This window comes from Bos taurus, chromosome 18 (genome assembly GCF_002263795.3).
Source record: "Bos taurus isolate L1 Dominette 01449 registration number 42190680 breed Hereford chromosome 18, ARS-UCD2.0, whole genome shotgun sequence".
NCBI classification, from domain to species: domain Eukaryota; kingdom Metazoa; phylum Chordata; class Mammalia; order Artiodactyla; family Bovidae; genus Bos; species Bos taurus.
The window spans coordinates 50,737,678-50,809,766 of record NC_037345.1 but is presented as its reverse complement, the minus strand read 5'-3'; the positions used below and the strand labels follow the sequence as shown (position 1 = coordinate 50,809,766).

General features: G+C 44.1%; 3 long non-coding RNA genes across 24 annotated transcripts; 1 reads left to right on the top strand and 2 right to left on the bottom strand.

The window, feature by feature from the left end:
* Window positions 1-24,161: 24,161 nt before the first annotated feature.
* Window positions 24,162-28,127, bottom strand: LOC132342858 (uncharacterized). Its single transcript, XR_009491432.1, has 2 exons — window positions 27,856-28,127; window positions 24,162-26,748 (listed from the first exon to the last, which is right to left on the bottom strand). It is a non-coding gene; the product is annotated as an uncharacterized lncRNA (long non-coding RNA).
* Window positions 28,128-31,786: 3,659 nt separating this feature from the next.
* On the bottom strand, window positions 31,787-38,108 carry LOC132342857 (uncharacterized). 9 transcript variants are annotated; one of them, XR_009491426.1, is made up of 4 exons: window positions 37,454-38,108; window positions 35,141-36,840; window positions 34,344-34,379; window positions 31,787-33,476 (listed from the first exon to the last, which is right to left on the bottom strand). It is a non-coding gene; the product is annotated as an uncharacterized lncRNA (long non-coding RNA). The 9 variants fall into 9 exon arrangements; XR_009491425.1 differs by having other exon boundaries at window positions 31,787-35,978; window positions 36,658-36,840; window positions 37,454-37,548; window positions 37,646-38,108; XR_009491429.1 differs by having other exon boundaries at window positions 34,226-36,840.
* On the top strand, window positions 37,944-51,900 carry LOC100847120 (uncharacterized). 14 transcript variants are annotated; one of them, XR_009491422.1, is made up of 5 exons: window positions 37,944-46,236; window positions 46,850-47,986; window positions 48,502-48,544; window positions 49,307-49,342; window positions 50,210-51,900. It is a non-coding gene; the product is annotated as an uncharacterized lncRNA (long non-coding RNA). The 14 variants fall into 14 exon arrangements; XR_009491420.1 differs by having other exon boundaries at window positions 49,307-51,900; XR_009491421.1 differs by having other exon boundaries at window positions 46,850-48,044; window positions 49,307-51,900.
* The last annotated feature ends 20,189 nt before the right edge of the window (window positions 51,901-72,089 follow it).

The window sequence follows — 72,089 nt, the reverse complement described above, 5'->3', positions numbered from 1 at the left end:
TCCTCCCTGCCCTCAATCTTTCCTAGCATCAGGGTCTTTTCCAGTGAGTCAGTTCTTCGTATCAGATGGCCAAAGTATTGGAGTTTCAGATTCAGCATCAGTCCTTCCAGTGAATATTCAGGACTGATTTCCTTTAGGATGGCCTGGTTGGATCTCCTTGCAGTCCAAGGGACTCTCAAGAGTCTTCTCCAACACCACAGTTCAAAAGCATCAATTCTTCGGTGCTCAGCTTTCTTTATGATCCGACTCTCACATCCATACGTGACTACCGGAAAAACCACAGCTTTAACTAGACAGAACTTTGTTGGCAAAGTAATGTCTCTGCTCTTTAATATGCTGTCTACGTTGGTCATAACTTTTCTTCCAAGGAGCAAGTGTCTTTTAATTTCATGGCTACAGTCACCATCTGCAGTGATTTAGGAGCCCCCCCAAATACAGTCTGTCACTGTTTCCACTGTTTCCCCATCTATTTGCCATGAAGTGATGGGACCAGACACCATGATCTTAGTTTTCTGAATGTTGAGCTTTAAGCAAACTTTTTCACTTTCTTCTTTGACTTTCATCAAGAGGCTCTTTAGTTCTTCTTTGCTTTCTGCCATAAGGGTGGTGTCATCTGCATATCTGAGGTTATTGATATTTCTCCCGGCAATCTTGATTCCAGCTTGTGCTTTATCCAGTCCGATTTCTCATGATGTACTCTGCATATAAGTTAAATAAGCAGGGTGACAATATACAGCCTTGACAGACTTCTTTCCCAATTTGGAACCAGTCTGTTGTTCCATGTCCAGTCCTAACTGTTGCTTCTTGACCTGCATACAGATTTCTCAGGACGCAGGTCAGGTGGTCTGGTATTCCCATCTCTTGAAGAATGTTCCACAGTTTGTTGTGATCCACACAGTCAAAGGCTTTGGCATAGTCAATAAAGCAGAAGTCGATGTTTTTCTGGAACTCTCTTGCTTTTTCAGTGGTCCAGCGGATGCTGGCAATTTGATCTCTGGTTCCTCTGCCTTTTCTAAATCCAGATTGAACATCTGGAAGTTCACGGTTCATGTATTGCTGAAGCCTGGCTTGGAGAATTTTGAGCATTCCTTTGTTAGCGTGTGAGATGAGTGCAATTGTGCTGTAGTTTGAGCATTCTTTGGCATTGCCTTTCTTTGGGATTGGAATGAAAACTGGCCTTTTTCAGTCCCGTGGCCACTGCTGAGTTTTCCAAATTTGCTGGCATATTGAGTGCAGCATTTTCACAGCATCATCTTTTAGGATTTGAAATAGCTCAATTGAAATTCCATCACCTCCAGTAGCTTTGTTCCTACTGATTCTTCCTAAGGCCCACTTGACTTTGCATTCCAGGATGTCTGGCTCTAGGTAAGTGATCACACCATCATGGGGGACAGATTCATCCTTAAGGAATGATGCCAAGGTACATGACTGAAAATCAAAAGAAATTCCTTCTCTTCCTGACTTCTTTCTGTACAATATGCTCTAGGTTCTTCCACCTCATTAAGACTGACTCAAATGCATTCTTTTTTAAAGCTAAGTAACATTCCGTTGTATATATGTACCACAATTTCTGTATCCATTCATGTCACTGGATGCTTCCATGTCCTAGCTATTGTGAAAAATGCTGCAATGAACATTGGGCGATGCGAGGGAGGTTCAAGAGGGTGGGGACACATGTGGCTGATTCATGTTGATGTATGGCAGAAACCAGCACAATATTGTAAAGCAAATACCTTGCAGAAAAAAAAAAAGAAAGAAATCCCTATGATATAATCTTCTTCTTAGTAGGATACTTCTTTCAAACGATAAGCGGTCTTGTATTCATTGCTAAGACCTCTCTTCAGATGGTAATATCAGAATAGCCTGTCTATTGACAATGCGTATGGATTTGTTATATATCGTTTCTTTCTAATGTCTACAGAATCACCCTCATTGTACTCTCAGTATAACCCAGTGGGTGACAATCTGTCTTGTGGTTACCCCCTTTGGAAAACTAGTCTTCCCACTTGGGAGCTACAGGCAGCCAAAAGTTTTCCCCCTCAGTATGCCTCCTGAACCCAAATGTGCCCTTTGTCCAAGATCAACCCCAGACTCTCAACTCCCCAGAATCCTCTTTGCTCCTCTTCTAGCACGATCAGTCCACTAGAGGGCACTCACGCTCCTCTTTTTCCATCACCTGAGACAAATGCCCGTGTGTTCATTGCCACAACCACCAGCCCTCAAACACTCTCTAGATTTGCTCTGGGCGAAGCTCCTGGGACAGACATTAGGGTCCCCCGGGAAGAACCTCACATGGAGGAGGTGGCAGGATGGACTGATGACCTGGAACCCACCCCAGGACCCAAATCACTGCTGAGGGGGACGGCTCCAGGCACAGAGGGCAATGTGGGGCTGGACACGGGTACCCAGACACCTAGGCCACCAGCGTAGGCACTGGGGGAAACAGCTGTGAACCTGCGGCCCCGTCACTCAGGATCTGTGTATGTGCCCTTGGCTGGGCTGCTGAGGAACCTTCCAGAATGGACTCTCCACAGCAGGAGACAAGTCCTCCTGGGCACTTCAGGAGCCCTGTGCCAGGAAGAGTCAGGGGAGATGTGTCCGTCACTGCAGCACAGGTTCTCCCGGGGCCTGAGGGGGCAGGTGGGGGTCCCAGGTTCACCATCAACCCCAGATCAGGACCCAGGGTGCTGGGACGGGGAGGTCCTGCCACCCCGTCTCTCAGGACCATTCCTGCGCTTGACATCCCTTCCCACTCCCTGCAGTGCAGGAAAAGAGATCCCAGAGTCCCTTCAAGTAGATCGGACAATGTAGGTGCACAGGTGAGATTCAGCAGGTGGACATGAGGAGAGGCTGGTATTCCTGGAGGGGGAGCAGTTAGATGATGGACAGACACCCGTGCACTGTCTGCCCAACTGCTGCCGCTGAACCAGTGGGTGGGCGGTTTTCCTCGGAGACTCCAGCCGTGTCCTGGCAAACATCTGAGAACTTCTCACTTCATTCCTGTGCTTCCCTGGTGACTCAGATGGTAAAGAATCCACCTGCCAATACAGGAGTCGAGGGTTCAATCCCTGGGTCAGGAAGATCCCCTGGAGAAGGAAATGGCAACCCACTCCAGTATTCTAGCCTGGAGAATTCCATGGACTGAGGAGCCTGGCGAGCTACACAGTCCATCAGGTCGCCAAGAGTCGGACATGACAGAGCAACTAAACAACCACACTTCATTGCTTCTAGCTGAGGTGCCTTAACTCTGTTCCCCCCACCCAGTCCTGCCTCAAGTCTGTGTCCTGACCACACTTGGGCAACTCAGTTTGACGGTCTCAGTTTTCCAGATACACCCAGGTCATCAGAATGGTCATTGCCACCTCTGACCCCACCAGGATGGAGGCTGAGTCTTGCCCTCCTGGTGGGCTGTGCGACCAGGCTCTCAGCCTCCATATCCTGCTTATCAACCATCTCCCAGGATGATTGCAGCAACTGAGCAGAGGAAAGAGGCAGGGACAATTGTTATCCATCCCTTGTGTCTGCAAGACCTGTGGGGGAGGAAGCCAGGAAATGACTGAACTTCCTGTCATTTGGATGTGGTAGTGCTGCCTTGGAGAAGGCAATGGCACCCCCCCTCCAGTACTTTTGCCTGGAAAATCCCATGGATGGAAGAGCCTGGTAGGCTGCAGTCCATGGGATCGCTAGAGTCGGACACGACTGAGCGACTTCACTTTCACTTTTCACTTTCATGCATTGGAGAAGGAAATGGCAACCCACTCCAGAGTTCTTGCCCGGAGAATCCCAGGGACGGCAGAGCCTGGTGGGCTGCCATCTCTGGGGTCGCACAGAGTTGGACATGACTGAAGCGACTTAGAAGAAGAAGAAGAAGCGCTGCCTGGGAAATTTAACATGGAACACACGGGTGTTGTCCTGTTTTGCAGACACAAGATTTTGAGTATGGAATCATAGGTTTCTGTTGGGTGTCACCATCAACAACAATCCTACCCATTTGGGGCACAGACTGAAAATTTCTCACCCCAGGGAAAGGTTGGTGTGGGGGCCAAGGCACTGCCAGGCTCACCAGGGCGACCCTCTGTAGGGGCAGCTGCTGCAGAGACGTGGTCTCTTTTGGGAATAGCAATGCTTCCTCCCTGGACATCAGTACCCAGCTCCCTCCCCCTCCCTGCAGTCCCCAGGCCATCTGCCCTTCACAATCCCATCTCAACTCTCACAGCAGACTCCCAGCGACTGTCTCTGGGACATCACATGGCTCGTTCCCTCTCTTCAGTTTTCTCCCGATGCCTGCCTGGTGCTGTGCAGGGTCCTGTAGGTGCCCTGAAGGGTGTCTGTATGTGATTGGCCCCTGCACATGGATAATATTTCAAGCTGAAGGAATTTGACAGTCATTTTGAAATGTTTATTTTAAATGCAAGAATTCACGATTAGGACTTCTACGTGGAAAAAATGAGGAAAAAAAAGAAAAAAAAAGGACTTCTACGTGGAATCAACCAGGGTCTGTCTTGGAGACTGGATCACTCTTGTTTTTTTTTAAGTAGGTATTTATTTTATACCTACTTTTGGCTGCACTGGGTCTTCATTGCCATGCACAGGCTTTCTCTAGTTACGGCGAGAGAGGGCTACTCTCTAGTTGCAGTGTGCAAGCTTCTCGTTGCAATGACTTCTCTTGTTGCAGAGCACAGGCTCCAGGGTGTGTGGTTTTTAGCAGTTGCTGCATGGCTTAGTTGCCCCATGACAAGCGGGATCTTCCCAGACCAGGGATCGAACTTGTGTCCCCTGCACGGGCAGGTGGATTCTTAACCCCTAGACCACCAGGGAAGTCCGATCCCATGACCCTTAATTGAACAAGCAGGTGGATGGAAAGAACAGGACGAGATGTATGAGGAGGGAGCCTGTGTGGAGACCAGAAAGAAACTTTTTAATTGTGTGCAGAGAAGGTGGCTGAGAGTGAAGGGTCTGACTGGTGAAGTATGGGCCCAGCTTAGATGAGAGGCCAGCGAGGAGTGATGGGTGCAAGTGCAGCCAGAGTGATACGATCTGACAGTGTGGACCTGGATTGAGGTCTTCAGGCTTCCAAGGTGTGGACGAAATCGAGTGGGCAGTGGAACAGCTAACAGGGCACACAGACTCGAGATCCGGCCTCCACCAGGGACTTCCTGTGCCAGCCTATCACAGTTTCCTGGCTGCCCTGCTGGTGGCCAGCTCTGTCCTGTACGTGACAGCTAAGGAGTCGTAGAGACGCTGGTCAGGCCATTATCGACCACCACATGCCCTCATCGTCCTTGTTTTCCTTGTTAAATTGTGACTAGCTGCATACGTGTACTTTGGTGGCCCCAAAGTGAAAGTAATTCCAAGGGCAATTTGTTTTTATTTTATTATTTTCGGCTGTGCTGGGTCTTCGTGCCGACTTCTCATTGCGGTGGCTTCTCCTCTTATGGAGCACGGGCTCTAGAGCATTTGGGCTTCAGTAGTTGTGGCACGTGGGCTCGGTGATTACGGCTTCCAGGTTCTCGGGCACAGGCTCATCAGTTATGGCACACGGGCTTAGTTGCTCTGCAGCATGTGGGATCTGCCCGGATCAAGGACCGAACCCATGTCTCCTGCATTGGCAGGCAGATTCCTTACCACTGAGCCACCAGGGAAGCCCTCCTTAAAATTTAATTTTTATTAAAACATCTTATTTTGTATTGGTGTATAGCTGATTAACAATGCTGTGATAGTTTCAGGTGGACGGCAAAGGGACTCAGCCATATTTATACATATATCCATTCTTCCCCAAACTTCAAGGGGCAATTTGTTCTGAGCATCTTTCTTCTTCCTTGTGCACCATGAATATAATTAAAAAAAAAAATCTCCACCACCAGGGTACTGGCAGATGCCAACACCCTTTTTTTCCTCCTCAAACACATTTCTTCCCTCATAGTCAGGACCAATAACAGGAACTGCTGAAATACGCAAGGGTTTCTTGAGAGCCTGTGATGGCGCACCTCACAGCAGGTACACTTCCAGCTGACGGAGTCGACGCTCTGCAGCACGTGGTGGGCCCGCGAGCAGCTATGTCCCAGAGAACACTCAGCCGCACGTGCAGGTCCTGTCCTGACGTAAAGGAAAGTAATGATGGGAGACTTGCTTGTCTGAGGGCTGCCACTGCCCAAGGAAACATCCTCACTTCTCTCTGGTGGCCATATGGGAAATCTTGCTGGTCTCAGCTTTCTAAACCATTAGGCCAGGGAATTCCCTGGTGGTCCAGCAGATAAGAATCCACCTGCCAACACATGGGACACGGGTTCGATCCCTGGTCTGGGAAGATACCACATGCTGCAGAGCAACTAAGCCCGTGTGCCACAACTACTGAGCTCGGGCACTGCAACTACTGAAGCCCATGTGCCCTAGAGCCCATACTCCACACCAAGGAAAGCAATGAGAAGCCCGGGCATCACAACGAATAGCCCCTGCCCGCCACAGCTAGAGAAAGCCTGCATGCAGCAGCCAGCACCCAGGGCAACCAAAGAATAATTAATTAATTAATTTTAAACAATGCAAGGCCCTAACTTTAATCAAGCTTTTGACTGAATCAACAGAGGGATAGTGGTTCCATTACACGATGTGGGGAACTCTCAGGAAAATCACTGTGGAAACCAAAAAGAACCCAAGCGCCTCATTTGGACATAAAACCTGAAGATGCCTATTAGACACATTCTGGTCACTTGTCCTGTGGAGGCCTTACTTGCTCTGCCCATAAAGATGGGGAGTTTCTTTCAGTCTTTCAAGCCTGTTATCTCCCTAGTCTTTTGTTTCACCCTTAAATCCCATTACAACAGACTTATTTACACTTTCTCTTGGTTCTCAGAAGCCTGGACTGTTAACAGTGCTGACAGAGGCATGTGTTGCAGTGAAAAGAACAAGGACTTTGCAGTCAGGCAGATGTGGGCTGAAATTCTGTCATCAGTGCTTTCAACCTCCCTGAAACCAAATAAGCTGTGAACCCTCCCTGGTCCTAACACCTCCCTCAGTGTGACACCTGAGAAGGGCCCTGTGTGGAAGAGGACCTTGCAGGACACTTGTTTCTGAACAGGTGTCAGCTAAGACGGATTCTCCTGTCGCTGTCTTCAGCTGGGCTCCTAAGAGTGGAAGCAGATAGCAGCCCACTAGTTTCTCTTCCTAACTCCTCCCCTCGGCTGCCATCAGTGTCCGCGTCCCCAGTGGCTGCAGCATAAAACCCCCACGTCCTGTGGCGGTTCTGCAGACACTACACGGGGTCCCCCCACCCCCAGTGCACTCGAGCATGCCTTCCACCCATTTCCAACTCTGGGCCTGGGCTCACGCCCCTCCCTTAACCAGAAACGCGCCCCTCATTTCTCTTGGAGGGTTCACATCCTAAAGCCCCTCAAGGATAAACTCGGGTTCATAAACCATCACCGGTTTGCCCCATGCCTGGGATTCCAATCCAAACAACGCTCAGTTCCTAAATTCACTACAGGAATTTAGGATCTAGTCAAGAAAAGACACTAGATCCATAACTTGAGGAACTGTAGGTTTTGTTTTTTCTTTTGGCCACACTGCAGTTTGCAGGATCTCAGTTCCCCAACCAGGCTAGGGCCTGGGCTCAGGGAAGTGAAAGCGCTGAGTCCTAACAGCTGGACATCCAGGGAATTTCTGAGGCTGTTGTGTGTCCTTTGAAATCTGCGCAATCTCTCAAGAAGGGGTGTCTTTGCTTCCTATGGCTGCCGTAACCACCCAGCACACACACAGCACAGTCCTGTCCTCCAAGTCTGCAGTGAACCTGACGGGGCTCAAATCCAGGGTCAGTGGGGCTGTACCCCGTCTGGAGTCTTCAGGGCAGGATGTGTTTCTCTCCCTCTTCCTGGATTCTGGGGGCTGCCTGCATCCAGGTCTCACGGCCCCTTCCTGTGTCTTCACAGCTCATCACTCCTGCCTCTGCTTCTGCTCTCACACTTCCTCTGTCTTTCACTCTCTTGCCCCTACTTCATGAGGACCAAGATGATAACATTGAACCATGTGGAGAATCCAAAAAAAGAGTCCCCCCACCTCACCATCCTTAACTTCATCATGTCTGCAAAATCTCCTCATTTGTTGTGTAAAAGGAGGGATTTACAGGGTCTGGGGTTAGGGCATGGGCATCTTTGGAGGACCGTTACTCTGTCTACCTCAGGGGACTTCTCTCTTCCTTCTTCCATGCAGAGGACTCAGGGTATTGTGGGGTCAAGACCACAAGGGGCTCTATTCTGGAGCAGGTCCCCCGGACCTCGTCTCAGGGTGCCTTCCTTCCCCAGTGTAGGCACAAGTGTTTGCTGAAGCCAAGAGCTCCATTTTTAAGTTTTGCTCTTTACACTTAAGGCCGGTGCCAGGTCTCAGCCTTTGGCTGCAGGCGGTGAGGGCCCCCTGGCCTCTCACACTTGGCTGTCACTACTGAGTGACAGGAGTGAGCCCGTCCTTGTCTCTGGTCCAGGCTCAGGTTACCAGCTCCTGATTCCACATGCCTTCTCTCTACCAGCCCCCACGTCTCAACCCTGAGACAGCATGCCAGCTGTGCACCCCTGTTCTTATCCCCACTGCTCCCCTCAGATAAAATGTCCAGGATACCGGTGCCCTACTTCCCAGTCCTGTGGTGAGTGATCCAATCCGGAAACAACTTGCAGGGCTGGCTTCTGAGAAAGAGCCACTGCTGGAGTGGATGGTCTCCAGTCAGGCTTTCTGGAAGCAGAGCAAGAGAGAAGATTCCAGAGTTTCCTGGAGGGGTCACTGGAGGGAACCCGGGCAGCACAGAGCCAGGAGCTAGCCAGGGTCAGGTCTGAGGGGGGACGTGCTGCAGCCTGACCGCGGGGCTCTGAGCACACACTTCAGCCCACGGCCAGCCTCACCTGGGGCTCCAGAGCCCTGCACCAGGCAGTCCTGGCTGCTGGCTGCTCCCAGGAATGGGTGGGGGGCAACTGTCTGAAGAAGGGACTGTGGCTCAGCTGAGGGCAGTCTCTGCAACAGAGTGAGGGCCTCTGTGAGACCACTGAGCAGCCTGGGTACAGGCACCACACTGTGCACCCACGGCATGCACTATATCGTATAAATATTTTTAGAGGAAAAGATCAGACTCTCTGGGAAACAACATCAGATGCTTTGGAAACAGAGGTGGCAATTAGGATTCTGATCCGGGATGAGATGAGAGATTGAGAGATTATAAGACTCCAAAGCACATGAAAGGAAGTGAAAGTGAAAGTTGCTCAGTCGTGTCTGACTCTTTGCAACCCCATGGACTGTATAGTCCATGGAATTCTCCAGGCCAGGATACTGGAGTGGGTAGCCTTTCCTTTCTCCAGGGGATCTTCTCAACCCAGGGATCGAACCCAGGTCTCCCACATTGCAGGTGGATTCTTTACCAGTTGAGCCACCAGGGAAGCCCCTCCAAAGCACAATCAGGGCTAGAGTCACTAAGAGAAAGGACGCTCTCCAGACCCAGCACAGGGGGAGGGGTGTTCATTATATCTCTGTGTGTTTATGTGTGTGCACCTGTGTGTTTGTGTGTGAATAAGTATGTGTATGTGTATATTTGTGTGTGTGTGCCTATATATATGTGTGTGTGTGTGTGTTTGGACATAGGGTAATGTTTGTGTGTGTTTATATGTACGTGTATATTTGTGTGTGTTTATATGTGTCTATGTAATCTGTACGGACATGCAGGTGTGGGTATATGTATGTGTATTCATATGATTATAGGTATCTGTGTGTGTGTGTGTGTGTGTGTGTGTGTATGTTTCTGTGTGCTGTGCATCTGCCTGTGAAGGAGGTTAGGGACACACAGGCACAAATCAGCTGACACACAGGAGTTCCGGGCAGAGAATGAGCAGGGAGTAGAGGATGTCAGGACCTAGGAGGAATGGGAGGAAAGAAAAAGCTTGAGCTGAGACTGTGGCGGTTCAAAAAAGGAAAGGACTTGAGGCCTTGGGGCGGGGACTAGACTGTAGGACCGGAGGGCAGGGTTTCCAGGCTCCAGCTGGGACCAGGCATAGAAGGGCAGGGTTGCTCTGGGGTGCGGGGTGGGGAGGAAGACCTGCAGGAGAGGGAATGGCCACCCGGGGGCGCCCAACGTCCTTCCACAGAGTTCGCCAGACGCTGAGACCCCTGAGTAGATGAAACCGACTCAGACCCTAGCGGAGGCTGAAAAGGAGCCAGAGCCGAGGAAGGGGAGGGGATCGAGGACAGAAGAATCTAGAACACGAGATGGGGTAGGGGAGGAAATGGAGGAGGACGAGTGAGACCGTGGTGAGCAGAGCCAGAAGAATCTAGCAACTGGAGAGAGGGAGGGGGAGAGAATCAAGGATGGGGCAGGCCCAGGAGTGTGCAGAGCCCAGAAAGGTCTAGAAAAGCCAGGGAGAGGAGACGAATTGAGGGGGCCTGGGATAAACACAGGGTCACGGCCCTGACGGACGCGAGGGGAAAGTCGGGGTGAGGAATAACTCGGCGGCGGGGAGTGGGGGGTTGCGGGGGAAGGGGGGGGGCTACTTGCGCGGTTTCAGTTCTTGAGGCTAAAAGAGGCCTGAGTCACCCCCAGGGCTGCTGGAGCCGCCAGCCTCCCGGGCCGCCTTGGGGAGCTCAGCGCTTGTTGGAGTTCACACTGTACGCTTCCCCTTCGGGGCGGTCCTTCCACTCCGAGGGCGCCTCGGTGGCGCAGCTTCTCCTTCCCCCTGTTCTCCCCCTGTTCTGTCCCTTCAAGACCGGCGCCCGGGCCCTGTGCCCCCCGACTCCTCTCAAGGTCCCCAGGGCTCCTCCGGTCCTCAGGTTCCCTCAGGTCGGGAACCGGCCTCCCAGCTCCGCGCCCAGCGCTGCCCTGCTCCCCACGCCGACCTCTCCTCAGGGCTCCCCTCCGGAGTTTTCCCTTGGAAACCTCTTCTGCCCTCGGCCCTCCTGCCTCCTCGCTCCTCCTCTGCGCCCTCCTGCGGTACCCTCACCCCAGCAGGAGAAGAAAGTCAGCACACGAACAGGCAGGAGACCACAGTTACCGTTTTATTTCTCCAGGGTCAGGTGTATTTATTGTCCGAAAGGCAGAGTTGGTATGTAGACGGTAACAGCCAAAGTTTGCTTTCCAATTTTCTCCCAGTGTTTGCGGAATTGGCAATTTAGGAGCCAGTATACTGATTCAAATCCAATGTGTTTTTCCAAACTCGTTATCATAACGTTAATGACATTTCTTCAGTTTCTAATCACTCTTCGTTAGGCAGGTGCAACTGGTATTTATAATTAGCAAGGAAACTTAAATCTCTGTTTTAAACTTCCCACAATGATGCCTGTTCTTATACAATAGTATATGACGTCCTTTAAGATTTTCTGAAGATAGTATAGATAGCGAACGGATATATAAATAGAAATTAAATCAGTCACTTTTGCTGGTTGATGTTTTAAGCTTTTAAAGACGTACATGAGCTTATTTTTTTTTTAAATTTTATTTTTAAACTTTACAATATTGTATTAGTTTTGCCAAATATCGAAATGAATCCGCCACAGGTATACCTGTGTTCCCCATCCTGAACCCTCCTCCCTCCTCCCTCCCCATACCCTCCCTCTGGGTCATCCCAGTGCACCAGCCCCAAGCATCCAGTATCGTGCATCGAACCTGGACTGGCGACTCGTTTCATACATATTATACGTGTTTCAATGCCATTCTCCCAAATCTCCCCACCCTCTCCCTCTCCCACGGAGTCCATAAGACTGATCTATACATCAGTGTCTCTTTTGCTGTCTCATACACAGGGTTATTGTTACCATCTTTCTAAATTCCATATATATGCGTTAGTATACTGTATTGGTGTTTTTCTTTCTGGCTTACTTCACTCTGTATAATAGGTTCCAGTTTCATCCATCTCATTAGAACTGATTCAAATGTATTCTTTTTAATGGCTGAGTAATACTCCATTGTGTATATGTACCACAGCTTTCTTATCCATTCATCTGCTGATGGGCATCTAGGTTGCTTCCATGTCCTGGCAATTATAAACAGTGCTGCGATGAACATTGGGGTACACGTGTCTCTTTCCCTTCTGGCTTCCTCAGTGTGTATGCCCAGCAGTGGGATTGCTGGATCATAAGGTAGTTCTATTTCCAGTTTTTTAAGGAATCTCCACACTGTTCTCCATAGTGGCTGTACTAGTTTCCATTCCCACCAACAGTGTAAGAGAGTTCCATTTTCTCCACACCCTCTCCAGCATTTATTGCTTGTAGACTTTTGGATCGCAGCCATTCTGACTGGCGTGAAATGGTACCTCATAGTGGTTTTGATTTGCATTTCTCTGATAATGAGTGATGTTGAGCATCTTTTCATGTGTTTGTTAGCCCTCTGTATGTCTTCTTTGGAGAAATGTCTATTTAGTTCTTTGGCCCATTTTTTGATTGGGTCATTTATTTTTCTGGAGTTGAGCTGTAGGAGTTGCTTGTATATTTTTGAGATTAGTTGTTTGTCAGTTGCTTCATTTGTTATTATTTTCTCCCATTCTGAAGGCTGCCTTTTCACCTTGCTAATAGTTTCCTTTGTTGTGCAGAAGCTTTTAAGTTTAATTAGGTCCCATTTGTTTATTTTTGCTTTTATTTCCAATATTCTGGGAGGTGGGTCATAGAGGATCCTGCTGTGATGTATGTCGGAGAGTTTTGCCTATGTTCTCCTCTAGGAGTTTTATAGTTTCTGGTCTTACGTTGAGATCTTTAATCCATTTTGAGTTTATTTTTGTGTATGGTGTCAGAAAGTGTTCTAGTTTCATTCTTTTACAAGTGGTTGACCAGTTTTCCCAGCACCACTTGTTAAAGAGATTGTCTTTAATCTATTGTATATTCTTGCCTCCTTTGTCAAAGATAAGGTGTCCATATGTGCGTGGATTTATCTCTGGGCTTTCTATTTTGTTCCATTGATCAATATTTCTGTCTTTGTGCCAGTACCATACTGTCTTGATAACTGGCTTTGTAATAGAGCCTGAAGTCAGGTAGGTTGATTCCTCCAGTTCCATTCTTCTTTCTCAAGATAGCTTTGGCTATTCAAGGTTTTTTGTATTTCCATACAAATTGTGAAATTATTTGTTCTAGGTCTGTGAAGAATACCATTGGTAGCTTGATAGGGATTGCATTGAATCTATAAATTGCTTTGGGTAGTATACTCATTTTCATTATATTGATTCTTCCAATCCATGAACATGTATATTTCTCCATCTATTAGTGTCCTCTTTGATTTCTTTCATCAGTGTTTTATAGTTTTCTATATATAGGTCTTTAGTTTCTTTAGGTAGATATATTCCTAAGTATTTTATTCTTTCCGTTGCAATGGTGAATGGAATTGTTTCCTTAATTTCTCTCTCTGTTTTCTCATTATTAGTGTATAGGAATGCAAGGGATTTCTGTGTGTTGATTTTATATCCTTCAACTTTACTATAATCATTGGTTAGTTCTAGTAATTTTCTGGTGGAGTCTTTAGGGTTTTCTCTGTAGAGGATCATGTCATCTGCAAACAGTGAGAGTTTTACTTCTTCTTTTCCAATTTGGATTCCTTTTATTTCTTTTTCTGCTCTGATTGCTGTGGCCAAAACTTCCAAAACTATGTTGAATAGTAATGGTGAAAGTGGGCACCCTTGTCTTGTGGAAACACAAACTTTAAACAATACAATAGACCAGTTAGACCTAATTGATATCTATAGGACATTTCATCCCAAAACAATGAATTTCACCTTTTTCTCAAGTGCACATGGAACCTTCTCCAGGATAGATCACATCCTGGGCCATAAATCTAGCCTTGGTAAATTCAAAAAAATAGAAATCATTCCAAGCATCTTTTCTGACTACAATGCAGTAAGATTAGATCTCAATTACAGGAGAAAAACTATTAAAAATTCCAACATATGGAGGCTGAACAACACGCTGCTGAATATCCAACAAATCACAGAAGAAATCAAAAAAGAAATCAAGATTTGCATAGAAACTAATGAAAATGAAAACACAACAACCCAAAACCTGTGGGACACTTTAAAAGCAGTCCTAAGGGGAAAGTTCATAGCAATACAGGCATACCTCAAGAAACAAGAAAAGAGTCAAATAAATAACCTAACCCTACACCTAAAGCAACTAGAAAAGGAAGAAATGAAGAACCCCAGGGTTAGTAGAAGGAAAGGAATCTTAAAAATTAGGGCAGAAATAAATGCAAAAGAAACAAAAGAGACCATAGCAAAAATCAACAAAGCCAAAAGCTGGTTCTTTGAAAGGATAAATAAAATTGACAAACCATTAGCCAGACTCATCAAGAAACAAAGGGAGAAAAATCAAATCAATAAAATTAGAAATGAAAGTGGAGAGATCACAACAGACAACACAGAAATACAAAGGATCATAAGAGACTACTATCGACAATTATATGCCAATAAAATGGACAACGTGGAAGAAATGGACAAATTCTTAGAAAAGTACAACTTTCCAAAACTGGACCAGGAAGAAATAGAAAATCTTAACAGACCCATCACAAGCACGGAAATTGAAACTGTAATCAAAAATCTTCCAGCAAACAAAAGCCCAGGTCCAGACGGCTTCACAGCTGAATTCTACCAAAAATTTAGAGAAGAGCTAACACCTATCCTGCTCAAACTCTTCCAGAAAATTGCAGAGGAAGGTAAACTTCCAAACTCATTCTATGAGACCACCATCACCCTAATACCAAAACCTGACAAAGATCCCACAAAAAAGAAAACTACAGGCCAATATCACTGATGAACATAGATGCAAAAATCCTTAACAAAATTCTAGCAATCAGAATCCAACAACACATTAAAAAGATCATACACCATGACCAAGTGGGCTTTATCCCAGGGATGCAAGGATTCTTCAATATCCGCAAATCAATCAATGTAATACACCACATTAACAAATTGAAAAATAAAAACCATGTGATTATCTCAACAGATGCAGAGAAAGCCTTTGACAAAATTCAACATTCATTTATGATAAGAACTCTCCAGAAAGCAAGAATAGAAGGAACATACCTCAACATAATAAAAGCTATATATGACAAACCCACAGCAAACATTATCCTCAATGGTGAAAAATTGAAAGCATTTCCTCTAAAGTCAGGAACAAGACAAGGGTGCCCACTTTCACCATTACTATTCAACATAGTTTTGGAAGTTTTGGCCACAGCAATCAGAGCAGAAAAAGAAATAAAAGGAATCCAAATTGGAAAAGAAGAAGTAAAACTCTCACTGTTTGCAGATGACATGATCCTCTACAGAGAAAACCCTAAAGACTCCACCAGAAAATTACTAGAACTAACCAATGATTATAGTAAAGTTGCAGGATATAAAATCAACACACAGAAATCCCTTGCATTCCTATACACTAATAATGAGAAAACAGAAAGAGAAATTAAGGAAACAATTCCATTCACCATTGCAACGGAAAGAATAAAATACTTAGGAATATATCTACCTAAAGAAACTAAAGACCTACATATAGAAAACTATAAAACACTGGTGAAAGAAATCAAAGAGGACACTAATAGATGGAGAAATATACATGTTCATGGATTGGAAGAATCAATATAGTGAAAATGAGTATACTACCCAAAGCAATTTATAGATTCAATGCAATCCCTATCAAGCTACCAATGGTATTCTTCACAGAGCTAGAACAAATAATTTCACAATGAGCTTATTTTTTAAACAATTCAGGTATAACTGGTTGTATGTCCCAGACGTTATCTTCTGTAGTACAAATATCAATATCCTTTTAATCAGGTATGCAACCAACCAGTTTAAGGCTTTTAGGACTTGCTCCGTTCCATGTATCATTACTTTATTATTTATGAATTTCCTTACCTTCTCTGTGAGGAATTCAGCAACCATAGCCGCTAGAAGTTCCATGGTCTTGTGCTCCTTCAGTGAAATAAGTAAAGCCATGAGGAAAACTGCAAGTGCGTCTGCTCCTTTCAGTCCCCGTCCAGAATTTGTTTTCTCTGACAGAAGTCACGGGATGAAGTCACTGGCCAGTGAGTGTTGACAGGAACAGGGCAACACTTGAGGGAAGAGGTTAGTTCACGCCCATTTGTTTGCCAGCATGATGACTAATCATAAAACTTCGGGGAGGATTCAGTGTATACGTCAAAGTCCATAGTGTATGTCACATTGCACTTGAAAATGTATTGCTTATTTTAAAATATCTTTTGATATTGAGTTCTGACTAATTCAACAGTGTTAAGAGAATAGACTGTGTATGATTTTAATACCTTTATACCATGACATTTTTGTACCTTGTTTTATGTCCCTGGATGTGTTCCAGTGTCTCCTAGTTTATGGGAACTTGAAGAGAATTTGTATCCTACTGTTGTGTGAAAATTATGTAAGTCTTAATTATGTTGAATTGGTTCCTTGTGCTTTTCAGGTCTACTCTATCCTCTACCTCTCTGAATATTTGTTCTATACATTTTTGAGAGTTTGATATTGAAACTCCAATTACAAACCTTAAGTTATCTATTCAAAATATAATTACAATATAGAGTGGAAATACATGTAGCCTTGTTCTCTATTTTTCAAGTCTCCTGTAAATGTGTTCGCATACTTTCATAATTAAAAAATAAAAGAGAGAAAAATGAATGAAGACTAACAATTTAAAAAATCGGGGGAAAGATTGATATGCAGTGGGCCTCTCCCTCTAGCACTATTGCCGTTGGCGGCCCTTAGCACCTGGTAACTGAGAATGATCCTGTGCAGAGTGGACCCAGGGGGACACGGTACTAAACAGGTGTCAGTTCAGAGCCGTTTTCCTTTTATCCTCTTCTGCGGAACTTCTGACAGTGGGAGCAGATTGCCATCCTGTTTATTAATTTAAAGTATAGTTGATTTACAGTGTTGTGTTTGATTTCTGCTACACTGCAAAGTGATTTATTTACATATCTATCTAGTCTTTTTCATATTTTTTCATTATGGTTCATCACAGGGTAATGAGTGCTATACTGTAGGACCTTGGTGTTTACTCACCCTGTATCTAGCAGCTTCCATCTGCCAGTCCCAAACTTGCAATCGTTCCCTCTCCCAACCACCTTCCCCTTGGCAACCAGAAGTTGTTCTCTATGTCTGTGAGTCTGTTTTTGCTTCAAGGACAAGTTTGTTTATGTCTTATTTTAGATTCCACGTACAAGTGATATATGGTATTTGTCTTTCTCTTTCTGATTTAACTCACTCAGTATGATAAACCCTAGGGCCGTCCATGTTGCTGCAAATCACATTATTTCATTATTTTGAATGGCCGAGTGATACTCCATTATGTACGTATAATGTATATATATGTATGTACATATACCACATCTTCTACATATACCGTGCATCTGTTGATGGACATTTAGTAGTTTCCATGTCTTGGCTATTGTCAGTAGTCTTGGCTAGTTTGAACACTGGGGTCCATCTATCGTTTTGAATTACACATATGTCTCAGTACATGCCCAGAATTAGGATTGCAAGATATATGGCAACTATATTTTTAGATTTTTTGAGGAACCTTCATATTGCTTCCAAGTGGCTGCACCAGTTTACATCCCCAGCACCTGTTCTCCACAAGCCCTGCAGCATGTAGTATTTGGACACTGGTTTCTCTTCCTAACTCCTCCCCTCGGCTGCCGTCAGTGTCCCTGTCCCCAGTGGCTGCAGCGTAAACCCCCGCGTCCTGTGCTGCTTGTAGACACTACAGGGGGTCCCCCCAGCCCCAGTGCACTCGAGCAAAATATGAAGATTTCTGCTCATATGTCAGGAGACTGTCTTTCTTATTTACCTTATAAGGCTGCTCAGAAGGTAAGAATCACTGATTTCTGGAGGAGCAAAGAAGAGAAAAAAGAAACATATTTCCATTTTACTCACAGAGGGAATTTACTCAATTGCTGTCAGTCATTAGTAGCTTGAGGGCAAGGGCTTTGCTTTGTCTGGAAATCACAGATCAAACCCAATAATATTTCAGCGCACAGAATCCATCAACTTGAAAACTATATTTATAAGTTATTTCAGTAACTCATCTTTTTTGTTAAACACTTTTAGGATATCATCAGCTGTTTTACATTAGGATTTTAAAATTTCCTTTACCAGCTGAGCCACAAGGGAAGCCCCCTGTGTTGGGAAGTTCCCCTGGAGGAGTGGCTACTCTCCAGTATTCTGACCTGGAGAATTCCACGGAGTGTAATCCATGGGGTCGCAAAGAGTCGGACACGACTGAGCAACTTTCACTTCATTTTAAATTTCCTAATGTGAAATTGATCAGAGACCAGTGCTTCTCAAAATGGTCTTCCCTCTAGGAAGCACTTTTGCAAAACCATCAGAGTACAAGAACTATCTGTGAGTGACTTAAAGATATGGTGACACGCATGAGCACAATGTAATGGGTTAGAAACTGGATTACAATAACCAGAATTATGACTTGGTAACATCAGGACATTCCAGGTTTGTAGGAATTCCATAATTTTTAACACATGTCTATTAATAGCAACCATCCACAGAAGAACTCTAGAAGACTTATATTTGATAACGCTCCCCATGGTATTTAACACACCAGTCATGCTGCTGCTGCTGCTAAGTCGCTTTAGTCGTGTCTGACTCTGTGTGACCCCATAGATGGCAGCCAACGAGGCTCCCCTGTCCCTGGGATTCTCCAGGCAAGAACACTGGAGTGGGTTGCCATTTCCTTCTCCAATGCGTGAAAGTGAAAAGTAAAAGTCAAGTCGCTCAGTCGTGTCCGACTCTTAGCGACCCCATGGACTGCAGCCTACAAAGGCTCCTTGCCCATGGGATTTTCCAGGCAAGAGTACTGGAGTGGGGTGCCATCGCCTTCTCCGACCAGTCATGCTAGTTAATCTAATATTTGCCTCTGAGCTGCCTCCCACTTCCTCTCGAACACTCCAAGTTGGTTAGAGAAAGAGACTTACCATCTGTTCTCCAAGGCAGCTCATTATTCCAGGAAAAGTTTGTTCTGTTACTAGAGAGAGAAAACCAAATTCCAGTCTTGTACCAGCTTACTATTAAAAAGAAAGTTCTTTACCTAATTAAATTTAATTTAACCTTAATCAATCCTCCTTTTTTTAAAAAACGTTTCTCATTTTTTGTATCCATATGACGTGTCTCTTGCTTTTCCCTATCCAAATCAGCAAAATTATCCTCTTGTTAGATTTCAAGAAAAACTACTGTTATTTTCTATATCTTCTTTTGACAACAAGCCTATATCCTACTTGCATTCCATTCTCTTACCATTTTTAGTAACTGTAAATACATTGCATTTTTTAAATCCCTTAAAACTTAAAACCAAGAAACAAGCAATTGAATTGTATTTCTTTTTACGAATATTAGATTTCATAAAGTATATGACATACATATTTCATAGCAGAATTTTTCTTTAGGTGGTGAAGATGTGTGTTTAATAAACACATTTAGTGTTTTTATTTATAAGAAGGTAAAGATAAATAAACATTGACTTGTTCAATAGTCAATGTTTCAGTATTTTATCTAAAATTGATTTCAGTCTTCAATGCATTCTCATCATTTGACTGAATTTAGCAAAACCCCAAAGTTCTAAATTCCCCAAAATCTGGAAACACAAACTATAATTCTTTTAAAGAGTTTACCTAAAAACTTCTCTACCGTTTATCTCTTATTATCTATGACAGTATCATCATGGTTAATTTTCTTGCAGTCAAAGTTGGCAACAGATAGGACTTTTTGACTGGCAGTGGAACTAGGTGCAATGAAAGTGGATGACAATGTTGGTGACTCATGTCTGCATTAATTCACACACAGTTAAAGAACAACCTAACCTGAGGTCAGTACCAGATACGGACTTAATATTGAACATTTCCCAGATTATGTGAACCTTAGAAATACTTTATTTGTAAGGGCTTACTTTTCTTTAAGTCAATTAAATGGACCTCATTTAGAAATGAATCTCAGGAATTTTATCTAAAGACAAAGACACACGCTGAGTCATACATATATTCAGCTAAGACTAGATCTCATTTTTTCATCAGTCTTATGTGACTGTTTTCCTTTCCACATTTTCTCACTTCTCTGGTTAAATTTATTCTTTTTTTTTTCTAATCTCACTGCAAGGCATGTGGGATATTCGTACCCCAACCAAGTATTCAACCTTCAGCCCCTGAATTTGACTGGTGGAGTCTTAACCACTAGACCAAGAGTTAAGTTCCTACATTTATTCTTTGGTGAAAGTTTTCTTTACAGACAAAAGGCAGGCAGAGGACTTGGCTGGGGGTTTATTCTGGGAAAGCCTCAGAGGCTCCTGCTTGGTTACAGTCTGTCCCTTCCCTGGTCTGCCCCTGGCTGGAGTCTCAGCCCTCCAGGAGAAGGAAGTCAGCACAGAACCGGGCAGGAGACCGTATGAGAGTTCAGATATCCTTTGTATTCTTAGAGTGAAGTCTATACAGAAGACAATGGCACTTCACTCCAGTACTCTAGCCTGGAAAATCCCGTGGACGGAGGAGCCTGGTGGGCTGCAGTCCATGGGGTCGCTGAGAGTCGGACGCGACTGAGCAACTTCACTTTCACATTTCACTTTCATGTACTGGAGAAGGAAATGGCAACCCACTCCAGTATTCTTGTCTGGAGAATCCCAGGGATGGCAGAGCCTGTTGGGGTGCAGCATACACTGTTAGGGGGCTCAGTGATAAAGAATATGCCTGCAATGCAGGACATGCAGGAAACATGCATCTGATCTCTGGGTCCATAGGATCCCCTGGAATAGGAAATGGCACCCCACTGCAGTATTCTTGCTTGGGAAACCCCATGAACATAGGAGGCATACAGTCCAAAGAGTCACAAATGGCAGCTGAAAAGGCATACAGGTCATCCGTTGTCAGGAGGGTAGAGGTGGTGTGTTGCTGGTAACAGCAAAAATTCTGTTTCTAAATTTTTGTCAAGTGTTAGAGCAAACTGCTGTTGAGGAAGCAATAAAGGAAGGCAAGCTGGTAATCTGTGTCTTCTGAATACTATTATCATGATCTTAGGGATGTTTCTCCAGGTTCAAATCAGTCTTGTTGGTTAGGCAGGCAGAGTTGGGATGTATAAATCAGAAGGAAACTGAAATCTTAGCCGTAAACATCCCACAGTGATGAGTCCTTTTACCCAATAATGCACGATGCTGTCTTGTCGCTGCTGCTGCTGCTGCTGCTAAGTCACATCAGTCGTGTCCGACTCTGTGTGACCCCAGAGACGGCAGCCCAACAGGCTCGTCTGTCCCTGGGATTCTCCAGGCAAGAATACTGCAGTGGGTTGCCATTTCCTTCTCCATGCTGTCTTGTTAAGACTTCACAAAGATAGCGTAGATACTGAACTGACACATAAATAGAAATTAAACCATGATGACTTCAGCTGGTTGGTGACCAAACTTCTTAAAGACATATATGATCTTACTGCTTAAGCAACTCATGCCTAACTGTTTCCATGTCACCAAAGCTATCTTGTGTAGGACAGATAGCAGCAACCACTGGACTAGGTGTTTAAGCCACTCACTGAAGGGCCTCTGGGCCGGCCCTAATTCATAGACTTGTAATTTATCTTCTACAAAGGTCCATAACATCTCTGTGAGAAGGTCAGCAACTATATTTTCAAGAGATTCTTTGACCTTGTTCTTGGCTAAATGAATCAGTGTCTCCATGCCAAAAAAGTGAGCATTTCTGTTGCTTTTAGTCTAGGTCCTGAATTTACTTGCTCTGACAGACATATGGGAAGTCTCCATCTCCTAGAGGCTGTGTTTTGGCTACTCCTTACTGCGCTGTTGGATACAGCACAGTATCCAACAAAGTGGCACAAATTAACACTTTATTGCTATATACAGTACTTTCTTGACTGTATATGAAATGGATATAAGAAAGAAGTTTTTATACTTTTATACTGTTTTCTTGTAGTGGATATAACAAAACAAAATTGTTATATACACAACTTTCCTGGCCAGGAGTGGATATAACAAAGCACAAGAGAGATATTTTGAACTAATGGTTTCTAGTGGGAGGGCAGGAGCTTAAATATGGGGAGGCGGAGGTACCAGCTGCTGGGAGGAAGACAGGCTCCCCTGTCCATGGAATTTTCCAGGCAGGAATAGTGGGATTGGGTTGCCATTTCCTTCTGCAGGCGATCTCCCCTACTCAGGGATCGATCCCGTGTCTCCTGTGTGTCCTGCATTGGCAGGCGGATTCCTGAACACTAGTGCCACCTGAGAAGCCCTAAGACAGCTTCAAGGATGGAGCGTACAACATGGGAATATAGGCAATACTTTGTAAGAGCTGTAAGTGGAAAGTGGCTTTCAAAATTGTCAACAAAATAATTGTAGAATTTAAAACAAAGAAAGTGAGTTGAGCCTGGGTGTGTGAGTAAAGGGTCGCTGGACTCGAGCCCAGGGGAAGTGAGGGAGGCCAATGGTGAGAGGTCTTGGGGTGGGGTCTAGAGTGTGGGACAGAGGGCAGGCTTTCCAGGCTCCGCTGGGACCAGGCTGAGAAGGGCAGGATTTCTCTTAGAGGGGGTCTGGGTGGGGCCTGCAGCATCTGGAGAAGCTCTGTAGGAAAGCCAATGCGGAGTGGGGGTGTCTGGGTGGGGAGGAAGACCTGCAGGAGAGGGAGTGGTCACACGGGGGCGCCAAACGTCCTTCCACAGAGTTCGCCAGACGCTGAGACCCGTGAGTAGATGAAACCGACTCAGACCCTAGCGGAGGCTGAAATGGAGCCAGAGCCGAGGAAGGGGTGGGGATCGAGGACAGAAGAATCTAGAACACGAGATTGGGTAGGGGAGGAAATGGAGGACGAGTCAGACTGTGGTGAGCAGGGCCTGAAGAATCTAGCAACTGGAGAGAGGGAGGGGGAGAGAATGAAGGATGGGGCAGGCCTAGGAGTGTGCAGAGCCCAGAAGAATCTAGAAAAGCCGGGGATGGGGGATGAGTTTAGGGGGCAGGGGGTGAGGAGAGGGGCACTGCCCTGAAGGATGGGAGGGGAACGTCATAGTGAGGAATAACTCTGATGGGGGAGGGGCGGGGCTGCATTCCCAGTTTCCCTCCTTGAGGCAAATAGAGGCCTCAGGTGCATCCGGCACCGTTGGAACCGCCAGCCTCCTGGGCCCCGCCTTGGGAAGCACGGAGCTTCTTGGAGTCCACACCGTCGTCGTCCACACGCTTCCCCTCCGGGGCGGTCCTTACACTCCGGGGACTCCTCCTTCCCTCTGTTCTGACCCTATTCTGTCCCTTGAGGACTGGCGACCGGGCCCTGTGCCCCCGACTCCTCTGGGGGCCGCCCGGGTTCCTCTGGCCCCTCCGCTGAGATCAGGAGCCCGTCTGCGCGGGCGCCGCCCCTGCTGCCCACAGGACGCCTCCTCCTCAGGGCTCCCCTCCGGAACGTCCCGTTTGGCACCTCGCAGCCTTCCACCCCGCTGGGACTCAGGTCCCTCAGCCCTCCTGCCCCCAGGACCCTGTTCTTCCAATTGCTCCTGGCTTCTCTCCAGATCTCCTTGCCAAAACTGGGCCTCTGTGTACTGGGGCCAGATTTTCTTCCAACCTCACCAGAAGGCATGAGGGATCTTTGTTCCCCGACCTGGATCCTACCTTCAGCCCATGAATTTCACTGGTGGAGTCTTAGCCACCAGACTACCAGCGAAGCCTCAGTTCTTGAGGCTAAATGAGGCCTGAGTCACCCCCGGGCTGCTGGATCCGCGAGCCTCCCGGGCCGCCAGCCTCCTGGGCCGCCTTGGGGAGCTCAGCGCTTGTTGGAAGTCCACACCGTCCACGCTTCCCCTTCGGAGCGGTCCTTCCACTCCGAGGGCGCCTCGGTGGCGCAGCTTCTCCTTCCCCCTGTTCTCCCCCTGTTCTGTCCCTTCAAGACCGGCGCCCGGGCCCTGTGCCCCGCGACTCCTCTCAAGGTCCCCAGGGCTCCTCCGGTCCTCAGGTTCCCTCAGGTCGGGAACCGGCCTCCCAGCTCCGCGCCCAGCGCTGCCCTGCTCCCCACGCCGACCTCTCCTCAGGGCTCCCCTCCGGAGTTTTCCCTTGGAAACCTCTTCTGCCCTCGGCCCTCCTGCCTCCTCGCTCCTCCAGACGCGGCCCTTCCCCTGCTCTGCGCCCTCCTGCGGGACCCTCACCCCAGCAGGAGAAGAAAGTCAGCACACGAACAGGCAGGAAACCACAGTTACCGTTTTATTTCTCCAGGGTCAGGTGTATTTATTGTCAGAAAGGCAGAGTTGGTATGTAGACGGTAACAGCCAAAGTTTTCTTTCCAATTTTCTCCCAGTGTTTGCGGAATTGGCAATTTAGGAGCCAATATATTAATTCAAATCCGATGTGTTTTTCCAAACTCGTTATCATAACGTTAGTGACATTTCTTCAGTTTCTAATCACTCTTCGTTAGGCAGGTGCAACTGGTATTTATAATTAGCAAGGAAACTTAAATCTCTGTTTTAAACTTCCCACAATGATGCCTGTTCTTATACAATAGTATATGACGTCCTTTAAGATTTTCTGAAGATAGTATAGATAGCGAACGGATATATAAATAGAAATTAAATCAGTCACTTTTGCTGGTTGATGTTTTAAGCTTTTAAAGACGTACATGAGCTTATTTTTTAAACAATTCAGGTATAACTGGTTGTATGTCCCGAATGTTATCTTCTGTAGTACAAATATCAATATCCTTTTAATCAGGTATGCAACCAACCAGTTTAAGGCTTTTAGGACTTGCTCCGTTCCATGTATCATTACTTTATTATTTATGAATTTCCTTACCTTCTCTGTGAGGAATTCAGCAACCATAGCCGCTAGAAGTTCCATGGTCTTGTGCTCCTTCAGTGAAATAAGTAAAGCCATGAGGAAAACTGCAAGTGCGTCTGCTCCTTTCGGTCCCCGTCCAGAATTTGTTTTCTCTGACAGAAGTCACGGGATGAAGTCACTGGCCAGTGAGTGTGTGACAGGAACAGGGCAACACTTGAGGGAAGAGGTTAGTTCACGCCCACTTGTTTGCCAGCATGATGACTAATCATAAAACTTCGGGGAGGATTCAGTGTATAAGTCAAAGTCCATAGTGTATGTCACATTGCACTTGAAAATGTATTGCTTATTTTAAAACATCTTTTGATACTGAGTTCTGACTAATTCAACAGTGATAAGAGAATAGACTGTGTATGATTTTAATACCTTTAGACCATGACATTTTTGTACATTGTTTTATGTCCCTGGATGTGTTCCAGTGTCTCCTAGTTTATGGGAACTTGAAGAGAATTTGTATCCTACTGTTGTGTGAAAATTATGTAAGTCTTAATTATGTTGAATTGGTTCCTTGTGCTTTTCAGGTCTACTCTATCCTCTACCTCTCTGAATATTTGTTCTATACATTTTTGAGAGTTTGATATTGAAACTCCAATTACAAACCTTAAGTTATCTATTCAAAATATAATTACAATATAGAGTGGAAATACATGTAGCCTTGTTCTCTATTTTTCAAGTCTCCTGTAAATGTGTTCGCATACTTTCATAATTAAAAAATAAAAGAGAGAAAAATGAATAAAGACTAACAATTTAAAAAATCAGGGGAAAGATTGATATGCAGTGGGCCTCTCCCTCTAGCACTATTGCCGTTGGCGGCCCTTAGCACCTGGTAACTGAGAATGATCCTGTGCAGAGTGGACCCAGGGGGACACGGTACTAAACAGGTGTCAGTTCAGAGCCGTTTTCCTTTTATCCTCTTCTGCGGAACTTCTGACAGTGGGAGCAGATTGCCATCCTGTTTATTAATTTAAAGTATAGTTGATTTACAGTGTTGTGTTTGATTTCTGCTACACTGCAAAGTGATTTATTTACATATCTATCTAGTCTTTTTCATATTTTTTCATTATGGTTCATCACAGGGTAATGAGTGCTATACTGTAGGACCTTGGTGTTTACTCACCCTACATATAGCAGCTTCCATCTGCCAGTCCCAAACTTGCAATCGTTCCCTCTCCCAACCACCTTCCCCTTGGCAACCAGAAGTTGTTCTCTATGTCTGTGAGTCTGTTTTTGCTTCAAGGACAAGTTTGTTTATGTCTTATTTTAGATTCCACGTACAAGTGATATATGGTATTTGTCCTTCTCTTTCTGATTTAACTCACTCAGTATGATAAACCCTAGGGCCGTCCATGTTGCTGCCAATCACATTATTTCATTACTTTGAATGGCCGAGTGATACTCCATTATGTACGTATAATGTATATATATGTATGTACATATACCACATCTTCTGTATCCGTGCATCTGTTGATGGACATTTAGTAGTTTCCATGTCTTGGCTATTGTCAGTAGTCTTGGCTAGTTTGAACACTGGGGTCCATCTATCGTTTTGAATTACACATATGTCTCAGTACATGCCCAGAATTAGGATTGCAAGATATATGGCAACTATATTTTTAGATTTTTTGAGGAACCTTCATATTGCTTCCAAGTGGCTGCACCAGTTTACATCCCCAGCACCTGTTCTCCACAAGCCCTGCAGCATGTAGTATTTGGACACTGGTTTCTCTTCCTAACTCCTCCCCTCGGCTGCCGTCAGTGTCCCTGTCCCCAGTGGCTGCAGCGTAAACCCCCGCGTCCTGTGCTGCTTGTAGACACTACAGGGGGTCCCCCCAGCCCCAGTGCACTCGAGCAAAATATGAAGATTTCTGCTCATATGTCAGGAGACTGTCTTTCTTATTTACCTTATAAGGCTGCTCAGAAGGTAAGAATCACTGATTTCTGGAGGAGCAAAGAAGAGAGAAAAGAAACATATTTCCATTTTACTCACAGAGGGAATTTACTCAATTGCTGTCAGTCATTAGTAGCTTGAGGGCAAGGGCTTTGCTTTGTCTGGAAATCACAGATCAAACCCAATAATATTTCAGCGCACAGAATCCATCAACTTGAAAACTATATTTATAAGTTATTTCAGTAACTCATCTTTTTTGTTAAACACTTTTAGGATATCATCAGCTGTTTTACATTAGGATTTTAAAATTTCCTTTACCAGCTGAGCCACAAGGGAAGCCCCCTGTGTTGGGAAGTTCCCCTGGAGAAGGAGTGGCTACTCTCCAGTATTCTGACCTGGAGAATTCCACGGAGTGTAATCCATGGGGTCGCAAAGAGTCGGACACGACTGAGCAACTTTCACTTCATTTTAAATTTCCTAATGTGAAATTGATCAGAGACCAGTGCTTCTCAAAATGGTCTTCCCTCTAGGAAGCACTTTTGCAAAACCATCAGAGTACAAGAACTATCTGTGAGTGACTTAAAGATATGGTGACACGCATGAGCACAATGTAATGGGTTAGAAACTGGATTACAATAACCAGAATTATGACTTGGTAACATCAGGACATTCCAGGTTTGTAGGAATTCCATAATTTTTAACACATGTCTATTAATAGCAACCATCCACAGAAGAACTCTAGAAGACTTATATTTGATAACGCTCCCCATGGTATTTAACACACCAGTCATGCTGCTGCTGCTGCTAAGTCGCTTTAGTCGTGTCTGACTCTGTGTGACCCCATAGATGGCAGCCAACGAGGCTCCCCTGTCCCTGGGATTCTCCAGGCAAGAACACTGGAGTGGGTTGCCATTTCCTTCTCCAATGCGTGAAAGTGAAAAGTAAAAGTCAAGTCGCTCAGTCGTGTCCGACTCTTAGCGACCCCATGGACTGCAGCCTACAAAGGCTCCTTGCCCATGGGATTTTCCAGGCAAGAGTACTGGAGTGGGGTGCCATCGCCTTCTCCGACCAGTCATGCTAGTTAATCTAATATTTGCCTCTGAGCTGCCTCCCACTTCCTCTCGAACACTCCAAGTTGGTTAGAGAAAGAGACTTACCATCTGTTCTCCAAGGCAGCTCATTATTCCAGGAAAAGTTTGTTCTGTTACTAGAGAGAGAAAACCAAATTCCAGTCTTGTACCAGCTTACTATTAAAAAGAAAGTTCTTTACCTAATTAAATTTAATTTAACCTTAATCAATCCTCCTTTTTTTAAAAAACGTTTCTCATTTTTTGTATCCATATGACGTGTCTCTTGCTTTTCCCTATCCAAATCAGCAAAATTATCCTCTTGTTAGATTTCAAGAAAAACTACTGTTATTTTCTATATCTTCTTTTGACAACAAGCATGTATCCTACTTGCATTCCATTCTCTTACCATTTTTAGTAAGTGTAAATACATTGCATTTTTTAAATCCCTTAAAGCTTAAAACCAAGAAACAAGCAATTGAATTGTATTTCTTTTTACGAATATTAGATTTCATAAAGTATATGACATACATATTTCATAGCAGAATTTTTCTTTAGGTGGTGAAGATGTGTGTTTAATAAACACATTTAGTGTTTTTATTCAAAAGAAGGTAAAGATAAATAAACACTGACTTTTCAGTAGTCAGTGTTTCAGTATTTTATCTAAAATTGATTTCAGTCTTCAATGCATTCTCATCATTTGACTGAATTTAGCAAAACCCCAAAGTTCTAAATTCCCCAAAATCCGGAAACACAAACTATAATTCTTTTAAAGAGTTTACCTAAAAACTTCTCTACCGTTTATCTCTTATTATCTATGACAGTATCATCATGGTTAATTTTCTTGCAGTCAAAGTTGGCAACAGATATGACTTTTTGACTGGCAGTGGAACTAGGTGCAATGAAAGTGGATGACAATGTTGGTGACTCATGTCTGCATTAATTCACACACAGTTAAAGAACAACCTAACCTGAGGTCAGTACCAGATACTGACTTAATATTGAACATTTCCCAGATTATGTGAACCTTAGAAATACTTTATTTGTAAGGGCTTACTTTTCTTTAAGTCAATTAAATGGACCTCATTTAGAAATGAATCTCAGGAATTTTATCTAAAGACAAAGACACACGCTGAGTCATACATATATTCAGCTAAGACTAGATCTCATTTTTTCATCAGTCTTATGTGACTGTTTTCCTTTAAACATTTTCTCATTTCTCTGGTTAAATTTATTCTTTTTTTTTTTTTTTCTAATCTCGCTGCAAGGCATGTGGATATTCGTACCCCAACCAAGTATTCAACCTTCAGCCCCTGAATTTGACTGGTGGAGTCTTAACCACTAGACCAGGAGTTAAGTCTCTACATTTATTCTTTGGTGAAAGTTTTCTTTACAGACAAAAGGCAGGCAGAGGACTTGGCTGGGAATTTATTCCGGGAAAGCCTCAGAGGCTCCTGCTTGGTTACAATCTGTCCCTTCCCTGGTCTGCCCCTGGCTGGAGTCTCAGCCCTCCAGGAGAAAGAAGTCAGCACAGAACCGGGCAGGAGACCACATGAGAGTTCAGATATCCTTTATATCCTTAGAGTGAAGTCTATACAGAAGACAATGGCACTCCACTCCAGTACTCTGGCCTGGAAAATCCCGTGGACGGAGGAGCCTGGTGGGCTGCAGTCCATGGGGTGGCTAAGAGTCGGACACGACTGAGCGACTTCACTTTCACGTTTCACTTTCATGTATTAGAGAAGGAAATGGCAACCCACTCCAGTGTTCTTGTCTGGAGAATCCCAGGGACGGCAGAGCCTGTTGGGGGTACAGCATACACTGTTATGGGGCTCAGTGATAAAGAATATGCCTGCAATGCAGGACATGCAGGGAACATGCATCTGATCTCTGGGTCCATTAGATCCCCTGGAATAGGAAATGGCACCCCACTGCAGTATTCTTGCTTGGGAAACCCCATGAACATAGGAGCCTGGTGGACTACAGTCCAAAGAGTCACAAACAGCAACTGAAAAGGCATACAGGTCATCCGTTGTCAGGAGGGTAGAGGTGGTGTGTTGCCGGTAACAGCAAAAATTCTGTTTCTAAATTTTTGTCAAGTGTTAGAGCAAACTGCTGTTGAGGAAGCAATAAAGGAAGGCAAGCTGGTAATCTGTGTCTTCTGAATACTATTATCATGATCTTAGGGATGTTTCCCCAGGTTCAAATCAGTCTTGTTGGTTAGGCAGGCAGAGTTGGGATGTATAAATCAGAAGGAAACTGAAATCTTAGCCGTAAACATCCCACAGTGATGAGTCCTTTTACCCAATAATGCACGATGCTGTCTTGTCGCTGCTGCTGCTGCTGCTGCTAAGTCACATCAGTCGTGTCCGACTCTGTGTGACCCCAGAGACGGCAGCCCAACAGGCTCGTCTGTCCCTGGGATTCTCCAGGCAAGAATACTGCAGTGGGTTGCCATTTCCTTCTCCATGCTGTCTTGTTAAGACTTCACAAAGATAGCGTAGATACTGAACTGATACATAGAAATTAAACCATGATGACTTCAGCTGGTTGGTGACCAAACTTCTTACAGACATATATGATCTTACTGCTTAAGCAACTCATGCCTAACTCTTTCCATGTCACCAAAGCCATCTTGTGTAGGACAGATAGCAGCAACCACTGCACTAGTTGTTTAAGCCACTCACTGAAGGGCCTCTGGGCCAGCCCCAATTCATAGACTTGTAATGTATCTTCTACAAATGTCCATAACATCTCTGTGAGAAGGTCAGTAACTATATTTTCAAGAGTTTCTTTGACCTAGTTCTTGGCTAAATGAATCAGTGTCTCCATGCCAAAAAAGTGAGCATTTCTGTTGCTTTTAGTCTAGGTCCTGAATTTACTTGCTCTGACAGACATATGGGAAGTCTCCATCTCCTAGAGGCTGTGTTTTGGCTACTCCTTACTGTGCTGTTGGATACAGCACAGTATCCAACAAAGTGGCACAAAGTAACACTTTATTGCTATATACAGTACTTTCTTGACCGTATTTGAAATGGATATAAGGAAAATGTTTTTATACTTTTATACTGTTTTCTTGTAGTGGATATAACAAAAAAAAGTTGTTATATACACAACTTTCCTGGCCAGGAGTGGGTATAACAAAAAAAGCACAAGAGAGATATTTTGAACTAGTGGTTTCTAGTGGGAGGGCAGGAGCTTAAATATGGGGAGGTGGAGGTACCAGCTGCTGGGAGGAAGACAGGCTCCCCTGTCCATGGAATTTTCCAGGCAGGAATAGTGGGATTGGGTTGCCATTTCCTTCTGCAGGCGATCTCCCCTACCCAGGGATTGATCCCGTGTCTCCTGTGTGTCCTGCATTGGCAGGCGGATTCCTGAACACTAGTGCCACCTGAGAAGCCCTAAGACAGCTTCAAGGACGGAGCGTACAACATGGGGATATAGGCAATATTTTGTAAGAGCTGTAAATGGAAAGTGGCTTTCAAAATTGTCAACAAAATAATTGTAGAATTTAAAACAAAGAAAGTGAGTTGAGCCTGGGTGTGTGAGTAAAGGGTCGCTGGACTCGAGCCCAGGGGAAGTGAGGGAGGCCAATGGTGAGAGGTCTTGGGGTGGGGTCTAGAGTGTGGGACAGAGGGCAGGCTTTCCAGGCTCCAGCTGGGACCAGACTGAGAAGGGCAGGATTTCTCTTAGAGGGGGTCTGGGTGGGGCCTGCAGCATCTGGAGAAGCTCTGTAGGAAAGCGAATGGCCACCTTGGAAGTCGAAGTCATGCTTCAGCCGAGTTTGAGAGATGCTGAGATGTGTGAGTAGGTGAACCAAACTGAGACCAGAGTGGAGGCAAAACAGATCCAGGGTCCAGGGAAGGGATGGCACGAGGACAGAAGCGTCTAGAACACAGGGAGCGGGGAGGAAAGAAAAGGAGGAGGGTGTTGACCTAGGAGTGTGCAGAGCCTGAAGGGTATGCTACCCACCAGGGTTCTAGGAATCCTAAGTCAATAGACATTGATAAGAGGCCAGACAGGAAATTCAGACAAGGTTTTATTGGGGCTCTGGGTGCATGAGGAAGGGAGTCAAACAAGTGACAAGTTGCCTTGTTTGCTTCTGCGGGGTGAGGAGGTGTCAGGACGCGTGTGGGAAATCTGGTCCATTAAGTGGGGTGAGGGCAGGCTGGGTCCAGCATTGGGCTGGAGGACTGACTGCCAGGTCTGCCCAGCCTCTTGGTGGTGCTGTGTGCAGGCATCACATCCAGGACCCCACCCTTGCTCTCAGCTCCGAAGGGGTGACTGGAGTTTTGATCTTTTTTCTTTTTTTATCTCGTGCATTGTTTGCCCAAGCTGTTCAGGTATGTAGAAGTATTTTGAGTCCCTTGTCGTTTCCTTGTTGTCTGTGGCTCAGGAAGATGTGTGTCCATGTGGAAGCACTGCAGCCCAGGTCCCAGCGTGTCTGAAATCTAGAACCTGGAGAGCGGGGAGGGGCAGAGTATCGAGGATGGGGCAGGCCTAGAACTGTGCAGAGCCTAGCGGAATCTAGAAAAGCCGGGGATGAGGGATGAGTTTAGGGGGCAGGGGGTGTAGAGAGGGGCACTGCCCTGAGGGATGGGAGGGGAAAGTCAGAGTGAGGAATAACTTTGATGGGGGAGGGAGGGGGCTGCATTCCCAGTTTCCCTCCTTGAGGCAAATAGGGGCCTCAGGTGCATCCGGCACTGTTGGAACCACCAGCCTCCTGAGCCCCTCCTTGGGAAGCATGGGGCTTCTTTGAGTCCACACCGTGGTCCACAAGCTTCCCCTAGGGGTGATCCTTACACTCTGGGGGCTCCTCCGTGGCACAGAGCTTCTCCTTCCCTCTGTTCTGACCCTATTCTGTCCCTTGAAGACTGGCGCCCGGGCCCTGTGCCCCTGACTCCTCTCGGGGCCGCCCGGGTTCCTCTGGCCTCTCCGCTGAGAGCAGGAGCCCGTCTGTGTGGGCCCCGCCCCTGCTGCCCACAGGACGCCTCCTGAGGGCTCCCCTCCGGAAGGTCCCGTTTGGCACCTTGCAGCCTTCCACCCCACTGGGACTCAGGTCCCTCAGCCCTCCTGCCCCCAGGATCCTGTTCTTCTAATTGCTCCTGGCTTCCCTCCAGATCTCCTTGCCAAAACTGGGCCTCTGTGTACTGGAGCCAGATTTCATTTGAGAGAGAGTTTTTAAGTGAAATGGAAAAACTAATTTAACTGCTTGGCCACACACGGCGGACCAAGCAGGCTAATGCCCTCAAGACTGTTTCCTGGGACTTCCCTGGTGGTCCAGTGGTTTAGAGTCCACCTTGAAATGCAGTAGACGTGGGTTCGATTCCTGGTGGGGAATCTAAGATCTCACAGCCCAGGAGCAGCTGAGCCCTCGCCCCACAGCTGGTGAGGCTTTGCGCTACAAGCAAGATCCCATCTGAGGTAGGGGCTATCCCACATCTGCAAATGAGAACCAAGGCAGCCAAATAAATAGATAAATAAAATAAAATATTAAAATAAATAAAAGGCCGTGTGTCTGGTGGAGGGTTTTGAGGAGTCTTATAGTGTTCAAGGAGCAGAGCTTGATCAACTCGAGGACGCTCTTCTGTTGGGTCCGTGATGAGGTCTCGGGGGGCAGCACAATCACCCTTGTGGTTCCAGCCGGTCTCAGGTCTTCCTGCTTGTGGGCAGCATCGTTCACTTCTTCCATCTGGCAGAGGTTTCAGATTCTGTGAAAGGGGTCAAAGGTCCTGGCTCTGAATATTATCGATAGCCCTTGAGGCAGAACTAACAGTCCATGAGTTTGTTTAATAGCTATGATATTATTATTTTGACTTCTTTGACAGTTTCCTTTATTTCTGCATTTTCTCACTTCTATGAGTAAAGGCATTCTTGACTAAAGTTGTTGTTCATAGAAGAAAGGCAGGTGCACATGGGTGGGGATCTACAAAGGCCTCCTAAGTTCCTTCTGGGCTACAATTCCAAGGGGAGTCAACCTATCTGATTTGAGGAAAGGACACAAGAGCTGGAAATAATCTCAAGTACCAAGCTTTGTTAGCATCAACAGTTTGTGTTAAGGAAATATTATTTGTCTCTTTGATCACCTTGTCCTAGCCCCCGGACAAACATTTGCAAAATATGAAAGCATATTACAATGAGAATAATGATTAAGGATTTGCGATATTTTTCAAAAGGGTCCTCTTATTTTAGAGGACAACAAGCAAGATGAGTTTTCGCGTGTTTCCATCTGATAAATATGCGGTGTCCCAGTGGTCCTTGCTGTGAGGCTAGAGCTTGAATGGCCTCACTCACAATTAGTGTTGCAACTAGAGAAAGCCCGCACTAGCAATGAAGAGCCTGCGTGCTACGTCAAAGACCAGCCTCCAAGAATGAGTAAATAAGTAAATCATAAAACCACATGTACAAAAAAGAGTCTCAGACTGAATTCCAGAAGACAAGGAACCAACACCATTCTAACCTCAGGAAGTCCAGGCCCAAATCCTGTCATTTGATTTTGCTTGCCGATTTCTCTCTTCATAAGGGCCCCCAAATATGAAGATTATTGCAAATGTCAGGAGACAGTCATTTTTATTTACCTGATAAGGCTGCTCAGAGTTAAGCATCTCTAACTTCTGGGGAAACCAAACGAGAGAAAAGTAACATATTTTCGTTTTACTCACAGAGGGCATTTATTCAATTGCTGTCAATCATTAGTAGCTTGAGGGGAAGGGCTGGGCTTTATCTAGAAAGCTAACGCATCAATGATATTTCAGAGCAAAAAAAAAAAAAATAATAATAATAACCCATAAACTTTAAAACTATATTTACAAGTTGACTCAGTATTTCATCTTTTGTTAAATACTTTTATAATAGCAGCAGGTTTTTTAAATTGGGATTTTAAAATATCTTATCCAGTTAGCTGCCTGGTATAATGTAAACTGATCAGACATCACTGCTTGTCAGAATGCTCTCTCCTATGAATCTTGTTGGAGATGAAGACCTTTTGCAAAACCATCAGAGTACAATAACTATGTGTGACTGACTTAAAGACTGAAAGATATAGTGATACAACTGAGCAGAATGTAATGGGTTAAGAAACTTGGCTACAATAACCAGATTTATGACTTGGTAGTAAAACTTGGCATGCCCTGGTATGTCCTAATTATGACATTGGGACCTACCAGGTTTGTAGGAATTTCTTTTTTTTTTTTTTTTTAGCAAATCTCTATTAATAATATCCATCCCAGTATAATCTGAGAAGGCTTCTCATTCACTTGATAATGCTTCCCATGGTGTTTAACATACCAGTGATGCTAGTTAATCTAATATTCCCCTCTGAGATGCCTCACAGTTCCTCTGGAACACTCGGAGTTAGCTAGAGAAAGAGACTTACCATCTGTTCTCCAAGGCAGCTCATATTCCAGGAAAATTGTGTTCTGTTAACAGAGAGAGAAAACCAAATTCCAGAATTGTTGCAGCTTACTATTAATAATAAAAGTCATTTACTCAATTAACTTATATTTAATCTTCATCAATCCTGAAATGTACGCAATTCTTGCTAAAGTCACATCATGAGAAAGCTGGGCTGGAAGAAGCAGAAGCTGGAATCAAGATTGCCGGGAGAAATATCAATAACCTCAGATATGCAGATGACACCACCCTTATGGCAGAAAGTGAAGAAAAACTAAAGAGCCTCTTGATGAAAGTGAAAGAAGAGAGTGAAAAAGTTGGCTTAAAACTCAACATTCAGAAAACTAAGATCATGACATCAGGTCCCATCACTTCATGGCAAATAGGTGGTGAAACAGTGGAAACAGTGGCTGACTTTATTTTTTGGGGGGCTCCAGAATCACTGCAGATGGTGACTGCAGCCATGAAATTAAAAGATGCTTACCCCTTGGAAGGAAAGTTATGACCAACCTAGACAGCATATTAAAAAGCAGAGACATTACTTTGCCAACAGAGGTCCGTCTAGTCAAGCCTATGGTTTTTCCAGTGGTCATGTATGGATGTGAGAGTTGGACTGTGAAGAAGGCTGAGCGCCGAAGAATTGGTGCTTTTGAACTGTGGTGTTGGAGAAGACTCTTGAGAGTCCCTTGGACTGCAAGGAGATCCAACCAGTCCATCCTAAAGGAGACCAGTCCTGGGTGTTCATTGGAGGGACTGATGCTGAGGCTGAAACTTCCATTTATTTTTAGTAGATATTGAATCATATCACAGTAGCACAATCCCTTAAAACCGAAAATCAAGAAATAGGCAATTTAATTTTTTTATCAACAGTATATTTTATAACGTATAAGACATGCATATCTTAGGGCACAGTTTTTCTTTTTGTCATACGAGATATATACTTAATATATTAATTCAAAAATGTTTAGTGTTTTTTCATAAAAGGAAAGGTAAGTAAACATAGACTTGTTCAGAACTCAATGTTTCACTGTTTTCTCTAAAATTGATTTACATTTTCAATGAATTCTCATCATTAAATTTAATTTAACAAAACTATAATGGTTTAAATTCCTGAGCGTCCAAAATACAAAGTGTAATTCTTTTCAAGAGCTTACCTAAAAGCTTATACACCATTTATCTCAGTTATTTATGACAGTTATCAGTGTGAGTGAACTTTCTTGCTGACAACTTTTGCCACAGGTATGACCTAGTGACTAGCGGTAGATCTAAGTACAGAAAAGAATGTTGGTGTCTCGTGTCTCCAGTAATCAGACACAGTTAACAAGCTAAACTGATGTCAGTACCACACAGAGACTTAATACTGGACATTTGCCAGATTTTGTGACTCAGAAATACTCCATTTGTAAGTGCTTATTGTACTTTGAGTCAATGGAATAGAGCTCATTTAGAAGTTAACCTCAGGAATGTTTTCTAAAGACAAAGACACACACGGAGACATACACACGAGCAGAGATCTGTTTCATCATTTTACTTTTCATGAATCAGGCACTGCAATTAAACTTGTCAGTTGATGAAAAACAGAGAGAACCGTCAAATGTTCACACTTGAGGCCAAAGGCTTCTTTTTCTTTCCTCCTTCCACCCGTCTCCCGGCTCGGTTTCAGTTCTTCGAAATAAGCCAAGGCTGAAACGCAGGCAATGTGGGCTGTGTTTGTATTAATACTTAGGGACATGGTGAGGCTTAACATCAACTTTTCTCCTAAGAATATCTTTGTTCTCTCAGGGTGAGTGTTCTAGAAAACTAAAGTGTGTCATCAAGCCACTCTCTCCATCTGCACATGCAAAAAGAACCAGTTCTGAAATTTCAAGAGTTTCATCTCAACCATTTTCCCCAAAGTCTAAAGAATATTGTGACTACATACTGTTAAATTCTTTTGTCCTTATTGATAGGTTTAAACGTGTAGGTTGACCAGTCATCTAAAATGTGTCCTACGAGGTTATCAGAGGGAATCAAAGGAGCATTTCCCATTTTTGATCAGACACCTATGAGCCAAATGCAAACCAGACCTCATTAGCTGGTGGAAACCTTATATGAGGGGGAAGACACCAGAAAGCATAAAGCTCAGAGTGGCTGTTTCCAATTCCCGCCAAGTCCATGACCTTAGTCCTTAGACCTCACAGGTGGGATTTCCAACATGAAAACTAATCAGACAGGCACTCAGTTTTCCCCAGATGGAAACAAATGTTCCTCAGATGGACATGTTGAAGGAGCCTTGGATACACAGCGGGGGACTCACCCAGATGCTGGTCGAGATGTCTCGATGTCCCAGACGTTGTCTTTCTCCTTCCTCAAAATAATTCCTTGGGGCAGCAAAATTCAAGCTGGTATGGGCTGGAAGAAGACAGGAACATCCTTGAGGCGAAGGTGGCCTCCCCACCCTCTAGGGCGGCCCTTCCTCTTCCCTCCTCTACCGCCTTGGTGTCCCCACTGCCTGCTTGGTGGACCGAGTATGACTGGGGCTCAGCCTTCTTGACACGGGTCCTCGGGGATCAGGCCTCTGAAGGAATCTTCCCAGCGTTCCAACCTTCTGGAAAGAGGCTGCGTGGAGGAAAAATCTAGAGAGTGTGATGGAGCCAGGGGACACCCAGGGGGGGTTACCCCTAAGCCAACCCCACACGGGACTCCAAATTTGTTACCCAAATTCGGCCTCTGCACACCAAGGCGGAGTGGAGTCTGTAAGAAAGAAGTTTGGGTGAAGTAGAAAGAAAGAGCTTTACTGCTTTGCTAGGAAAAATGGGCCACATTGGCCTAGTGCCCCCAGAGCCGTGAGTGCCAGCCTGGAGTGGGTATGTGGAGTCTTTAGTGTTTATGGAGCCCTGGCTGGTGTTGAGGCAGTGGGGAGGCCGCAGCATCAACCTTCTTGTTCCAGCCAGTCTGGGGTCTACCTGCTGTGGACAGCAGTTCACTTGTTCAGCCTGGTGGGGGTTTCGGTAACTGCAAAATAGCTCACACATAAGGCACAGAACATTACCAAGAGACCTTGAGGAAGAAAAGTCCTTGACTTTGTGTGATGGCTCCAGTATTATTATTTTGTCTTGTTTGACATTTTCCCCTTCAGGATTTTCTCACTGCTCTGATGAAATTTATTCTTTGTTTTCCCCCATCCTCGCCAGAACGCATGAGGGATCTTTGTTCCCCGACCTGGATCCTACCTTCAGCCCATGAATTTGACTGGTGGAGTCTTAGCCACCAGACCACCATGGAAGCCCCTAAATGGATTATTTGGTGAAAGATTTCCTACAGACAAAAGGCTGGTGGAGGACTTGACTGGGGTTTCTTCTGGGAAAGCCTCAGTGGGTCCTGCTTGGTTACAATCTGGCCCTTCCCTGGTCTGCCCCTGCCTGGCGTCTCAGCCCTCCAGGAGAAGGAAGTCGGCACAGAAACAGGCAGGAGGCCACAGGAGAGTTCAGATGCTCTTTATTTCTTTAGGGAGAAGTGTACACGTTGTCAGGGTGGCTGAGCGGTAAAGAATATGCCTGCAGTGCAGCACATGACGGGCACTTGAGTCTGGTCTCTGGATGCGTAAGATCCCCTGGAGTAGGAAATGGCACGCCACTACAGTATTTTTGCCTGGAAACCCCATGGGCATTGGAGCCTGGGGGGCCACAGTCCAAAGGGTCGCAAAGAACCACTGAACAGGCACACAGGCAGGAAGGTAACATTCGTGCGGTGCCGGTAACAGCAAACTTTCGGTTTCTATATTTGTCCTGGTTCTTACAGTGGAGGAACCAATACAGGAAGGCAAGCTGGTAATCTTTGTCTCCTGAACACTGTTACCATCATATCAGTGATGTCTCTCCAGGTTCAAATCAGTCTTGTTGGTTAGGCAGGCACATTTGGAATGTGTAAATCATAAATCTTGATCACAAAGATCCCACAAAAATAAATCTTTTAACATAAAAACGTGTAAGATTTCGCAAAAATAGCATAGATACTGAAGGGGTAGATAAATAGAGATTAAACCGTAAAGACTTCAGGTCGTTTGTGACCAAACATTGCCTTAAATATATACAAGGTCTTCTTCTGTAAAGAACTCAGGCCCAGCTGGTTCCATGCCACGGAACCTATCTTTTGTAGGGCCCATCCCACCAAACATTTGACTAGGTGTTTAAGCAGCCGTTTGAAGGGCGTCCGGGCCTGCTCCATTCTATATAATTGTAATTTATCTTCTACAAATTTACTTATTTTCTCTGTGAGAACATCAGCAAGTGTATTTTGAAGAGTTTCCATTAGCTCGGTCTTGGTGAAAGAAATCAATGTCTCCATGCCAAAACACTGAGCTTCTCTGAGTGTGTCTGTTCCCCTTAGTCCAAGTCCTCTATTTATTTGCTCTCAAATCCTGCACTTTTTATCAGACAAACTAGGCTACTTTTGTAGCTCTTTTTAGCAGGCAAAAAAAAGGCTCTAAAGGGCAGCTGGAAATCCCCACTTCAGCAAGTCCCCAGTTCAGGAAGTCCTCAGTTAGAGTGCATTTCTCACTGTGCTCTTAAATATGTTCACCAAGATTTAAATGTTCAACCATCTGTTGAGTGTTACTACAACTACCCTAGTTTTACTTCCCTGTGACTCATTGTGGTCACTGTGACTCATTGTGGTCCTTGTCCTAAGGGTGTTTATTGCAGACGTAAGTTTAGAGCCTCATATGTGCCTCCTCTTGTCTCTTGTCTGTCATAGGCCTTTTTTAGTCCCTGTGTTACTTCTTGTGCCCAGTCTCATTTTCTCTTCATTGTCCTGCCAGGAGTTTGCTTTAATGCAACCATCTCTGACTTTGTTCATTCTTTCTAATACATATTAATGAGACACTGAGTAATTTGATTTGGCTTTTCTTTCTTTTTTCCCTTAAAGTGTTCTTCTTTTCCCCCTATTCTTCTTCTTCTTTTTTTTTTTAATTGTATTTGAGTACTGTTGATTTACAAGTTTGTCTTAGTTTGAGGGGTAAAGTAAAGGGAATCAGTTTTACATATATACACTCTTTTGAGATTCTTTTCCCACATAGCTGATTATGCAGCATGGAATAGAGTTCCTTGTGCTATACAGCAGGTCCTTATTCATTATCTATTTTATATACAGTAGTGTGCACTTGTCGGCCCCAATCTTCCCATTACTTTCTCCTTCCCCACCTCCCTTTTGTAACCATAAGATTTGTTTTTCACATCTGTAACTCTTTCTGTATTGCAGATGAGTTCATCTGTTCCCATTTTGCAATGTCCAAATGAACATGTTTTAGTGCCTTGAGAAATTGTAAAGCACCTCTGTCAAACAAGGTTTGGCGTATTCTTTAAATACATTTTTTAAAATGTTCTGTTTAAAGTGAGATTCCGTAAAAAGAAGAACCTCATCTCTTTTGTGGGTGAAACTCCTTTGAAATTGCAAAAGTGGCTCTTTTTCCATGTGCTATTAGAGAAAGGAGGCTTGAAACACACTTTTTTTTTTTTAAGAACACTGACCCTGAGAGAACAAAAATATTCTTAGGAGAAAAGTTGATGGTCAGCTTTATCTTCTGTGCGTCCGATGAGGCTTAGCATTAACTTTTGAAGTTCAGAAACACCTGCCCTACTTTTGTTTTTTTGTGACTCAGTTTGCCTTCAGTTCACATTTGTTGGTGTGACTTCATATCTTCCTTGACAAGTACTTGCAATAAACATGCTCACAATACCCTCCTATTCTGTTGTCTGTCATCGTTTCCCTTTTTGTTCCTAGCACTGCTTATCATGACCAGTCTCATTGTCTCTTTATCATCCTGGCCGAAGTTTGCCCTTACAGAACTATCCCTGACGTTGATTCTTTAGGGCATTTTCACAGACACTGAATGTTTTCCTTTGACCTTTATTTTCTTTGTCCTTTAAATTTTTGTTATTTTTCTTACTTCTTTATTTTTTTGAGCTGAAGAAAGTAACATCGTTTTTTATTTGATTCAAACCCATTTTCATATACAAAGCTAATTTATTATATACAAAATAAATGCATATTCTTAAAAACTGTTAGAATACACATTTCCAAAGGACGAAAAAAATGTGGATTTTCCCATTATTATCTTCAATCATGCTACACAGAAACAAATCAAACATTAGCTCATATACACACACTAAAAATGTTTAAAACAGCATTCAATGCATCAGAACAAAACATACATCTTATATATGCAATTTTAAAAGGATGAGAAAGAGAAGAATGGATTGCACCAGATGAACAGTACCTCCATTAAAATAGGCATCCCTCATAGCTCAGTTGGTAGAGAATCCACCTGCAATGCAGGAGACCCCGGTTCAATTCCTGAGTCAGGAAGATCCACTGGAGAAGGGACAGGCTACCCACTCCAATATTCTTGGGCTTCCCTTGTGGCTCAACTGGTAAAGAATCTGCCTACAATGCAGGAGACCTGGGTTAGATCCATGGGTCGGGAAGATCCCCTGGAGAAGCGAAAGGCTATCCACTCCAGTATTTTGGCCTGGAGAATTCCATAGACTATATGGGGTCGCAAAGAGTCAGACAGGACTGAGCGACTTTCACTTTTCATTAAAATGAGAATACTAATAAAAATTATTTACACATATTTATTAAGTCTGATACTACCTCAACTTTAAAAATTTTTTGGGAGAGAGGCATACAAGTATTCATTGAATCACAGTGGGGTCGCAAAGAGTCGGACACGACTGAGCGACTGAACTGAACTGAACTGAAGGCTTAATATTCTCTCTTTTGTTGCCAGTTGCAGTAGAACAAATGAGAAGGAACACTTTATGATAACTACCTAATTTTTTGAATTCCTTGAATATTTAAGTAGCGGCACGATTTACAAGAATTTTTTTTAAAGAAATAATTCCAAATTTTCATCTATCTTCCTCTAAATTTACTGTGTGCTTATAAGTATACACACACACACACACACACATGCATTCCAGTCACTGTCACCTCTATGATAACACCTGACATAATTATATGACATAATCACTAACATAATCATATGTGTTCAGTATTTTTCTGACCTAATGAAGTCACTTCCATAGCTATGCATCCGAAAGAAAATCATAATCATATGACATAATCACTGACATAATCATATGTGTTCAATATTTTCTGTCTTAATGAAGTCACTTCCATAGCTATGCATCCGATAGAAAATCACTGCCTAGATCTCTGATTATTTTTTCTTAATATTTTTTTCTCCAAGTCTAGAGAAAACTCATGATATTAAAAGATGCTTGTTCTTTGGAGAATCCCAGGGACAGGGGAGCCTGGTGGGCTGCCATCTATGGGGTTGCACAGAGTCGAACACGACTGAAGCGACTTAGCAGCAGCCGCAGCAGCAGCTCTTTGGAAGAAAAGCTATGACAAACGTAGACAGCATATTAAAAAGCAGAGACATTACGCAGACAAAGGTCCATCTAGTCAAAGCTATGGTTTTTCCAGTAGTCACGTATGGATGTGAGAGTTGGACCATAAAGAAAGCTGAGCGCTGAAGAATTGATGCTTTTCAACTGTGGTGTTAGAGAAGACTCTTGAGAGTCCCTTGAACAGCCAAGAGATCAAAATCAGTCAATCCTAAAGGAAATCAACCCAGAATATTCATCAGAGGGACTGATGCTGAAGCTGAAGCTGTAATACTTTGGCCACCTGATGTGAAGAACTAACTCATTGGAAAAGACCCTGATTATGGGAAAGATTGAGGGCAGGAGGAGAAGGGGATGACAGAGGATGAGACGTTTGGATGGCATCACTGACTCGATGGACATGAGTTTGAGCAAGCTCTGGGAGTTGGTGATGGACAGGGAGGCCTGGTGTGCTGCAATCCAGGGGTCGCAGAGTCAGACACGACTGAGTGACTGAATAGAACTGATAGAAAAGCAAACAGCTGGAGGAAGAAAAGCCATCCCTATTATGAATTTCTGAAGAGAACAGACCAGCCATATGATTTTCTGTAAAGCTAACTATAAAACAGTAGCCACCCAAAAATTTTGGAGACGGTATTTATGAATCATAAAGACCAGTAAAATGCATAATAGGAAAAAAAATAAAAGACCAGTAAGATGCACTGTAATATGCCATAATTTTGGAAGAAATTTAGAAACCATTATAAATAAAATCCCGAAGGAATAAAGTTATTCTCCTTAATCCCTATATAAGAAACTAAGAGGTTGAAAGTTTTTCATTTAAGTCTGACAACTGACATCTCCTTATCAGAACTACTCTCTAAATTGTTTGTTGATTAATATAATTTTCCATTCTAAAGAGTAAAACGTGTCTATAGTGTTTTTGTTCATTTTGTCTCTAAGTCATGTTGGACTGTTTGTGACCCCATGGACTGTAGCCCACCAGGCTCCTCTGTCCATGAAATTCTCCAGGCAAGAATACTGTACTCAGACACAATTAAAAAAAAAAGAAGAAGAAGAATAGGGGGAAAAGAAGAACACTTTAAGGGAAAAAAGAAAGAAAAGCCAAATCAAATTACTCAGTGTCTCATTAATATGTATTAGAAAGAATGAACAAAGTCAGAGATGGTTGCATTAAAGCAAACTCCTGGCAGGACAATGAAGAGAAAATGAGACTGGGCACAAGAAGTAACACAGGGACTAAAAAAGGCCTATGACAGACAAGAGACAAGAGGAGGCACATATGAGGCTCTAAACTTACGTCTGCAATAAACACCCTTAGGACAAGGACCACAATGAGTCACAGTGACCACAATGAGTCACAGGGAAGTAAAGCTAGGGTAGTTGTAGTAACACTCAACAGATGGTTGAACATTTAAATCTTGGTGAACATATTTAAGAGCACAGTGAGAAATGCACTCTAACTGAGGACTTCCTGAACTGGGGACTTGCTGAAGTGGGGATTTCCAGCTGCCCTTTAGAGCCTTTTTTTTGCCTGCTAAAAAGAGCTACAAAAGTAGCCTAGTTTGTCTGATAAAAAGTGCAGGATTTGAGAGCAAATAAATAGAGGACTTGGACTAAGGGGAACAGACACACTCAGAGAAGCTCAGTGTTTTGGCATGGAGACATTGATTTCTTTCACCAAGACCGAGCTAATGGAAACTCTTCAAAATACACTTGCTGATGTTCTCACAGAGAAAATAAGTAAATTTGTAGAAGATAAATTACAATTATATAGAATGGAGCAGGCCCGGACGCCCTTCAAACGGCTGCTTAAACACCTAGTCAAATGTTTGGTGGGATGGGCCCTACAAAAGATAGGTTCCGTGGCATGGAACCAGCTGGGCCTGAGTTCTTTACAGAAGAAGACCTTGTATATATTTAAGGCAATGTTTGGTCACAAACAACCTGAAGTCTTTACGGTTTAATCTCTATTTATCTACCCCTTCAGTATCTATGCTATTTTTGCGAAATCTTACACGTTTTTATGTTAAAAGATTTATTTTTGTGGGATCTTTGTGATCAAGATTTATGATTTACACATTCCAAATGTGCCTGCCTAACCAACAAGACTGATTTGAACCTGGAGAGACATCACTGATATGATGGTAACAGTGTTCAGGAGGCAAAGATTACCAGCTTGCCTTCCTGTATTGGTTCCTCCACTGTAAGAACCAGGACAAATATAGAAACCGAAAGTTTGCTGTTACCGGCACCGCACGAATGTTACCTTCCTGCCTGTGTGCCTGTTCAGTGGTTCTTTGCGACCCTTTGGACTGTGGCCCCCCAGGCTCCAATGCCCATGGGGTTTCCAGGCAAAAATACTGTAGTGGCGTGCCATTTCCTACTCCAGGGGATCTTACGCATCCAGAGACCAGACTCAAGTGCCCGTCATGTGCTGCACTGCAGGCATATTCTTTACCGCTCAGCCACCCTGACAACGTGTACACTTCTCCCTAAAGAAATAAAGAGCATCTGAACTCTCCTGTGGCCTCCTGCCTGTTTCTGTGCCGACTTCCTTCTCCTGGAGGGCTGAGACGCCAGGCAGGGGCAGACCAGGGAAGGGCCAGATTGTAACCAAGCAGGACCCACTGAGGCTTTCCCAGAAGAAACCCCAGTCAAGTCCTCCACCAGCCTTTTGTCTGTAGGAAATCTTTCACCAAATAATCCATTTAGGGGCTTCCATGGTGGTCTGGTGGCTAAGACTCCACCAGTCAAATTCATGGGCTGAAGGTAGGATCCAGGTCGGGGAACAAAGATCCCTCATGCGTTCTGGCGAGGATGGGGGAAAACAAAGAATAAATTTCATCAGAGCAGTGAGAAAATCCTGAAGGGGAAAATGTCAAACAAGACAAAATAATAATACTGGAGCCATCACACAAAGTCAAGGACTTTTCTTCCTCAAGGTCTCTTGGTAGTGTTCTGTGCCTTATGTGTGAGCTATTTTGCAGTTACCGAAACCCCCACCAGGCTGAACAAGTGAACTGCTGCCCACAGCAGGTAGACCCCAGACTGGCTGGAACAAGAAGGTTGATGCTGCGGCCTCCCCACTGCCTCAACACCAGCCAGGGCTCCATAAACACTAAAGACTCCACATACCCACTCCAGGCTGGCACTCACGGCTCTGGGGGCACTAGGCCAATGTGGCCCATTTTTCCTAGCAAAGCAGTAAAGCTCTTTCTTTCTACTTCACCCAAACTTCTTTCTTACAGACTCCACTCCGCCTTGGTGTGCAGAGGCCGAATTTGGGTAACAAATTTGGAGTCCCGTGTGGGGTTGGCTTAGGGGTAACCCCCCCTGGGTGTCCCCTGGCTCCATCACACTCTCTAGATTTTTCCTCCACGCAGCCTCTTTCCAGAAGGTTGGAACGCTGGGAAGATTCCTTCAGAGGCCTGATCCCCGAGGACCCGTGTCAAGAAGGCTGAGCCCCAGTCATACTCGGTCCACCAAGCAGGCAGTGGGGACACCAAGGCGGTAGAGGAGGGAAGAGGAAGGGCCGCCCTAGAGGGTGGGGAGGCCACCTTCGCCTCAAGGATGTTCCTGTCTTCTTCCAGCCCATACCAGCTTGAATTTCGCTGCCCCAAGGAATTATTTTGAGGAAGGAGAAAGACAACGTCTGGGACATCGAGACATCTCGACCAGCATCTGGGTGAGTCCCCCGCTGTGTATCCAAGGCTCCTTCAACATGTCCATCTGAGGAACATTTGTTTCCATCTGGGGAAAACTGAGTGCCTGTCTGATTAGTTTTCATGTTGGAAATCCCACCTGTGAGGTCTAAGGACTAAGGTCATGGACTTGGCGGGAATTGGAAACAGCCACTCTGAGCTTTATGCTTTCTGGTGTCTTCCCCCTCATATAAGGTTTCCACCAGCTAATGAGGTCTGGTTTGCATTTGGCTCATAGGTGTCTGATCAAAAATGGGAAATGCTCCTTTGATTCCCTCTGATAACCTCGTAGGACACATTTTAGATGACTGGTCAACCTACACGTTTAAACCTATCAATAAGGACAAAAGAATTTAACAGTATGTAGTCACAATATTCTTTAGACTTTGGGGAAAATGGTTGAGATGAAACTCTTGAAATTTCAGAACTGGTTCTTTTTGCATGTGCAGATGGAGAGAGTGGCTTGATGACACACTTTAGTTTTCTAGAACACTCACCCTGAGAGAACAAAGATATTCTTAGGAGAAAAGTTGATGTTAAGCCTCACCATGTCCCTAAGTATTAATACAAACACAGCCCACATTGCCTGCGTTTCAGCCTTGGCTTATTTCGAAGAACTGAAACCGAGCCGGGAGACGGGTGGAAGGAGGAAAGAAAAAGAAGCCTTTGGCCTCAAGTGTGAACATTTGACGGTTCTCTCTGTTTTTCATCAACTGACAAGTTTAATTGCAGTGCCTGATTCATGAAAAGTAAAATGATGAAACAGATCTCTGCTCGTGTGTATGTCTCCGTGTGTGTCTTTGTCTTTAGAAAACATTCCTGAGGTTAACTTCTAAATGAGCTCTATTCCATTGACTCAAAGTACAATAAGCACTTACAAATGGAGTATTTCTGAGTCACAAAATCTGGCAAATGTCCAGTATTAAGTCTCTGTGTGGTACTGACATCAGTTTAGCTTGTTAACTGTGTCTGATTACTGGAGACACGAGACACCAACATTCTTTTCTGTACTTAGTTCTACCGCTAGTCACTAGGTCATACCTGTGGCAAAAGTTGTCAGCAAGAAAGTTCACTCACACTGATAACTGTCATAAATAACTGAGATAAATGGTGTATAAGCTTTTAGGTAAGCTCTTGAAAAGAATTACACTTTGTATTTTGGACGCTCAGGAATTTAAACCATTATAGTTTTGTTAAATTAAATTTAATGATGAGAATTCATTGAAAATGTAAATCAATTTTAGAGAAAACAGTGAAACATTGAGTTCTGAACAAGTCTATGTTTACTTACCTTTCCTTTTATGAAAAAACACTAAACATTTTTGAATTTATTAAGTATATATCTCGTATGACAAAAAGAAAAACTGTGCCCTAAGATATGCATGTCTTATACGTTATAAAATATACTGTTGATAAAAAAATTAAATTGCCTATTTCTTGATTTTCGGTTTTAAGGGATTGTGCTACTGTGATATGATTCAATATCTACTAAAAATAAATGGAAGTTTCAGCCTCAGCATCAGTCCCTCCAATGAACACCCAGGACTGGTCTCCTTTAGGATGGACTGGTTGGATCTCCTTGCAGTCCAAGGGACTCTCAAGAGTCTTCTCCAACACCACAGTTCAAAAGCACCAATTCTTCGGCGCTCAGCCTTCTTCACAGTCCAACTCTCACATCCATACATGACCACTGGAAAAACCATAGGCTTGACTAGACGGACCTCTGTTGGCAAAGTAATGTCTCTGCTTTTTAATATGCTGTCTAGGTTGGTCATAACTTTCCTTCCAAGGGGTAAGCATCTTTTAATTTCATGGCTGCAGTCACCATCTGCAGTGATTCTGGAGCCCCCCAAAAATAAAGTCAGCCACTGTTTCCACTGTTTCACCACCTATTTGCCATGAAGTGATGGGACCTGATGTCATGATCTTAGTTTTCTGAATGTTGAGTTTTAAGCCAACTTTTTCACTCTCTTCTTTCACTTTCATCAAGAGGCTCTTTAGTTTTTCTTCACTTTCTGCCATAAGGGTGGTGTCATCTGCATATCTGAGGTTATTGATATTTCTCCCGGCAATCTTGATTCCAGCTTCTGCTTCTTCCAGCCCAGCTTTCTCATGATGTGACTTTAGCAAGAATTGCGTACATTTCAGGATTGATGAAGATTAAATATAAGTTAATTGAGTAAATGACTTTTATTATTAATAGTAAGCTGCAACAATTCTGGAATTTGGTTTTCTCTCTCTGTTAACAGAACACAATTTTCCTGGAATATGAGCTGCCTTGGAGAACAGATGGTAAGTCTCTTTCTCTAGCTAACTCCGAGTGTTCCAGAGGAACTGTGAGGCATCTCAGAGGGGAATATTAGATTAACTAGCATCACTGGTATGTTAAACACCATGGGAAGCATTATCAAGTGAATGAGAAGCCTTCTCAGATTATACTGGGATGGATATTATTAATAGAGATTTGCTAAAAAAAAAAAAAAAAAGAAATTCCTACAAACCTGGTAGGTCCCAATGTCATAATTAGGACATACCAGGGCATGCCAAGTTTTACTACCAAGTCATAAATCTGGTTATTGTAACCAAGTTTCTTAACCCATTACATTCTGCTCAGTTGTATCACTATATCTTTCAGTCTTTAAGTCAGTCACACATAGTTATTGTACTCTGATGGTTTTGCAAAAGGTCTTCATCTCCAACAAGATTCATAGGAGAGAGCATTCTGACAAGCAGTGATGTCTGATCAGTTTACATTATACCAGGCAGCTAACTGGATAAGATATTTTAAAATCCCAATTTAAAAAACCTGCTGCTATTATAAAAGTATTTAACAAAAGATGAAATACTGAGTCAACTTGTAAATATAGTTTTAAAGTTTATGGGTTATTATTATTATTATTATTTTTTTTTGCTCTGAAATATCATTGATGCGTTAGCTTTCTAGATAAAGCCCAGCCCTTCCCCTCAAGCTACTAATGATTGACAGCAATTGAATAAATGCCCTCTGTGAGTAAAACGAAAATATGTTACTTTTCTCTCGTTTGGTTTCCCCAGAAGTTAGAGATGCTTAACTCTGAGCAGCCTTATCAGGTAAATAAAAATGACTGTCTCCTGACATTTGCAATAATCTTCATATTTGGGGGCCCTTATGAAGAGAGAAATCGGCAAGCAAAATCAAATGACAGGATTTGGGCCTGGACTTCCTGAGGTTAGAATGGTGTTGGTTCCTTGTCTTCTGGAATTCAGTCTGAGACTCTTTTTTGTACATGTGGTTTTATGATTTACTTATTTACTCATTCTTGGAGGCTGGTCTTTGACGTAGCACGCAGGCTCTTCATTGCTAGTGCGGGCTTTCTCTAGTTGCAACACTAATTGTGAGTGAGGCCATTCAAGCTCTAGCCTCACAGCAAGGACCACTGGGACACCGCATATTTATCAGATGGAAACACGCGAAAACTCATCTTGCTTGTTGTCCTCTAAAATAAGAGGACCCTTTTGAAAAATATCGCAAATCCTTAATCATTATTCTCATTGTAATATGCTTTCATATTTTGCAAATGTTTGTCCGGGGGCTAGGACAAGGTGATCAAAGAGACAAATAATATTTCCTTAACACAAACTGTTGATGCTAACAAAGCTTGGTACTTGAGATTATTTCCAGCTCTTGTGTCCTTTCCTCAAATCAGATAGGTTGACTCCCCTTGGAATTGTAGCCCAGAAGGAACTTAGGAGGCCTTTGTAGATCCCCACCCATGTGCACCTGCCTTTCTTCTATGAACAACAACTTTAGTCAAGAATGCCTTTACTCATAGAAGTGAGAAAATGCAGAAATAAAGGAAACTGTCAAAGAAGTCAAAATAATAATATCATAGCTATTAAACAAACTCATGGACTGTTAGTTCTGCCTCAAGGGCTATCGATAGTATTCAGAGCCAGGACCTTTGACCCCTTTCACAGAATCTGAAACCTCTGCCAGATGGAAGAAGTGAACGATGCTGCCCACAAGCAGGAAGACCTGAGACCGGCTGGAACCACAAGGGTGATTGTGCTGCCCCCCGAGACCTCATCACGGACCCAAGAGAAGAGCGTCCTCGAGTTGATCAGGATCTGCTCCTTGAACACTATAAGACTCCTCAAAACCCTCCACCAGACACACGGCCTTTTATTTATTTTAATATTTTATTTTATTTATCTATTTATTTGGCTGCCTTGGTTCTCATTTGCAGATGCGGGATAGCCCCTACCTCTGATGGGATCTTGCTTGTAGCGCAAAGCCTCACCAGCTGTGGGGCGAGGGCTCAGCTGCTCCTGGGCTGTGAGATCTTAGATTCCCCACCAGGAATCAAACCCACGTCCACTGCATTTCAAGGTGGACTCTAAACCACTGGACCACCACGGAAGTCCCAGGACACAGTCTTGAGGGCATTAGCCTGCTTGGTCCCCCGTGTGTGGCAAAGCAGTTAAGTTAGTTTTTCCATTTCACTTAAAAACTCTCTCTCTCAGATGAAATCTGGCCCCAGTACACAGAGGCCCAGTTTTGGCAAGGAGATCTGCAGGGAAGCCAGGAGCAATTAGAAGAACAGGGTCCTGGGGGTAGGAGGGCTGAGGGACCTGAGTCCCAGCGGGGTGGAAGGCTGCGAGGTACCAAACGGGACCTTCCAGAGGGGAGCCCTGAGGAGGTGTCCTGTGGGCAGCAGGGGCGGCGCCCGCACAGACGGGCTCCTGATCTCAGCAGAGGGGCCAGAGGAACCCGGGCGGCCCCGAGAGGAGTCAGGGGCGCAGGGCCCGGGCGCCAGTCTTCAAGGGACAGAATAGGGTCAGAACAGAGGGAAGGAGAAGCTCTGTGCCACGGAGGAGTCCCCGGAGTTTAAGGATCACCCCGAGGGGAAGCTTGTGGACCATGGTGTGGACTCCAAGAAGCTCTGTGCTTCGCAAGGCGGGGCTCCTCAGGAGGCTGGCGGTTCCAACAGTGCCAGATGCACCTGAGGCCCCTATTTGCCTCAAGGAGGGAAACTGGGAATGCAGCCCCGCCCCTCCCCCACCAGAGTTATTCCTCACCCTGACTTTCCCCTCCCATCCCTCAGGGCAGTGCCCCTCTCTCCACCCCCTGCCCCCTAAACTCATCCCCCATCCCCGGCTTTTCTAGATTCCGCTGGGCTCTGCACAGTCCTAGGCCTGCCCCATCCTCGATTCTCTGCCCCTCCCCGCTCTCCAGGTTCTAGATTTCAGACACGCTGGGACCTGGGCTGCAGTGCTTCCGCGTGGACACACATCTTCCCGAGCCACAGACAACAAGGAAACGACAAGGGACTCAATATACTTCTACATACCTGAACAGCTTGGGCAAACGATGCACGAGATAAAAAAAGAAAAAAGATCAAAACTCCAGTCACCCCTTCAGAGCTGGAGAGCAAAGATGGGGTCTTGGACGTGATGCCTGCACAGAGCATCACCAAGAGGCTGGGCAGACCTGGCAGTCAGTCCTCCAGCCCAATGCTGGACCCAGCCTGCCCTCACCCCACTTAATGGACCAGATTTCCCACACGCGCCCCGACACCTCCTTATCCCCCAGAAGCAGACAAGGCAACTTGTCACCTGTTTGACTCCCTTCCTGATGCAGCCAGAGCTCCAATAAAACCTTGTCTGAATATCCTGTCTGGCCTCTTATCAGTGTCTATTGACTTAGGATTCCTAGAACCCTGGTGGGTATCATACCCTTCAGGCTCTGCACACTCCTAGGTCAACACCCTCCTCCTTTTCCTCCCTCCCCGCTCCCTGTGTTCTAGATGCTTCTGTCCTCGTGACATCCCTTCCCTGGACCCTGGATCTGTTTTGCCTCCACTCTGGTCTCAGTTTGGTTCACCTACTCACACATCTCAGCATCTCTCAAACTCGGTTGACGCATGACTTTGACTTCCAAGGTGGGCATTCGCTTTCCTACAGAGCTTCTCCAGATGCTGCAGCCCCCACCCAGACCCCCTCTAAGAGAAATCCTGCCCTTCTCAGCCTGGTCCCAGCTGGAGCCTGGAAAGCCTGCCCTCTGTCCCACACTCTAGACCCCACCCCAAGACCTCTCATCATTGGCCTCCCTCACTTCCCCTGGGCTCGAGTCCAGTGACCCTTTACTCACACACCCAGGCTCAACTCACTTCTTTTGTTTTAAATTCTAAAAGTAAGTTATTTCATTGACAATTTTGAAAGGCACTGTCCATTTACAGCTCTTACAACATATTGCCTATATTCCCATGTTGTATGCTCCATCCTTGAAGTTTTCTTAGGGCTTCTCAGGTGGCACTAATGTTCAGGAATCCGCCTGCCAATGCAGGACACACAGGAGACACGGGATCGATCCCTGGGTAGGGGAGATCGCCTGCAGAAGGAAATGGCAACCCAATCCCAGTATTCTTGCCTGGAAAATTCCATGGACAGGGGAGCCTGTCTTCCTCCCAACAGTTTGTACCTCCCACTCCTCCTCCCCAGTACTGAAGCCCCTGCCCTCACACTAGAAACCACTAGTCATTCAAACTATCAGTGAGTCTGCTGCTTTTGGTTGCACACGCCACCTTGCTTATTTTGTCAGGTCCTCATATCAGTGACTCCTACATGATCTGTACCTATTTTCTCCCATTCATATGTCATTGCCCTCTAGTCGGTGTTTTCCTTTGTTGTGCAAAATTTTTCAGCTTAATTAGGTCCAGGAAGATCCACTGGCGAATAGATAGGCTACCCACTCCAGTATTCTTGGGCTTTCCTTGTGGCTCAGCTACTAAAGAATCCGTCTGCAATGCTGGAGACGTGGGTTTGATCCCTGGCTTGCAAAGATCCCCTGCAGAAGGGAAAGGTTACCCACTCCAGTACTCTGGCCTGGAGAATTCCATGGACTGTGTAGTCCATGGGGTTACAAAGAGTCGGACATGACTGAAGTGACTTAGCATAAAATCTTTTTAAAAATTTTTTATTTTTTAATTGGAGGAAAAGTGCTTAACAATGTCATGTTGGTTTCTGCCATGCAACAATGTCAATCAGTCATAATTATAGTTATATCCATGTATCCCATCCCTCGAGACTCTCCCCCCACCCCATCCCAACCCTCTGGCTCATCACAGAGCGCCAGGCAGGCTCCCTGTACTGTCTAGCACCTTCTCAGGCTGTCTGTCTGAGACTCGGCTGTGTATCTATGTCGATGCAACTTTCTCCATCCACCCCACTCTTTCCTTCCCTAGTCCCCCAGTCCCTTCTCTATATCTGTGTCTGCATTCCTTCCTGAAAACAGGTTCATCAATACCGTTTTTCTAGATTCCATATATATCATTAATATACAATATTTGTTGTTCTCTTCACTCTGTATGACAGGCTCTAGGTTCGACTGAGGGACTTCACTTTCACTTTTCACTTTCACGCATTGGAGAAGGAAATGGCAACCCACTCCAGTGTTCTTGCCCGGAGAATCCTAGGGACGGGGGAGCCTGGTGGGCTGCCGTCTATGGGGTCACACAGATTTGGACATGACTGAAGCGACTTAGCATCAGCAGCAGCACGTTCAGCTACCTCACTAGAACTGACTCAACTTTTTTCCTTTTTATAGCTTATTATTATTCCATTGTATATACATACCACAACTTCTTTATCCGTGGACATCTAGGTTGCTTCCATGTGCTGCAATAAACACTGGGAGAATAGACATTTTGATGATGGTCATTCTGACCAGTGTAGGGTGAAACCTTATTCGAGTACTGATTTGCAGTTCTTTATAATTTGTGATGTTGAGTATCTCTCCAGGTCCCTGTTTATCTTCTACACTGTGAGTACAACTTACCTCTTGCAATTAGCTTTTTGAAGATCCGCCCTGTTTTGAATTCTTTTCCGGTGATTTACCCCAGGGCATTTCTTAAGGGCAGGCTTGTGAATAGCCATCAGCCCCGGCTTTCAAGCGGTTGTTGTGGGAAATGGCCACAAGGTGGCAGCATTTCTTCATGCCCAACGCTGGGTACCTGGGCAACCAGAGCCTTAGGACAAGTCCTGTTTCTGGGTTGTCAGTGAGAGCGGCTATGCTTAAGACTTGTGTCTCCTTACTTCCTCCCCCTTACCCTCCATTCCCAAGACAGATCCCAGTCGCAACACCACTCTGCAGAAGGGGGTGTCATCCACAGGTGGGGTGACGCTAAGGAAGGAAGCTGGAGGTGGGAACCCCAACCCCACCACCAGGAGACGCAGAGCCCAGGGGACTTTGCAAAATTCTTCCAGTCCAGAGGCTCCACCATCCTTTGGGGGCACTATGGCTGGTTCTGCTGCAGGAGGACCCGCCTGGATCTGGAGACTGTGGGCTCATACAGAGGGGAAAAGGAAGTTCATGTCTGTCACAGTGCGGGGCTCATTGCCTGGTGCACCCTCACCAGACCCTCAGCTCCACGACAGTCCAGTCTGGGGACCCAAGTCTACTCAGACTCCAGGGATGTGACATCAGCCCAGGTCCCAAGGCCTGAGCAGAATAGACTCTTCAGTTTTGTTTTGTTTTGTTTTTTTGGTCTTTCTATTTTTGCCACTTATTTTGAATTGGAATATATAGATAGTTTACACTGTGGTGGGTGTTTTTTTTTAGGTGTACAGCAACTTGAATAATTCACACATGCCTTATATGTTCTTTTTCAGTTTCGTTCCCCATGTAGGTCATTACAGAATGTTGAGTAGGGTTCCTTGTGCTTTGCAGTGGGTCCTTGTAGGTTATTTTATAAACAGTAGTGTATCTGTTATTTTCATGTTCCTAATTTCTCCCTGCCCCCAAACTTTCATTTTTTGGTAACCATAAGGACTGTTTCTAAGTCTGGGAGGCTGTTTATGTTTTGTCAAGAAGTTTATTGTATCCATGTTGAGATTCCATCTAGAAGTGATAGCTTAGGATATTTGTCTTTCACTTACTTATGATCATCTGTGGGTCCATTTCAGCTGCTGCCAATGGCCTTCTTTCCTTCGGTTTTTTTGATGGCTTAGTGTATTCCAGTATATAGATGGACCAGTTACCCTTTATTTCTTTATTGATGGACATTTTGGTGGATGGTCTGTCTTGGAGGTTAAATAAATCAGTGTCTCCATGCCGAAAAAGTGAGCGTTTCTGTTCCTTTTAGTCTAGGTCCTGAATTTACTTGCTCTGACAGACATATGGGAAGTCTCCATCTCCTAGAGGCTGTGTTTTGGCTACTCCTTACTGTGCTGTTGGATTACAGCACAGTATCCAACAAAGTGGCACAAAGTAACACTTTGTTTCTATATACAGAACTTTCTTGACGGTACATGAAGTGGATATAAGAAAGAAGTTTTTATACTTTTATACTGTTTTCTTGTAGTGGATATAACAAAAAAAAAATTGTTGTATACACTACTTTCCTGGCCAGTAGTGGATATAACAAAAAAAGCAGCAGAAGGATATTTTGAAACTAGTGGTTTCTGGTGGGAGGGCAGGAGCTTAAATATGGGGAGGGGGAGGTACCAACTGCTGGGAGGAAGACAGGCTCCCCTGTCCATGGACTTTTCCAGGCAAGAATACTGGGATTGGGTTGCCATTTCCTTCTGCAGGCGATCTCCCCTACCCAGGGATCGATCCCGTGTCTCCTATGTGTCCTGCATTGGCAGGCAGATTCCTGAACATTAGTGCCACCTGAGAAGCCCTAAGACAGCTTCAAGGATGGAGCGTACAACACGGGAATATAGGCAATATGTTGTAAGAGCTGTAAAGGGAAAGTGCCTTTCAAAATTGTCAATGAAATAATTTTAGAATTTAATACGAACTGAGTTGAGCCTGGGTGTGTGAGTAAAGGGTTGCTGGACTCGAGCCCAGGGGAAGTGAGGGAGGCCAATGGTGAGAGGTCTTGGGGTGGGATCTAGAGTGTGGGACAGAGGGCAGGCTTTCCAGGCTCCAGCTGGGACCAGGCTGAGAAGGGCAGGATTTCTCTTAGAGGGAGTCTGGGTGGGGCCTGCAGCATCTGGAGAAGCTCTGTAGGAAAGCGAATGCCCACCTTGAAGTCAAAGTCATGCATCAGCCAAGTTTGAGAGATGCTGAGATGTGTGAGTAGGTGAACCAAACTGAGACCACAGTGGAGGCAAAACAGATTCAGAGTCCAGGGAGGGGATGGCACCGAGGACAGAAGAGTCTAGAACACAGGGAGCGGGGAGGGAGGAAAGGGAGGAGTGTGTTGACTTAGGAGTGTGCAGAGCCGGAAGGGGATGTTACCCACCAGGGTTCTTGGAATCCTCAGTCAATAGACATTGATAAGAGGCCAGACAGGAAATTCAGACAAGGTTTTATTGGGGCTCTGGGTGCATCAGGAAGGGAGTCAAGTGACAAGTTGCCTTGTTTGCTCCTGGGGGGTGAGGGGGTGTAGGGGTGCGTGTGGGAAATCTGGTCCATTAAGTGGGGTGAGGGCAGGCTGGGTCCAGCATTGGGCCGGAGGGCTGACTGCCAGGTCTGCCCAGCCCCTTGGTGGTGCTCTGTGCAGGCATCACGTCCAGGTCCCTCTTTAGTTCTCCAGCTCTGAAGGGGTGACTGGAGTTTTGATCTTTTTCCTTTTTTTATCTCGTGCATCATTTGCCCCAGCTGTTCATGTATGTAGAGTTATTTTTAGTCCCTTGTCGTTTCCTTCTTGTCTGTGGCTCAAGATGTGTGTCCACGTGGAAGCACTGCAGCCCAGGTCCCAGCGTGTCTGAAATCTAGAACCTGGAGAGCGGGGAGGGGCAGAGAATCGAGGATGGGGCAGGCCTAGGAGTATGCAGAGCCCAGAAGAATCTAGAAATGCCGGTGATGGCAGACGAGTTTAGGGGGCAGGGGGTGAAGAGAGGGGCACTGCCCTGAAGGATCGGGGGGAAAGTCAGGGTGAGGAGTAACTCTGGTGGGGGAGGGATGGGGCTGCATTCCCAGTTTCCCTCCTTGAGGCAAATAGAGGCCTCAGGTGCATCTGGCACTGTTGGAACTGCCAGCCTCCTGGGCCCCGCCTTGGGAAGCACGGAGCTTCTTGGAGTCCACACCGTCGTCCACACGCTTCCCCTCCAGGGCAGTCCTCACACTCCGGGGGCTCCTCCGTGGCGCAGAGCTTCTCCTTCCCTCTGTTCTGACCCTGTTCTGTCCCTAGAAGACTGGCGCCCGAGCCCTGTGCCCCTGACTCCTCTCCGGGCCGCCCGAGTTCCTCTGGCCCCTCCGCTGAGATCAGGAGCCCGTCTGTGCGGGCGCCGCCCCTGCTGCCCACAGGACACCTCCTCAGGGCTCCCCTCCGGAATGTCCCGTTTGGCACCTCGCAGCCTTCCACCCCGCTGGGATTCAGGTCCCTCAGCCCTCCTGCCCCCAAGACCCTGTTCTTCCAATTGCTTCTGGTTTCCCTCCAGATCTCCTTGCCAAAATTGGGCCTCCGTGTACTGGGGCCAGGTTACATCTGAGAGAGAGAGTTTTAAGTGAAATGGAAAAACTAGCTTTACTGCTTTGCCACACAAGGGGGACCAAACAGGCAAATTGCCCTCAAGACTGTGTCCTGGGACTTCCGTGGTGGTCCAGTGGTTTAGAGTCCACCTTGAAATGCAGTGGACGTGGGTTCGATCCCTGGTGGGGAATCTAAGATCTCACAGTCCAGGAGCAGCTGAGCCCTCGCCCCACAGCTGGTGAGTCTTTGCGCTACAAGCAAGATCCCATCAGAGGTAGGGACTATCCTACATCTGCAAATCAGAACCAAGGCAGCCAAATAAATAGATAAATAAATAAAATATTAAAATAAAGGAAAGGCCATGTGTCTGGTCCTGGAGCGGTTTGAGGAGTCTTACATTGTTCAAGGAGCAGAGCCTGATCAACTCGAGGACGCTCTTCTGTTGGGTCTGTGATGAGGTCTCGGGGAGCAGCAGCATCACCCTTGTGGTTCCAGGCGGTCTCAGGTCTTCCTGCTTGTGGGCTTCTTCCATCTGGCAGAGGTTTCAGATTCTGTAAAAGGGGTCAAAGGTCCTGGCTCCGAATATTATCGATAGCCCTTGAGGAAGAACTAGCAGTCCATGAGTTTGTTTAATTGCTACGATATTATTATTTTGACTTCTTTGACAGTTTCCTTTATTTCTGTATTTTCTCACTGCTATGATTAAAGACATTCTTGACTAAAGTTGTTTTTCATAGATCAAAGGCAGGTGCACGTGGGTGGGGATCTACGAAGGCCTCGTAAGTTCCTTCTGGGCTACAATTCCAAGGGGAGTCAACCTATCTGATTTGAGGAAAGGACACAAGAGCTGGAAATAATCTCAAGTTCCAAGCTTTGTTAGCATCAACAGTTTGTGTTAAGGAAATATTATTTCTCTCTTTGATCACTTTATCCTAGCCCCTGGACAAACATTTGCAAAATATGAAAGCATATTACAATGAGAATAATGATTAATGATTTGTGATATTTTTCAAGAGTCCTCCTATTATAGAGGGCCACAAGCAAGATGAGTTTTCGAGTGTTTCCATCTGATAAATATGTCATGTCCCAGTGGTCCTTGCTGTGAGGCTAGAGCTTGAATTGTCTCGCTCAGAATTAGTGTTGCAACCAGAGAAAGCCTTACTAGCAATGAAGAGCCTATGTGCTACATCAAAGACCAGCCTCCAAGAATGCCTAAATAAGTAAATCATAAAACCATAGGTACAAAAAAGAGTCTCAGACTGAATTCCAGAAGACAAGGAACCAACACCATTCTAACCTCAGGAAGTCCAGGCCCAAATCCTGTCATTTGATTTTGCTTGCCGATTTCTCTCTTCATAAGGGCCCCGACATATGAAGATTATTGCAAATGTCATGAGACGGTCATTTTTATTTACCTGATAAGGCTGCTCAGAGTTAAGCATCTCTAACTTCTGAGAAACCAAGCAAGAGAAAAGTAACATATTTCTGTTTTACTCACAGAGGGCATTTATTCAATTGCTGTCAATCATTAGTAGCTTGAGGGGAAGGGCTGGGCTTTATCTAGAAAGCCAACAGATCAATAATATTTCAGAGCAAAAAAACCCCCATAAACTTTAAAACTATATTTACAAGTTGACTCAGTATTTCATCTTTTGTTAAACACTTTTATAATACCAGCAGGGTTTTTTAATTGGGATTTTAAAATATCTTATCCACTTAGTTGCCTGGTATAGTGTGAAACTGATCAGACATCAGTGCTCATCAAAATGGTCTCTGCTATGAATCTTCTTGGAGATGAAGACCTTTTGCAAAACCATCCAAGTACAATAACTATGTACTTATATATATATAATATATATATATAATAACTATGTGTGACTGACTTAAAGACTGAAAGATATGGTGACACAACTGAGCACAATGTAATGGGTTAAGAAACTTGGTTACAATAACCAGAATTATGACTTGGTAGCAGGACTTGGTAGCAGAACTTGGTATGCCCTGGTATGTCCTAATTATGACATTGGGACCTACCAGGTTCGTAGGAATTCCATTTTTTTTGTGTGTGTGTGGCAAATCTCTATTAATAATATCCACCCCAGTATAACCTGAGAAGGCTTCTCATTCACTTGATAATGCTCCCCATGGTGTTTAACATACCAGTGATGCTAGTTAATCTAATATTCCCCTCTGAGATGCCTCACAGTTCCTCTGGAACACTCGGAGTTAGCTAAGAAAGAGACTTACCATCTGTTCTCCAAGGCAGCTCATATTCCAGAAAAAGTTTGTTCTGTTAACAGAGAGAGAAAACCAAATTCCAGAATTGTTGCAGCTTACTATTAATAATAAAAGTTATTTACTTAATTAACTTATATTTAATCATAATCAATCCTGAAATGTACACAATTCTTGCTAAAGTCACATCATGAGAAATGCTGGGCTGGAAGAAGCAGAAGCTGGAATCAAGATTGCCGGGAGAAATATCAATAACCTCAGATATGCAGATGACACCACCCTTATGGCAGAAAGCAAAGAAAAACTAAAGAGCCTCTTGATGAAAGTTAAAGAGGAGAGTGAAAACGTTGGCTTAAAGTGCAATATTCAAAAACTAAGATCATGGCATCAGGTTCCATCACTTCATGGGAAACAGATGTGAAAACAGTGGAAGCAGTGAGAGACTTTATTTTGGGGGGCTAAGAATCACTGCAGATGGTGACTGCAGCCATGAAATCAAAAGATGCTTACTCCTTGGAAGGAAAGTTATGACGAACCTAGATAGCATATTCAAAAGCAGAGACAGTACTTTGCCAACAAAGGTTCATCTAATCAAGGCTATGGTTTACCAGTGGTCATGTATGGATGTGAGAGTTGGACTGTGAAGAAAGCTGAGTGCTGAAGAATTGATGCTTTTGAACTGTGATGTTGGAGAAGACTCTTGAGAGCTCCTTGGACTGCAAGGAGATCCAACCAGTCCATCCTAAAGGAGACCAGTCTTGTGTGTTCATTGGAAGGACTGGTGCTGAGTCTGAAACTCCAATTTGTTTTTAGTAGATGTTAAATCATATCACATTAGCAAAATCCCTTAAAACTGAAGATCAAGAAATAGGCAATTTAATTTTTGTATCAACAGTATATTTTATAACATATAAGACATGCATATCTTAGGGTACAATTTTTCTTTCTGTCGTACGACATATGTACTTAGTAAATTCAAAAATGTTTAGTGTTTTTTCATAAAAGGAAAGGTAAGTAAACATAGACTTGTTCAGCACTCAATGTTTCACTGTTTTCTCTAAAATTGATTTACATTTTCAATGAATTCTCATCATTGAATTTAATTTAACAAAACTATAATGGTTTAAATTCCTGAGTGTCCAAAATACAAAGTGTAATTCTTTTCAAGAGCTTACCTAAAAGCTTCTATACCATTTATCTCAGTTATTTATGACAGTTATCAGTGTGAGTGAACTTTCTTGCTGACAACTTTTGCCACAGGTATGACCTAGTGACTAGCAGTAGAGCTAAGTACAGAAAAGAATGTTGGTGTCTCGTGTCTCCAGTAATCAGACACAGTTAACAAGCTAAACTGATGTCAGTACCACACAGAGACTTAATATTGGACATTTGCCAGATTTTGTGACTCAGAAATACTCCATTTGTAAGCACTTATTGTACTTTGAGTCAATGGAATAGAGCTCATTTAGAAGTTAACCTCAGGAATGTTTTCTAAAGACAAAGACAGTCATGGAGACAAACACATGAGCAGAGATCTGTTTCATCATTTTACATTTCATGAATCAGGCCCTGCAATTAAACTTGTCAGCTGATGAAAAACAGAGAGAACCGTCAAATGTTCACACTTGAGGCCAAAGGCGTCTTTTTCTTTCCTCCTTCCACCCATCTCCCGGCTCGGTTTCAGTTCTTCTAAATAAGCCAAGGCTGAAACGCAGGCAATGTGGGCTGTGTTTGTATTAATACTTAGGGACATGGTGAGGCTTAACATCAACTTCTCCTAAGAATATCTTTGTTCTCTCAGGGTGAGTGTTCTAGAAAACTAAAGGGTGTCATCAAGCCATCTCTCTCCAACTGCACATGCAAAAAGAACCAGTTCTAAAATTTCAAAAGAGTTTCGTCTCAACCATTTTCTCTAAAGTCTAATATTGCGACTACATGGTGTTAAACTATTTTGTCTTTATTGATATGTTTAAACGTGTAGGTCATTTTGCACCAGTCATCCAAAATGTGTCCTAGGAGGTTATCAGAGGAAATCAAAGGAGCATTTCCCATTTTTGATCAGACACCCATGAGCAAAATGCAAACCAGATCTCATTAGCTGATGGAAATCTTATATGAGGCGGAGGACACCAGAAAGCATAAAGCTCAGAGTGGCTGTTTCCAATTCCTGCCAAGTCCATGACCTTAGTCCTTAGACCTCACAGGTGGAATTTCCAACATGAAAACTAAACAGACAGGCACTCAACGTTCCCCAGATGGAAACAAATGTTCCTCAGATGGACACGTTGAAGGAGCCTCGGATACACAGTGGGGGATTCACCCAGATGCTGGCTGAGATGTCTCAATGTCCAAGATGCTGTCTTTCTCCTTCCTCAAAATAATTGCTTGGAGCAGCAAAATTCAAGCTGGAGGAAGACAGGAACATCCTTGAGGCGAAGGTGGCCTTCCCACCCTCTGGAGCGGCCCTTCCTCTTCCCTCCTCTACCGCCTTGGTGTCCCCACTGCCTGCTTGGTGGACCGAGTACGACTGGGGCTCAGCCTTCTTGACACGGGTCCTCAGGAATCAGGCCTCTGAAGGAATCTTCCCAGCATTCCAACCTTCTGGAAAGAGGCTGCGTGGAGGAAAAATCTAGAGAGTGTGCTGGAGCCAGGGGACACCCAGGGGGTCACCCCTAAGCCAACCCCACACTGGTCTCCAAATTTGTTACCCAAATTCAGCCTCTGCACACCAAGGCAAAGTGAAGTTTGTAAGAAAGAAGTTTGGGTGAGGTAGAAAGAAAGAGCTTTACTGCTTTGCTAGGAAAATTGGCCCACATTGGCCTAGTGCCCCCAAGACCGTGAGTGCCAGCCTGGAGCGGATATGTGGAGTCTTTAGTGTCTATGGAGCCATGGCTGGTGTTGAGGCAGTGGGGAGGCCGCAGAATCAGCCTTCTTGTTCCAGCCAGTCTGGGGTCTACCTGCTGTGGGCAGCAGTTCACTTGTTCAGCCTGGTGGGGGTTTCGGTAACTGCAAAATAGCTCACGCATAAGGCACAAATATTATCAAGAGACCTTGAGGAAGAAAAGTCCTTGACTTTGTGTGATGGCTTGTTTGTTATTTTGTCTTGTTTGACATTTTCCCCTTCAGGATCCTCTCACTGCTCTGATGAAATTTATTTTTGGTTTCCCCCATCTGTGCCAGAATGCATGAGGGATCTTTGTTCCCCGACCTGGATCCTACCTTCAGCCCATGAATTTCACTGGTGGAGTCTCAGCCACCAGACCACCAGGGAAGCCCCTAAATGGATTATTTGGTGAAAGATTTTCTACAGACAAAAGGCTGGTGGAGGACTTGACTGGGGGTTTCTTCTGGGAAAGCCTCAGTGGGTCCTGCTGGGTTACAATCTGGCCCTTCCCTGGTCTGCCCCTCCTGGTGTCTCAGCCCTCCAGGAGAAGGAAGTCAGCACAGAAACAGGCAGGAGGCCACAGGAGAGTTCAGATGCTCTTTATTTCTTTAGGGTGAAGTGTACACGTTATCAGGATGGCTGAGGGGTAAAGAATATGCCTGCAATGCAGGACACGCCGGGGACTTGAGTCTGGTCTCTGGATGCGTAAGATCCCCTGGAGTAGCAAATGGCACGCCACTACAGCATTTTTGCCTGGGAAATGCCATGGACATTGGAGCCTGGGGGGCCACAGTCCAAAGGGTCACAAAGAACCACCGAAGAGGCACACAGGCAGGAAGGTAACATTCGTGTGGTGCCGGTAACAGCAAATATTCCATTTCTATATTTTGTCCTGGTTCCTGCAGTGGAGGAACCAGTACAGGAAGGCAAGCTGGTAATCTTTGTCTCCTGAACACTGTTACCATCATGTTAGTGATGTCTCTCCAGGTTCAAATCAGTCTTGTTGGTTAGGCAGGCAGAGTTGGGATGTGTAAATCATAAGCAAACTGAAATCTTGGTCATAAACATCCCACAGTGATAAGTCCTCTAACACAATAGTGCATTTTCTTAAGACTTCACAAGAGCTGCTCCTCCCCTCTGCTCTGACACTATTCAGTCCCTTGAAGACTGGCATCTGGGTCCTTGACACCCCCAGCTTCAACATGGACCCCAGGAGGGCATACTATGGGCAGGGATTGGAGACAGAGACCAGGAAGCTGTAGGTGAGAAGGGGATGCTGAGGACTTGGGAAGGGACACCAGCCTCAGCAGAGACAAGCCCTTTCTCCCGAGAATCTACCCAGACATCTGGGGATTCCCTAGTGGACTAAGTGGTTAAGAATCTGGCTGGCAATGCAGGTAAGTATATATGAAAAATTAAAGTGTTAATTGCTTAGTTGTGTCCGACTCTCTGCAACTTCACGGACTGTAGCCCTCCAGGCTCCTTTGTCCATGGAATTCTCCAGGGAAGAACACTGGAGTGGGTGGCCATTCCCTTCTCCAGGGATCTGCCCGACCCAGGGATGGAACCCCATCTACTGCATTGCAGGCAGAATCTTTACCATCTGAGCCACCAGGGAAGCCCATCTACATATAAAATAGAAGAATATAATGTTTCACTTTAACTGATGCCTGGCCTAAATTTCCAGTCATACTAGCCATTGTTTTAAAATATCGCTTATGGGCAGAGACACTGTCAGTCAGTCAGTCAATTGAGTCGCTCAGTCGTGTCCGACTCTTTGAGACCCCATGAATCGCAGCATGCCAGGCCTCCCTGTCCATCACCAACTCCCAGAGTTCACTCAGACTCATGTTCATCGAGTCAGTGATGCCATCCAGCCATCTCATCCTGTCATCCCCTTCTCCTCCGGCCCCCAGTCCCTCCCAGCATCAGAATCTTTTCCAGTGAGTCAACTCTTCGCATGAGGTGGCCAAACTATTGGTGTTTCAGCTTTAACATCATTCCTTCCAAAGAAATCCCAGGGCTGATCTCCTTCAGAATGGACTGGTTGGATCTCCTTGCAGTCCAAGAGACTCTCAAGAGTCTTCTCCAACTCCACAGTTCAAAAGCATCAATTCTTCGGCGCTCAGCCTTCTCCACAGTCCAACTCTCACATCCATACATGACCACAGGAAAAACCATAGACTTGACTAGACGGACCTTTGTTGGCAAAGTCATGTCTCTGCTTTTGAATATGCTATCCAGGTTGGACATAACTTTCCTTCCAAGGAGTAAGCATCTTTAGTAGTTAGGGTTTTACAAAATTTTCATCTTTGAAGACTATGTTTTCATTTACTTTGGAGCATATTAACTGTTTTAACTGGGCGGGGAGCGGTCCCTAGGATGCTGTTTTATGAAACCAATTCACAATCACAAGAAAATTGGTTTAATTTTAATATATGTTACAGTGTCTCTTTTAATTTTTAAATTATCAATATATTATTAAATTAATTGATTGATATTAATATATATTAATTATTAAAAGAGATAATCACCTAGTGGGTGATTATCCCCACTTCTCCATTTGACACCCGAACCTTACCTGGCCTAAGATTTGGGGGGAAATTTAGAGCATTTCATACTGGATGACTACTAATAATACTGTGGCTTCATCGATTAGAGCCTCCAGACCCAACATCCAATACTGTCAAAACCACTAATTCTGTTCAATCAACAACTGGCACATATTTTGTTTTGTTCAGTGCCTGCGTCAACGGTCTCTCATCTAAGATAGCCCGCACTCCAAAAGGGACACAATTCCCTCTTTCCAGGCTTCCCACAGGTACCCCAAGGGCTCGGCATCTCCATTGCACACCCTCTGGGCAGACAATGTTTTAGCTGCATCCCCCTTTCTCCAGGAGCACAGGTATTGAAACAGGAGCAGAACCCTATGGTCCTTGCACCCCATGCCCTGCCATGTGCCTGCCTTTCTTCTATCTGAGGAAAACTTTAGTCAAAGAATGACTGCAATCAAAGAAGTGAGAGATGGGAAAGCAAAGGAAAAGAGTCAAAGGAGACTAATAATAACATAGTCATTAAGCATAGCTGTTTCTGAAGGGCTATAGATAATATTCTGAGACTTATCCTGTGAGCCACATTACAGATACTGAAGCACCAAGTGGAGATGTTAATTACATGATGGCCAGACTGCACCCAGGCCATAAGTTGCCACTGTTTTCCTTCGGAATGCAATTTATGTTGAAAAATTGTTACATGTTAGGAGGGACAGCCCCTATACAAACCTACTCAATGGCAAGTAGATATTTTTACCCTAAGTTTTTACCCTTAATTCTTTTCCAGTATTTTCTTAGAAAACACTCCATTTGTAAATCCGTGTTTGGCTTGCCATTTTGAGAGTCTTTTGGCTCCGCATCTTGAACACTTGCATTTTCTTGTGTTGGTAGAGCCTTGGAGCTTCTCCTCTCTCTTGTTTTTGCCTCTCAAATTCTTGTTTCTTCACAGCACGCGTAGCTTGCTCATATTCTGCCTGTGCCTTTTGGTTTGACGTTTTCTTTTGCTTTGGAATGTTCCATAGAGTATATTCTCGTGCTGCAGTGCCCTTCTGGCAGAAGCCGTTCAGTGCTACAGTGTCCTTCAGACAAAGCAAGGTCAGGGGTACCCTGGTTTTCTGGCAAAGACTGCTCACCTTGTTCTAACCAGGATTGGTCAGCTTTTCTCAGCTGCTTGCTGAGTCTTTCCTCTCCAGCTAAGTAGAGATGGTTCCGGTGATCAGGGTGTTAGGGCAAGCGCACTGATTGAAACCGCCCACCCTGGCCAGGCACCACAGTAACCATTTGCATGAGTCGTTTTACGACAGGAGCTTCTGGCAAGGAACACGGAACTACTAAGCCTCCACCAACCGGAAGAGTTTGGGAGAGGTCCAAAGGAGACATCGCATGTCCGCCCACCTCCCAGAATCCTTCTCTCTGGCAAACATCTGGCCTGAAGAAGGCGTGCACCACCAGGAAGGACTCCGAGTCAGAATGATTGGCTACAGACAACCCGGAAACTAATCCCATCACCATAAAACCCGAGACCACAAGCCATGTGACAGAGCTGTTCTCCTGGGTTCCATTACCCTATGGCTCTCTACCCGGGTGCCCTTTCCCAAGAAAATCTCTTGCTTTGTCAGCACATGTGTCTCCTCCGACAATTCATTTCCGAGTGTTAGACAAGAGCCCAGGTTCGGGCCCTGGAAGGGGTCCCCCTTCCTGCAACAAGGGTACTGATCTCTGCACTGGGATTTGCCTGAGGTTTGAGCCTTCTTTTCCCTCCAGAGCAATATCTTGGAAGTTTGCTGAATCTTGAGTTTTCTTTGAAATGGGAAGCCTCGTCCCTTGAGAATGCTCCCCTGAAGGGCTGCAGATGGTTGTTACATTGCCACGTTCTCTGCTTCACATTCTTATTTCTGAATCCAAACGATGAGACTCCTTCTCCTCGCATCCCAAAACACCCTGTCCACGCCCCACTCCCCTGACCCATGGTGCCCTCCATCTACAACTTAAAAAAAAAAGAAAATCGAAACCTGATACCTGAGTAAAATAAAGATATAAGTAAATGCAGTGCAGTGGATGGTCTGTTTCTTTGGTGTGATTTGCCTGATGTCCAGCCCAGGGTCTCTCACGAGGACCCTAGAGTGGGAGTGGGTCTCCAGCAGGAGAAAGTGCAGGGGTGGGGGTAGGAATCGACAGGAGCCCTCTGTGGGGGGTGGAGGCCAGGGGGCTGGGGTGCAGATGTGGTTCAGAGAAACGGGAAGGCAAGTGGAGGTCCACCTACTCAAATTGTGGACTTGAGACTAGGCCAGTTTTGAGAAAACCCTGTCTCAGTAGCCGAATATTTGGAGAGGCTGTGGTGGCACTGGATGGTTTGAGAAGGCAATCTCTGAAATCAAATCACACCCCAATCACGATGTATACCAATGGAGCCCAGAGGATAAAGTGGGGGAATGAAAGGGGCATAGAAACCTCCCACAGGCTTCCTGATGTGAACGTTTTTGTCCCTGGGACACAAGGACCCAGATCTGGCGTTTCTTAATATATTGTCATGGCTTTCTGAATATTGTACTATTATATTAACATTATATTAGTATAGTATAATATATATTAGTATATATGTATTAGTATAATATATATAGTATAATATATATTAGTGTAATATCATGATACTATAGTAATTAAATAGTAATATAAATTTAAATTTATATAATTTATATTTTAAAATTTTACATGAATTTTAAATTTTATATATAATATAAATTTTATTTTTAGTATGATTGAATTAATATTATTAATGATAATAAGTAAGATATATTTATTACTATAATATATATTATATAAATATATATTATATATGTTTTAATTATATGTTATATATTAAAATATAATTATATAGTAGATAGTATTATATTATATAATATATAAATTATATATAAAATTATATATATTAGGTAGAATAACATACTATTCTATAGAATGTATTATATATAAAATATAATATTTCATATAATGACATATATATCATGATATATTTTAGTAATGTATAAAAAATTATAGATAATGTGTTATATATAATATTTTGCAATATGTTATATTATACATAATAAGAATATATACCCTATATAATATATATTATAAATATACATTTTACATTATATCTAAAGCATATAATTTATATATTATATATTGATGTATTATACTATACATTAATATCAATATAATGTATGTAATAATATATACTCTATAACTCTATTATATAAACTTTTACTATATATTATTATGCTATGTATTATATCATTTTATGTGCAATATTCTATTTATATATATTTATTATTATAGATTTTTAGCATATATTAAAACTTATTGCATTTTTAATTGCCTTAAAACTAAAACCAAGTAACAAGCAATTGATTTTCTTTAACAACATTAAATTTTATAACCTATAAGACATACAAATTTTATGGCTAATTTTTCTTTATGTGGTACAATATATGTACTTAGTAAACTGAAATATATTTAGTGTTTTTTTCATAAAAGGCTAAGGTAAGTAAATATAGACTTGTTCACCAAGTCAATGTTTCAGTATTTTATCTAAAATTGATTTAACTCTTCAATGAATTCTCATCATGGAAACTAATTTAACAAAACTCAAATGGTTTAAATTCCCGAGAATCCAGAAAAACAAAATATAATTCTTTTAAAGACCTTACATAAAGGCTTTTCTACCATTTATCTCAGTTATTTATGACAATATATCACTATGGGTCAACTTTTGTGCTGACAAATTTTGCAACAGCTGTGACCTACTGACTAGCAGTAGAACCAGGTACAAGGAAAGTTGGTGCTGAGGCTAAATGTTGGTGTCTCGTGCCTCTAGTAATCAGACACAATTAAACAAGCAAAACTGACATCAGTACCAGACAGAGACTTAATATTGAACATTTCTCAGATTTTGTGAGTCTTAGAAATTTGTAAGCACTTATTTTTCTTTAAGTCAATGGAATAGAGCTCATTTAGAAGTTAATCTCAGGAATATTTTCTAAAGATAAAGACACTCACTGAGACACACACACGAGCAGAGATCTGTTTCATCATTTTACATTTCATGAATCAGGCACTGCATTTAAGCTTGTCGGTTTATGAAAAAGAGAGAGAATAACAAATGTACACACTTGAGGTCAAAGGCTTCTTTTTCTTCCCTCCTTCCACCCCTCTCCCCCTGCTCAGTTTCAATCCTAAGTAAGCCAAGGCTGAAACGCAGGCAATGTGGCCTGTGTTTGTATTAATACTTCAGGGACATGGTGAGACTTAACATCAACTTTTCTCCTAAGAGTATCTTTATTCTCTAAGGGTGAGTCTTCTGGAAAACACAAACCTTCAGCCTTTTACTTGGCCAATCTAGTTTGACTTCTAAAGGAATTACTGTTCACCCTGGAGTAATTGATTCAGATTATAAAGCAGAAATTCAAATTAGGATGCCATCAGATTTTATGGCAAATCAAAAGGGGGGGATAAAATTGCTCAATTACTCCTTTTACCTTACATTTCTATTAACTTCTATTTCTATTAACTCCTCTAATGATGTACGGATGGGCGGATTTGGCAGTACAGATCAAAAACAGTCCTCTTGGACATCATTAGTATCTGAATTTGCCCGACTGACTATAAATATCAAAATTAATGGTAAAAGATTTTCTGTTCTTCTCGACACTGGATCTGATATTACTATTATTTCCAAACATTTATGGCCCCAAATCCTGGCCTGTACAAAAAATTTCTTGCCAGATTGCAAGGATTTCTCAAACCAAAGTACAAGAGGTTTATCAGAGTACTCAAATTTATCCATGTGAGGAACCAGAAGGCCAACCCCTGAATCTAATAGGAAGGGACTTACTTATGCAATGGCAAACTCAGATATACATTTCACATTTTTCCTAGGGGCCACTGCTCATTAACAAACAATACAATTATTAAAATAACTTGGAAGAACGACGAGCCTATTTGGACAGAGCAGTGGCCCTTCATGAAAGAGAAATTACAGGCGGCTAAGGGACTTATAGATACGCAAGTAGAATTAAAGCATATTGAGGAATCTTGTTCTCCTTGGAACTCTCCAATTTTTGCTATAAAAAAGAAATCTAACAAATGGCATCTCCTAACAGACCTTAGAAAAGTTAATGCATCTATGAAACCTATGGGTGCATTACAACCAGGATCCCATCACCTACCACTATTCCTCAAAATTGACATATTATTATTATTGATTTACAAGATTGCTTTTTTAATATACCTTTACACCCTTTAGACCGAGAAAGATTCGCTTTCTCTCTCCCTTATCCTAATCATATTGGACCTCATAAACGGTACCAATGGAATGTACTGCCACGAGGAATGATGAATTCTCCCACCATGTGTCAGTACTACGTAGCCAAAGCCCTTGAGTCTGTGAGAAAGCAATTTCCTAACTTTCTTGTTATTCACTATATGGATGATATATTGTTTTCAGCTCCATCTAGCTTAGAAACTCAACACATGTTTAATACAGCTCAACTATGCTTAAGAAACTCTGGATTAATCATTGCCCCTGAAAAAATTCAAACCTCTACACCTTACCATTACTTGGGGTTTGTTGTTAATAGACAATGTATTACTCCCCAACTAACTCAGATCCGTACTGATAAATTATCAACAGTAAATGATTTTCAAAAGCTCTTAGGTGATATAAATTGGATTAGACTTTCTTCAGGCATTGCTAATTATCAACTGAATAACCTATTTAATACTTTAAAAGGAGATCCTGATTTAAATAGCCCTCGTTCACTTTCTCAGAGGCACGAGAGGAACTCTATTTGGTGCAAAATAAATTACAAAAACAATTTCCTACTCGCATCAAACTAGATTTACCTCTGGAATTGTTTATACTCCCCTCTCCTCATTCTCCCACAGGACTTCTTGCCCAACAAGAACACCCAGTAGACTGGATCTACACCCGTTTTAGGGGAATAAAGTCACTTACACCCTACCTTGATTTAATTGCTCTAATCATTATCAATGGAAGAAATAGGACTAAAACTCTAATTGGCTCTGATCCTCATAAAATTATAATACCTATCAATAAATCTCAATTTGAGAACACATTACAAACTTCTACCAATTTCCAAATAGCTTTTCTGGAATATTTTGGAGAAATTTCATTTCATTATCCTTCTGGTAAGCTGTGAAATTTCTTCAAAAATACTGAATTTATTATTTCTCGCATTATCAGCTCACAGCCTATACCACAGGCCGAGGTTTTTCTCTATAGATGGGACTAAAAACGGAATGATGCTAAAGCAGTACTTTGGCCACCTCATGTGAAGAGTTGACTCATTGGAAAAGACTCTGATGCTGGGAGGGATTGGGGGCCGGAGGAGAAGGGGACGACAGAGGATGAGATGGCTGGATGGCATCGCTGACTTGATGGACGTGAGTCTGAGTGAACTCCGGGAGTTGGTGATGGACAGGGAGGCCTGGCGTGCTGCGACTCATGGGGTCGCAAAGAGTCGGACACGACTGAGCGACTGAACTGAAAAACGCCAAAGCTTCATTCTGGTCTCTTACAGAATATAAAATCTTTTATACTGAATTTCATTCTGCTCAACAAAATGAATTATATGCTCTTATTCAAGTTATTTGCCTACATCCTTACCCCATTAATATAGTCTCTGACTCTATATATTGTTTTTGTATTAAAAAATATAGAAACCTCTACCATAAACTCCAATCAACCTATTATTCAGCAA